Genomic DNA, 72,089 nt, shown 5'->3' with positions numbered 1-72,089 from the left:
CCTCTCTGCTCTATTATTTGGATTTGGGACAGTTTGAGCAGGAATTTGAGTGGGTCTGGGAGGTTGTGAGTTAGCTGGAAATTGCAGTAGTGGTGGATTTATTGGTGGAGGAGCAGGCAGTGCTTGTTGAGGAGGTTGGGGCTGATAAACAACTTGCTGAGGATACTGCTGATATGGTTGAGAATGTGATGAATACGACTGTTGGTATTGCTGATATGGTTGTGAGTATGGTGGGTATGATTGAGGGTATGTATGATAAGATTGGGAGTACTGTTGAGACGGTCTCCATTGGTGTTGTGATTGGTTTTGATGCTGCCATGGCATGGGTACATTCCATGAGTTTTGTGCATACATTTGATCATTCATAGGAAATTGCAAATTTTGACTTGGAAACATACCTTGAGGTGCTGGCCTTGGCTGTCATGGTCTCTTTGCACCCATTTAATACACGTTTTCCATCTCTGCATTGGCTTCCATATTACAGTTCTGCAAAACCTTAACTTTAGGATAGTTAAACATATCATGATGTTCAGTACAGAAAGCACAAACTTGGATGTTTTCTAGAGGGCAGTCTTTTAATGCATGTTTCTTCCGGCATTTTGGGTAGAAGATAGCCATTATGTGATCTTCATCTTCTTGTTTCTTCTTGGCTTTTAAAGTGTCAATTTGGTTCCCTAGGGTGCTTAATAGATCTGTTTTAAACTCTTCTAAAAGATTCCCTATTTCAGCCCTTGTGACACTTGCAGAGGCAGATTTTGTGACTTTGGATGACATGGTTCTCTTTCCCATTTTAGCTTTACTCCTTGAATACTTTTCGCACAACTCAGCGATTTCTTCAAAGGGTAAGGCAGAAATGTCACCTTTGCCCATCAAGTTGAGGTCATCCATGTATTCCTCTCGGATACCTTTCAAGAATATTGTGCGGATTAGATCAAGAGGCATAGTTCGGTGTTTAGATTTTTGTAAGTTATAGACAAACCGTTCTAAATATTCCTCTAAGGTTTCATCCTCTTGCTGGCTCATTCTAAAGATATCATCTTTAGAATCTTTGGATCTACAATAAGGCTGATATTTCCTAAAAAATATTCTCCTCATGCCATCCCAATCAACTATAGCATGCTCACCAAGCCTCATGAACCATCTTAAGGCTGATGCCTTTAATGTCGCTGGGAATAATCTAAGCCTGTGGGCATCATCTGTATAGCCATATGTTCGACATACAATGTCAAACTCGAACAAGAATGAGTCTGGATCCTCCGAAGCCATACCATAGAAGTTTGGTAGCACAGATGGGGGTATGTTTTTCATTTTTATCTCATCATCTTCCTGTGGTTCATGTATAGGAAACTTAAAGGTTGACTCCTCTTCATCTCCTTGGCGTGGTACTGATCCAGATCCTTCCTCAGCCATTCTAATAGGTCTCTCTGTGTCAGTATCACTTGTTTGAAAAATGTAGTGTTCTAGCTAGGGTACTAGACTAGACCATATTTATTATCGACCAGGATGCGTAAGCTTAGAGGCATGCGTCTAAAGTATATAGACATAAAGGATTATTAGCTAAGTGGTTATGATGTAGGTCACAGAACTTCTTTACGGAAGATTGGGGTATGTTACCTATCATCCAAACACTCAGGTCACTCTGCTAATATACCTGATTACAATACTATCATTAAATTCATTCACCAAATTAAACACTGTGTATCACTGCAAACTGAGATTTCAATCTCCTTACAGAGACATTATACACAAAACCCTTGTTTAGCAAATACCCAACATTCACTAATATTTATACAAGATAAAAATATACAGAGATCATAAACAGATTTCGAAATGAAAACAAAGTTCATGACATTGCTTTAAAAGACAACACAGGGATCGAATCCCTTACACGACACGATTCACGATCTCAGCGATGGGCTATTCAAGCATTATCACAAACACAACCATATGCATTCGATTAAAGTCAATAACCAATCCTAACTATTGAAATCGGAAACCAATCTTAACTACTGTGCAAACCATATAATACCCTAAGTGCGAATAAAACGAAAAGGACAGTATACCAGTTTAACGCAGGGCTCGTCCGCGTTCCAGAGGTATACTAGACTGTATTCAACCGGTTATCAAATCAACGCACAAGACAGGGGTCGTGACTATAACTGGATTCTTAATATTAAGTTCAAAAACTCTGTTTCCAAATGATACAACGATTAACTATCGTTCATTACCCGAACTGTATTTACATATGTCTTTTTACAACACATTTCAAAAACGAATGTACATACATGATATGGCTGTTGCCGCTTTTACTACATCGAGATTTTTAAAATGTTTCCATCCTAAACTGATTTAAAAAAGAACAAAAACTAAATCAAATTAGAATGCTTTGCTGTTGCTGCCTTTGTCGCCAGTGTGCCATGCTTTGACCTGTGTTGACCGCGCATGTAGGAGGGTCGATTCTGTTGTAGGATAGGTATTCGTCCATGCTTGGACATTCTACTTTTCATCCATACCTTTCGCTCTAGCCCAGCTGGTGTGCCACATGTCAAACAATGAGCTAATTACAGGATGTTGGAACTTGTTGAATTGAGGCTTCTGTGATCCATATCAAGTTTAAGAGAAGATCTTCGGCGAAAATCACAAGATAAATCATTTGTTGACGCGTTTCGAACCAACCAGTGTGGTTCATCATCAGGACAAGTTGAAGAAACAGATCCAGCTTAGCATGTTAAATAGTCTGAGCAGAGACTCCAACGACTAAATCGACCAACGACTAATTTTGACCTACGGACCCAGGTCAAATTACTATTCATTAATTTAATAATATTATTATTATAATATTAATAGAATTTTTTTTTTTTAAAGATTAATTAATTTATTAACTAATATATATATATATATATTAAAGTTATAATATTAGGATTCAAAACAGGTTAGTTTAAGAAGATAATTCAATTATTTATTTAAATTATTCACTAATCAATGTTAATATAAAATATATATATATATATATCTATATATATATATATATATATATATATATATATATATATATATATATATATATATATATATATATATATATATCAATTAAAATCATACAGTTAAGGTTAAAAATATTAATAAAATAATTTAAATGGTTAGTTAGAAAAGGTAATTTAATTAAATTATTTGTTATAATATAATTAACAAAAAACTTCCTGTAACCATTTTACCAAAAACTTCTAATTCTTTAACATAAAACTCCTAAATCAATTTCAATGCATTTTAATAACTATAGGACTATTAACTAATCAATTTTCAAGGATTCTAAGAGATATATGATGAAAAGGAATAGGCAAATGATATGTTTTAGGAGGAAAAAGGAGGTCATAGGATGGTACCAACAGCCCCTATCGAAAAACAGATGGAAGGAAGTAGTGGAAGTCCACATGCTCCAGAAGGCATAAAGACACCAACTAGACCTTGGCCTATTGTTGGAAAAATGAACCAAGACATCCATATTGATGAAGAAATGCATTTTGTGATGAGAATAGTATTTTCTGAAGATGATGCATCCCTTGTAAGTGATACTTTGTTTCCCAAAACAATAGTTAGCACCTTCCCTAACCTCCCCCTTGTACCTTATCATGACCCTGCTCATTTTATTTTGAAGCTAGCTAAAGTCATAAAAGTTTGGATGGCTTGTAATATGTATATAACAGGTACTTATAGTGGATGCAATAGTTCTAAATTAGGTTCTTTTGGGTCTTCACAACCTTATTCACAGGGATTTATACTCATATCTCCTAGTCAATCTACAATGGCCAGTAACATAGCAAGTCCATTTACCTGATACCCTGAATTCTCAAGATGAGGGAATGAAGATGTTGAACAACACTGGTATTTGTGCACAACAATTTTTAGGACTAGAAAAATGCCAAATGTTACTAAGATTATTGAGTTTCAGACTACTCTAAGAGAAAGGGCTCTCAGGTGGTTCATTAAATGGTCTTATATGCATCAAAATCCTACTATTTATGAGGTCCAACGAGAATTTATTCAAGAGTTCAAGCTTCCACAAAAAAATTAGCAGGGTTTGTCTGAGTTGTGGGATATTAAAAAATGTGAGGGGGATACTGCATGTGAGATGATGCAATGATTCAAAAAAATATTGGAAAATTAAGTTATCCTATTGATCCCAACCACCAGTGGGACTGGTTTATTAAGGCCTTGTTGCTATTAACTCAGACACCTCTAACTTAACAGATGATCGATACATTGCATGACGCACTTGAACAAGCCACACAAATTGAATCCAGGGCAGGGTATCTGAAAGTGAATCGAGGAGGATCTATTTCCAATGATCCCACACTTATTGTATTACACTATCAAATTGTTGAATTGACATAAAAGTTTAAAAATATGCATGCTTCATGATCGGTTCGTCCTAAGGTGTAGTGTACCAATTACCATGTTGAAGGACATCTTGCTATGGAGTGCCTGACTCTAAGGGGCTCGATAGAATCCTCCATAACTGTGGGTCCAACTCCTCACTTCTCTACTATTAGAGTTGCACAAGTTGACACAAATGGCTTATACCAAGGTCACACCCAACTCCATGCTTTCCCCAATCAACAAAGTACATTGCCGACAGAGTACTATGAAATATGTCGTACATATGGACATCACCCCCATATTTTTCCAGTCTTACAAAAATATTCAAATGTTCCAAACAATATTTTATATGAATTTTTCGGGTCACCGACTCACCATATAGATCAGTGTAGAGATTTAGCTGATCAACTTGATCGCTCCGCATTTAGAGTGAATGAAACTCCTCGGGCCGAGGAGGTAGAGGATTGGGGGGGTGAAATTAAAGGGAAAAGAGGTCTGATCTATTGCTATAACTATGATCATGAAGGACATGTTGGTCATGAATCTCTACTTCCTACAAGGCCTTAGTGTTCTCAATTAATAGTAAACACATATGCAATAGAGGATTGTCTTGAATTGATCGCTAGATGGGAGGAGCGTAATCAACAGAGAGGAGAAAAATTGATTAATGTAGAGACCTAAAAACCTGACCCTATCCCAATGTCAAATATTAATATAATCACCAGAGGAGAAAGAGAACCAAAGTATACTCGGGTGTCCCTGAACAAGTAGTATTAATCAAACTTGCATCACCTAAGAGATCTTATGACTCTAACCAGGAAAAGGAGTATTATAGGGACGTGGCAATTTTATTTAAGAAATTGACTGCACCTAGTATCCCGTAATTGGAACAACCAAAGTAATCAAAGTTGAGTAGCCTGAGGTTCTCACAATACATGCCCCATCTTGTAATGGAATGGTTTAAGTTGTTTTTATAAATTATGAGCGATGAGCAGATGTTGAGCTAGTTTCATAAGAAACTCAAGATTGTTATTAACTATGGAGAGCTCTCGGAGGGACCTATCTCTACAAACTTTTCGAAAATCCTCTCCAGGCAGGTTTGATGAAATAAGGGGAGGACAGGAAAGGAATTTTGTGTCGATGCTCAGATTACAGGGTTCCAAATTAAGGATTCTATGTTAGATATGGGATCTGATGTTAATAGCCTACCAAGGAAAACTTGGGAAGCTCTTTGGAAACCCAATTTAGTTGTGTATGGCCAATCAATATTGTATTCTTCCCATTGGGCTTCTGGAAGACGTTGAAGTAGATATTGCAGGGGTGAAAACATATGCATATTTTGAAGTGATAGATATTATGGGAGATAAGGATTCATATCTCGCATTGTCGGGGATATATTGGGCCTTTAATAATTACGTTGTTATTGGTATCAAACGGGAGACCATGACCTTTGATGTGGATGGAGTCAGAGTGATCCAACCATTAGATCCTTATTAAGGCACTAGATTTACAGAACTAGTAGATGACATAGCAGCGTAGCCTTCTGGACTAGATATATCAACTCACTGCAGGGAAGAGAGAGGATTGTATCAACCCCATAAATGATGGTTCTATTAGTTAGAGAAGTGTTCAAAGCATAAAATTTGGTTCAAAGCTTGCATAGGATGATTGGCAATAGAGAGATCACGAGTTTCACTCTAAACAATGCATAATTGTTCACTGTGCCTGTTGGATTGGTGCTGAGGTATGATATTTTCCTAATTTCAATGGTATGGGGTTTGTTGTTGATTTTTTAATGAAATTGATTTGAAAGCTGAAAAAATGCAAAAAGATCCCCTTTTTGGATGTTGCCCTTCAAGCAACACCAGTGAGGTGGTGGGGAGCTCATTGCAACCAACTTCAAGGGTGGGAATCTATGAATTTTGTTTTGTTGTGTCACTTTGGTGGCCCAAGGGACTATTCGGCTGGTGTTCCTAAGTATGAGGAATGCACTGATATGTGAAAACACACTCATAATTGCAGAATTAAGTGGACCGAAGAAGGACTCCTTGAAGCACTATGGGTGAATCAATTTGTTCATACCTTGGGAACATTTCTGCAGGCTTGGTATGTAAGGAAGGAAATGAGGATACAAACCATTGCATGGGAACCAATGGTAGCCCAATTTTCCAACGATTTCTCTTTTTTTAAGATGAAGATGAAAATATTGCAAGATCCTTAAAAGAAATCAAGAGGGTTCTATTCCCCGAATGGAAGCCCATTGAGGATTATACTACCCAAGATATTTTTGAACATATCTACAAATCAGGGTTCCATGAGGATGTTGCTTGCGGGAAGGTAAATCGGGACCCCGATGATGATGAATCAAAAGGATTGAGGCATTTGGCCTTCAAGTAGTCGGAAGGGGAGAAGGATATAAAGGATGGGCCTATTAGAGATGCTTCACATCTTGAGCCATTGAAGTTACTGAAACACAATATTTGTAATGAGTAGAAACCTAAGTTAGCTTTGATTGGTGATTATTGGGATGAGCAGACTACAAAATAACTCTTTGATCTGCTAAGAGAATATGAAGATCTCTTCCTCGCATCAATTGCGGAGATTAAGGGCATTAAGGATTATTTGGGAGAAAAGAAAATCATCTTGAAGCTAGATGCAATACTAGTGAAACATTAGCCTTATAGATTGAATCCCAGAGTGAAGGATAAAGTAAAGAAGGAAATAAACAAGATGTTAGTAGTTGGTCTCATCTTTCCAGTTGATGAAGTTGAATGGATCAGTCCCATTGTGATTCGGGATAAGAAACACTGAAATGAAATTCGAGTATGTGTGGATTATCAGTGCCTTAATGATGCTTGTTGAATGATCCATTTCATACTCTTTTCAGTGATGAAATATTGGACAATGTTGCGGGGAATGAGGCCTATTCCTTTACAGAGATCAGTTTTTAGGATATCACCAAGTATGTATTGCAGAAGAGGATAAGTGCAAGACCACATTCATGACTAAATGGGGTTCTTATGCCTATCATGTGATGTCATTTGACCTCAAGAATTGTTGAGAAGTGCTATAAGAAAGTCTCAATTTGACTTTGCCTTAGTCAAATTGAGAAAATTCGATTTTCCACATCAACATACAACTTGGAGGCAGTTAACTTGTGTGACATAGCTCTGGTCACTCAGTGTTACATAATGTATTGTCACACCTCTTGCACTTCCCAGTGACATACCCCTAAGCACCCGAAACATGACCATCATGCAGTGTACTCATCTAGATATGTAGCTCAGATCCTCCCTAAAACAATGATGGAAAAATGCCTTAAGCTTTCCCTGAAGGAAATGGCTCTAAAACCCTAATTTTGGCATCGTCGCCCCCTGACACTGAAAACCACAATGGTCGCTAGTTGCACTATACTAGCCCCACGATGCCATTGCTCTTTTGGCTTGGATACCAGCGATGATCCCTAAAAGGAAAAATTCCCAAAGAGGACAATAAGCTTCGTGATCTAGAGGCTTCCAAAACAAGAGCTGGAGGTTGTTCGATGTGGATGAGGTCGAGTTCTCTCAACTTGGCCTTTTGGTCTTATCCCTACGAGCTACCTCCTTGAGATGAGGGACTTCTCCTATCTTTGGAGAGATCCTAACTCCCTTTCCCTGCCTATATATTCATCCTCTCCCATTCCGAAATGGTTTGTCTTTGGCTATTTGCACCCTTATGCTGAGATTGTGCCTACATGGTACTCATTTGGCTTGGAGAAGGAGTGCTTGGAGAGCTTGATCTTGGACTTGGACATTCACTCAAGGAGATATTATTGACATCAAGGCTTGTTTGTATGCTTCCTCCTTTATTCTACTAATATATACAACTGCTGGTTCATCTTCCATAAATTTGTATGTTAATGCATCATCTATCTTAATGCTCCTTGATCTGTTAAGTACGTTACTTTCAATTATGCTATTTGTACTTGCATGTTTTGTGGTGTCTTGATCTCTTGTGCATGTATTTAAATGCTGTGAGTAGTAGGACCAAGCCTGTGGCGCAAGCGATTGGTCTTCAACAAAGGAGGATATTATAGCATTAGAACGAGGTAGGCCATCTTCCTCGTCTCCTATTTTGATTGTAACTTAGGAAAGTGTATAGTAGATTGTCACGTAGGTTGCTAGTCCCACTCATTGGGCTAGAGGGATCATCTCTGTTTGCGGAGAGGATTGCTTAGACAAAAAAATGGCGACTCCACAGGGGAAAATATAACCCTTTCCATCCATTCCTTCAATCTGATCCTTTGATTAGTTTGAAAAATCGTCGATTTCTCGACTTGTATGAATTAGTTTGGGTTTATATAGTTAATGATTGTTGACTTAGAGTGCTAAGTTTGGAGTGATTCTTGACATATTTTTTTATTTTTTCTGATATTCCTCGCTTAGTGTGAGTTTTACCAATGACAGTTATGCTGGCAGCACGAGTTTTTACCTGTACAGTCGTGCTGAAAACAATTTTCCTCACTATTTGGTCGTGTTGAAAATCATCACTACTTTTTCTATATAAAGTAGTGTTGATGACCCCAACCATCACTGGTTTTGCTATGGAAAGTAGCGTTGATAACCCAATCATCACGGGTTTGGGTATATAAAGTAGTGTTGATCCTTGAATGTGTGAATTTTTAGGATTTTTTCCTTAGAATCCAGTGTGCTTTGGCCCTTGAGGTCTTTTCCTATCCTGTATGCTTGGATTTGTCAGTTATTTGATTGATTGTCTTGATTAATTTGCAAAAATTGTCTCATTAGCTTTTGAAGTGAAATCTGATTGAGTTCTAGGGTTTCTAGTCAATTGTCATCACTTGTTGCTTGTTGGTGTCATTGAGATGTTGGTTTTGGTGATTGATTGAGTGATTGTTTTTTGTGGAAATTATTGAAGACATCGTTCTGCATTTGATTTAGCTTGTATTTCAAAATTTACCTTTCGTGAAAATGCATTAGATTAGTTGCATTGAAAAATTATTTTTTTGAGATTCATCACTAAAAATATATCACATTTTTTAGTGATTGAAAGCTAAAAACTATATTAGGTGCATCAAATTATTCAAAATGAAAATAAAATCATAATTCATATTAGTGCATCTTAGTAAAGTCAAAATCATTTTGCTTTCGAAAAGTTGCATTTATGATAGTGAAAAGTGGAAATCATTTTTACCTTTAGCATTTCATTTGGAAGATGAAAGTGAAAGTTAGTGGAAGGCATGTTGTTTGATGCATTATTGATTGAAATTTCTTCCCTTGATTAGTCTAGCTTTCATTGAAACAATTTTTTTTCCTTTTCTCATATAGTTGCATCACAGGTGTTCAGGTGACATCATTTTGAGCCTTAAAACCGAAACTTAATTCATGATAAACTTAAAATTTACCTCAATTAACCTAAGGAGCATTTGTCACTTAACACAAATATCTAGAGGTCTAGGCTAGAGATGTGTTCCAACATCTTTAAACATAGCATCTGTCGTTAATTGTCTGCAGTGTATCCCAAGGGTGAAATATCATCCCAGTATGGAAGTATATAGAAGGTTCTCCAATACTTTCGGGTATATCAAATGCACTTCAGTATGATAATTATATAGGGACGCTATCATCGAACGGTTCTGCATTAGACAACACTAACACAAACTTGTGCTCCTTGTACCATCAAGTATATATTGGGAGACCCCACTAGGTTGCTATCTTTTAGCCACAGGTAACCGAGTTAGCTGCCTTGTAAACGTGATACACCGAACACAAAATTTGGGGAGATTGGCCGCTGTATGTGATGAGCCTAGGTATTGAAACAATAATGTTACAACTCCCAGGGCTACCAGCTTTCCTTATCAACCCAGGTTTCATACAAACTTGGAGGTGACAATGCTATATGCATAAGTAAAAGTGAAGATACTGCTTGTTATCACTACTCATCTCGCAAGAGACCCCAAGGGTTCCAAGCCAGACTTCTATAGGGTTAGAAGCTTAATTCTTTGATGGAAGGAGAGCAAACCTATTCTAAGAGAGAGCTACCCTACTGCAGTAATGAAGAAAACAACATGAAATACTTAAACCATACCATAACCTAACTAACCAATCAAACAGCTATGCTAAGCAGAGTTTCTAAATTAACACTAATCTAATGCTAATTATCTAAGTTGCAGAAGTAAAGAGCATCAAAACTAGACTAAGGTGTAAGCAAAGAACTAAAATAACTTAGCTTTCAAGTGGAAGAGTAGTCGGAGGACGAAATTAGTGAAAGGAGGATGTAAGGGAGCAACAGTGCATAAGAACCGTTGGATCAGTCAGGTGAAAGGCAAATGAACGGTGGAGATTGGATTGCAGGAGGTTACGTAGATAGATGGGTGAACCAGGTTAACTAACAGGATGAACGGTGGAGATCTTATCGCGAAGGCTTCAGCAAAAAATGGATGAACGGGGTTAATGAACAGGATGAACGGTAGAGATCGTATCGCGAGGGATTAAGCAAGTGGATGGACGAACGAGGTTAACAGGATATGAATGGCCGAGATCTAATTGCGCGGGTGAAGTGACTAGATGGGTGAATAGGATGAACACACGCAATGAACGGCTGAGATCTTATTGCGCGAATGAAGTCAAGAGATGGATGACGGAGATTGTATCACGGGAAAAAGAAAAGTGCAGAAATGATAGAGCGGGTTTCTAAGGCGGTAAGTAGTTTCTCGCATGCCCTTCAGGCTGTAAGCTGTATTTTGAAATTTCACACGATTAGCCTATCTACGTGACATGTAGCATGAGAAAACTAGTTTTCTTGCATGCTCTAGGGCAGATAACGACCGTGCACTAATCTGCGCGATAGCCGTTGGATCAGGTGGGGCTAATCAATGGTGGAGATCAGCCAAGCTAGTTGGTGATCAGGTGAAGCGACAACTGTCGGATCAGACGAGGCAAATCGACGGTGAGGACTTAAAGCGCATAAAGTAAGTGGCAGTTGGGAAAACTAATGGATTGGACGGTGATTGTGAAGGTTTGTTGTGGGTCGGACGGCGAGGAAGTGATGCTTGAAGAACGTGCTGAAGGAGGTTTCAAAGGGAAAACAAGAGAAAAACATAGTGAGGTGAACGAGTAATTGAATTAAATGACAAACTCCATCGCTCATGCGAGAACCAGAAACCTATGTTTTTGGGGTTGCTGAAGGGTCTCTTCCTCAAGTCATGGTCCCAGAGGGAGGAGATGAGGCCGAAACACCTACACATAACCTGATAGTGATTTTTTTTGCCTAGCTAACCTGTAACTGAAAAAAGGCACAAATGGAAGTAAACTACAGCACAACCGATCTACTCTACTCTACTGTAATGAAAATGCAGCTACCTAAGAAAATAACCAGAAAAGCCATGAATACTACTTAAGCAGATAAACAATACAGAACTCTATGCTAGCATACATATACAATAAAGAGGATCTGTGGCTACTTGGGTCGGGCCCTAACCCAAGAGCTTTAGCCCTCAAAGTTAACTCAGAGCTGGCTTAAACAGAACTCATATTCATTATGAAAACCATGGATTACAGAACAAACTGTCACAAGTCTTATAGCTAAGAAATAAAGCAGAGTTTTTACAATAGAATTCCGAATCCTAATGAGGTCCTAAGCCTCTCTACTTATACATCTGTTAAACTGGTTTATGTCACTTTCACTTGCTCAGTTGTCTTCTAGTCTTCAAAGTGATGGTTTTTTGCACTCCGATGATGGAGGAATATTCGAATGGAGGGGTAGTAAATGAGGAGGTTTTACCTCCTATAATTACTCTCCCTTGTCCCATTTGAGTTTTGACCAAGGTCTTTGCCATAGTTCCTTGCTTTTATCCTTTATGCTTGCATTTTTCCTTGCTTTTATCCTTTATTCCTGCATTACATGCACTTTAGACCACAAAGCAAAATATTCGACTCTAACTCATCTCATAAACAAAATATAATCAAAAGTATGCAATAAGTTGTGAGAATAGTTGGTTTGACTAAGCTAGGATGTGAATTAAGGACAGTTAAGGTCCATATAATTACTCAATGATGAGGCTCATTATCACCCCCCTACTGAAAGTGTTGCTCATCCTATGAGCAACTTAGTTAATGTCCATGTCCTTCATGGGCTTTGTTACACAGTAATTTGTCACTGTCCCTATTACCCCTTTTCCTGCACATTGGAGGATTTATTTCGAGACCTGTGAGAAGTGACATAACCGAAAACACTTGCATTGTATCCCCTTGAGTATGTACTTCATATGCCCTGAAGACACCTTCTGCAAAATACCCATAAAAATAGCCCTTTTTCCATTGGCGCGGTTCCACTATGTATCACTCACGCCAATGGGGGAAATTCTCCAAATAGGGCGCGCCAGCTGGTGCTCTATCTCAGAGTCGCACTCGCGCCAGCCCAGTTGGGTAAAGTTTTTAACAAACAAACTTACGAAGGTTCTTCCTAACCTATTCATGAACTGATTCCATCTTGAGTTGGATCAGTTTGGCTTCGAATCTCCATAGAAGGGAAGCAGTTCTCCACCTCTCATGGAAGCTTCTTAGTGATAAAGCCAATCCCATGAATCTTGTGGATGGCCCTAACTCCTTCTCCTCTATCTATAAAAGCTTGTCCTTTTGCCTTTGACAAGTTAGTCTCCAAGTTCCAAATTCTAAGTCTCAAAGTCTGAGAATTGCCAAGTTCATGATACAAGGAGCTTTATTCATTCCTATGAGGCTAAATCTAAAGTGAGGAGATTCTTGTCCAAGTAACCAAGGAGAGAGAGGCTTGTTCCCCATTCCCAACAGGCTTTGCAAGGCATGTGCTGCTGATCACCCAGCCAAAGGAGGATTTGACGTCGGAACTATGGTTGTATTCTTCTTTGTTTATCAATAATAGATGACTATTATTATGGTTCCACTCTTGTTATTATTTGTGACGATGATTGAGTTATATCCTTTCTGACTGATATATAGTTGCATCTATTGGATTTTATGCTTGGGTGTCGTTCTTTGCATGTGCAGGTGTCTGTTCACAAGGATCATGGGGATTGTGACCGGCCGGAGCAAAGGAACGGGAGTGACGACTCTTCTATAAATATTAGCGTTGGAATCCAGGTAGGCCCTCATCATCGGTCTTTGATTTGCAATTAGGAACCTGCGTGTTAGCATTGTTTGATTGTTGCTAGACCCCATTTGGGCTAGTAGGGATCACCTCTGTCCGCAGAGGGGATTTACCTCCACAATAGGCTTGGTAGCATTTCTGAAATCCCATGTTTCTGCTGTGGTCTCCCCTTCTTGTTTATAGAAACCTGCTTTCCTTTCTACTTCTTCCCACTGCTCTTTTCCTCTTCTTATTTTCTCCCTTCTAGCATCTCTAGGAGTAGTGGTGGACTGAGTTTTAGGCCTATCCAATTGACCTTCAACCTTTGCATTGATTACTTATACATAGGTGTCCTGTTGAGTGCGTCTCTCAAGCTTTGAGGGGAGTGATATTCTCTGTTCTTCAAGCTGTGTGGCAGTGTTTTCCATCTACTTTAGCAGGCATGTATGTTATAATCTCTTAGCAGCCTAAACATATCCTCAAAATGTGAAATTGTTTGCTCTTGGGAAACAAGATATCTAGGTGCCAGCTGAGGATCATTTGCAATTAGATTATGGGTGTTGATTAGGGCCATGGGATTTGATTGTTCAGTTCTGATTGAAAAGAGGTTCATTTTGCTCTCTGGCCAATATTATTTTCATCTCTACAACCCTTGACTTCTCATGGTTCATCCATGATGCCAAGACCATTAATTTTAGATCTCCTAGCTCTACATTAGGATCCAAAATATTCATGTCTGTGAGGGCCACATTGTGCAAGTAAAACTCAGCCATTTTGGCCCTATCCTCTAGTGCACTTTGATCACAAAGATCAATAAACTGTCTGCAGTCCTGAAATGGCATGGTGCCCCTTTGTGCTATTGTTTTAATATGAAATTGCATCCATTGTTCTCTGAGGTAAAGAGCATAGGATTTAGCTAGCATCCTACACTGGATGGCCTCCAAAGAGGGGCTGGCCATATATGCTAGTTGGTTTTCCTTTTCTTGCAGCTGTCCTCTCTATTTTTCTTATCTTCTTCCTTTTCCTGCTCTTTCTCATCTCCATCAATTTCTTCCTCTATTTCAGCATCATCCTCCTTGTGTTCTGTATGTTCCTCTCTATTAGTTTCTTCATCATCCATCTCAGCCCTATCTAGCTTTGTATCTTCTTCTTCTTGTTTTGCCTCCTCCTCACTGACAGAAGGATTAACATCATAGGTGAGGGTTTTGATTTCATCCTCTGCTGGTAAGTTTATGAATACTGACCATGTTATGGGGATCGTGAGGCTTTGGAGGGCATCCTTAATGAGGATCCTGATCAACCCATGGTGAAATAACTGCTGGGATTTTCCTTCCTTTACTTTGCTGCTGGAGTCTATGAGTGATTGCATCAAGAAATAGGGTATGCTGAGTCTTTGGTGAACTGGTGTTTCTACCCCAAGTCTTAATTCTTCAAGCATTCTCAAATGGTTGCCATAACAATACTGTATCTATGGACTCTTGCATTCTCTTTTGAATTATTAAAGAATTTCCTTTTTGCCACCTTTTCACTTGTAAACAAACTACCTCTTAACCTTTACAACTTTTGATCAAATGATGCATATGAGTGAGTGAGTGGGATACTTACCTGTGGTCTTGATGCCATGCTGTAGTTGTCAAAGATTAGAGGTGATGTTGATGGTCATTATTCTTCCTCCTCTGTTATCTACGAATGGTTTATTAACTTTTGGAGGTGTCTGTGACTGGAGATCTGATGTTGCTGCTGGTGTGGAGCTGCTGTAATGAATGGGCAGAGGGAGTAGGAGTGTGTGTGGATGCAGGGATAATGGTAATGGATGAGGTTCTTCTGTAGAAAACACAATCTTTACCTAAAATTAAAGTAATGAAGTAAAAAACAATAGAATTGATGGAGGGATGCATGGTAAGGAGTGGAGGAGATGAAATATATGTGAGGTAGGGTTCCCTTTGGATCTTCTCTTTGCTCCTTAGTTGTCTTTCTCACCCTCCTACACATAACAATTATGTTTTTTTTTTTTTTTTAATTATTATATTTAAAAAAAAAAAACACCTAGGTTGCCTCAGAGAGGTTTTCACCTTAGATATCTACCCTGGGCGCCTCAAGGAAGGTTTTCACCCAAGGATCTTCCTGTCCTTTTCATTTTTCTCATCCTTGGGCTACTTCATGAGGTTTTCAACCCAAAGATGGGACTCAGGCACCTCATGGAGGTTTTCACCTGAATCCTTATTCTTTTTTTCCTTTTTTCAGTGACCTGATGAGGGAGGAGCTGGAACTTTCTCCACCATCATCACTGTCTTATTGATATTGTCAATGAACTCTTGTTTTGATAAAGGCCTCTTGTACATTTTCAATCAGTGTCCATTAAATAGCAATGGAATGGCTTCTTCATCAATAGTTCTAATTTGCACTGAACCATTGTCATGGCATATTTATACCACATAAGGTTTGAGCCATCTTGTCCTTAGCTTGCCCTTTGACATCTTTATAAATGGAATCATATAATAATGCCTAGTCTCCCTCTTGAAATTACTTCTCCTTAATGTGTTTGTTATGCCAGATCTTCCTCTGAAGTTGAACTATCTCTGTATGTAGGAGGGCCTGCATTCTAAATTCATCCAAGCCATTCAAATGCAAAAATCTTGCTTTCTATGCATGGATGAGATCCAAATCTAGTTGCGCAACCATCCTCAATGTGTTATATTCAAACTCAATGGACAACAAAACCTTTTTCCCATAGACCAGCTCATAGGGTGTAAATCCAGTAGTGGTCTTCCATGTGGTATTATAGGCCTAGGTGGCCTCAACTAGTCTCTCTACCCAATCCTTCCTGCTGCTGCTCACTACCTTGGTTAAGATGTTCTCCAGTTCCCTATTGGTCACCTCAACTTGCCCATTATATTGTGGATGATAGGGAGTGGAGGTCCTATGCTTGATTTTGTGATGGCTGAGCAGTTCTTCAATCATGCTGGAGGTAAACTGGCTGCCTTGGTTTGTGACTAGCTCTCTAGGGTACCCAAATTTGTAAAATATATTCTCCCTTAGGAACTCGGCCACCTTCTCTTCTGTTGCTGCCTTAATCGCCTTGGTTTCATCCCACTTAGTCAAATAATCAGTGCACACAATAATGTGCTGCTTTTGCTTTGAAGGAGGGTTGATAGGCCCAATGAAGTCCATGCCCCACTTGTCAAATGGCTCGAAAGTCACTGGACGTTGTAGGGGCATTTCATCTCTTGGAGTAGGCTTTCCCATCCTCTAGCACCAATCACACTGACTAATGTACTTTTTCACATCCTGATGAAGAGTAGGCCAATAATAGCCTGCTTGCAACACTTTGAATGTTGTCCTCTTTGCTGCAAAGTGACCTCCACAAGGCCCATCATGACATGTCAGAAGGATGTCAAAGACTTCCTCTTCCCTTACACACCTTCTTAAAATTTTATCTGGGCCAAGTTTGAACAGATTGCCCCAATCCAGGTGAAGGGGGCACTCTTTCTGACTATCTTGCTCTTTTCTTTGGAGGGCAAGTTTGGTGGGGATTGTGTTGATACCAAATAGTTTTCTATATCAACAAACCATGGGGAGAGAACTAAAATAGCAAACAAATGCTCATCCGATAACTAGTCATTCACCATTACTTCTTCACCTGCAGGCAGATTCATCCTAGATAGAAAGTCAGCAACAACATTTTCCTTACCAAGTTTATCAACAATAGTTAGATAAAACTGCTGTAATAAAAGCAACCATCTTATGATTCTAGCATTCACATCTGGTTTATTCATTAAATATTTTATTGCAGCATGATTAGTATGCACAAATGTTTGATAGCCTCTAATGTAATGCCTAATTTTTTTTAATGAATGCACAACAGTAGGAGTTCCTTTTCAGTCACAATACAGTTTTTCTCAGCCTTCGATAGGTTCTTATTGATAAAATAGATGACATAGGGCAATTTCTCCTCTTCCTGACCTAAGGCTGCTCCTATGGCTTTGTGTGAGGCATCAGCATGAATATGAAAAGGGAGGGCCCAGTTTGGGCCTTTAAGGATTGGTGCAGTGGTTAACTTACCCTTTAGAATTTCTAAGGCCTCTTGACAGCTCTTTGACCATATAAACTTAGAATCTTTGGCCAACAACCCGAACAAAGGAGAGGCCAACTTGCTGAAGTCCTTTATGAACCTCCGGTAGTATCTAGCTAACCCTAAGAAACTCCTGACATCTCTCTGTTTTTGTGGAGGTGGGACCCTTTGGATGATTTCTATTTTGTTTGGGTCCACCTGCAGTCCTTGCTGAGATATTAAATGACCTAGCACAGTCCCTTCAGTCATTAAGAATTCACATTTTTCTGGATAGAGAGACAGATTCATTTCAATGCATTTGTGTAATACTTTGCCTAGGTTAGTTAGGGCTTCATGGAAATCATAGCCATAAGGTGTAAAATCATCCATATAGATTACCACAACATCATGTACTAATTCAACAAAAATACTCAAGACTGCTCTCTGGAAAGTGGCAGGAGCATTGCATAGTCCAAAAGGAAGGACCCTATAGGTAAAAGTACCCCAAGGATAGGTGAATGTGGTATTATCCTGGTATTTTGGGCAGATCTCGATTTGGTTGTACCCACTGAATCCATCTAGGAATGAAAAAACTTCTTCCCTGCCAGGCCATCTAGGACTTGGTCAATGAAGGGTAGGGGGAAATGATCCTTCTTTGTGTCTTTGTTCAACTTCCTATAATCAACAAAAATCCTCCACTTACCATTTTTCTTGGGAACTAACACTAAAGGAGAGACCCACTAACTGTCTAAGATAGGGTAAATGAATCCTGCATCTAGCAGTTTTTGCAGTTCTTATTTGACTATGTATTTAAGAGCTGGATTCATCCTCCTTTGTGGTTGCATGACTGGCTTGCAACCTCCTTTGATGTATATGTGGTGAGTACACACTGAGGGGTGTACTCCCTTCATTTCCTTATAACTCCAAGCGAAGGCTTCTAGGTGTTCTCTCAAAATGTTGCATAGCTTTTCCTCTTCTAAAGCAGAAAGAGATGGGTTAATTTTCAAAGTTCTATCAAGGCCAAATTCTATGGTTTTGACACAGAGTGGGTTAGGATTAGCCAAGCATAAGTCAATTGGATGATTGCTCTGGGTTTCCCTTACTTCCTCTTCTAATGGTAATGAACTAGGAGTTGGACTTTAGAGCAGGTGTTCAATTAAGTCGTCCTCATCTTGCTGTCCTCCTCCTATGGTTGCTTCCAAATCATAAAGTTGGGCAGAATAAACCTCATCTTCTTCCTCCTCCTCTAACCATAAAGGTAAATCATGCTCTAGGGTAGGTTGAGCAGGAGGGCATAAGAATAAATGTTTGGACATGTGCCCATTCTTGATGGTCATATTCCCAGCTCTGCAGCTAATGTAAGCATCAACTGTGGCCAACCATGGTCTCCCAAGGATGCGAGGGTAACCAGTAAGCTTAGCCTTAGGTTGGAGAACTAGAAAATCTGCAGGGTACTCCCAGGAGTCAATGGAGACCATCACATCCTCCACAATTCCCTTAGGGGTGACTGTGGAATGGTCTGCAAGTTACAGAACTATTGTGGTCTTCCTCGATGACTCTTGGAGGTTGAGCTTGAGCATGGTGTTACACAATAATTTGTCACTGTCTTCATCCCAATTTTCCTAATGTGTCATGAGTCCAAAATCATTTATGCTCATGCTCTCTGATGTTGCCAAATGACCCACTTTGCCAAAGTTTCTGCCTCATCGCGTCTGTTGGCCAAATAAACGTGCTGATGAGTGCTCTAAAACAGTCCATACGCGCTGCCATTATGGAAGTTCCCGCGATGGCCGAATTTCATGCGCCAGTGCAACTGTTTCTCGTATTTTCCCGCGATGACATGACTATCTCCGTTATGCAATAGCGATGTTAGCGCGACAGACCAGTTATGTGCCTGCGATGATCCAGTTTGGGCGAGTTTGTTCTAACAGTCGGCCTTCCAGATGACTCCAGACCTGGTTGTTGGCCTTGTTTATGTCACCCTCCTTTCTCTGGCATGGTTGCTCCGTCATTTGTGCTACCTTCCTTGGAGATAAGCTCATCTTCTCACCATTCATGGAGACTCCTCCTATTTAAGCTCTCACCATTGCTATGAGCTGCTAGTTTTGGAATTCTTAGTCTTTGGAGTGTTGTTGATAGTAATATGAGCTTGTTAGATAGCTGTTGTGACAAGTGTGGGATTGTTTGAGAGCTTGAGGAAGGTTGTGAAGTGCTTTTATGTTGTGTGAAACTTGTGAGTGAGAGAGATTTATATTGGGAGATCCATCTTCAAAGGTGAATGCTTGAGGAACATGCTGGCTGGACTGTCCTGAGAAGGCTTGTAACGTCAAGACCTAGGTTGTAAGCTTACTCTATTTTATATTTAATGCAATAAATGATGTTTTCCTATGTCTTGTATGCAATGTACTAGATAGCTCATGATTTCTTGACTTTATGGGTAACTAGTTCTTTGTTGTATCTGGTTACGTGCTTTGTTGTATTTCCTTGTTTTGTTTCAGGTTGATTACTCATTAGGAGAAGGAAGTGGAAGCTCGAGCAGCGCAACAGAACTCCATCGACCACCGGTTGAGGTAGGCCTCTAACTTGAACTATTTAAGGAGAATTGTTGTTGATTTGTCCTTGTTTGTGACTAGACCCACTCTAGGGCTAGAGGGGTTGCCTCTGTCTGCAGAGGGAACACTTTCCTGCATCACAAATTGGCGACTCCACTGGGGCACTGGCCTTTGTTCTTTTCTTGTTCACTCTTGCCTTGTTTTTGTTTTGGTATCTTTTCAAGTTTTTGGGGATTAGTTGTCTGTTTCTGAGTTTCCTGGCCTGAGATGGGAAGTGTCCTTTTTTGTTTAAAGATTGACTATTTTGGTTTGGGAGTTTTGGCTCGGCTGTGGCTGTTTTTGAACAACATCGCGCTTTTTAATTTAACAGTCACATTGTCATCGCGCCACCCTTTTTGTAATTTCCTATCCATTGCGTTATTACACCTAACAGTCGCGACGGTTCTGTAAATCAGACCATTGCGGAAAAGGCATGTACTTCCGCGCTGACATCGCATTGTTGCTGCATGTCGTTCTTTATCAGTGCTTTGTTGCTGTGTATTACCTGCGCTGATTGCTGTAGAATTGAATTTTTTCAATTCTGCCTCCTGAATCCGTCAGTCTTGCTAGTCCTTGCTGTTCTCACTTGGTTGATAACTTGTTTTCCACTGTCTAGAGGTTGAGGCACTCTCTTGTGAGCTTTGTTAGACGAATCTTGCCTTTTTTCTTTATGACCTAGTTTTATTGTTTCAAGTATTTTGGATCAGCTTTGCTTGGTTTCTTGTTTGCAAAGATTCGTTTGCTGCTTGCTAATGGTTTGATTGAGCCTTCCCCTTTGCTTACTTTTGGTTGATTATTTAGTGATCTTTGTTGAACCAATCTTGGCATTGTTTCGATTTCTCTTCACTACCCGGACATAGATTACAATTGTTTGGATCAACTGGTTGTCCACATTTGTTCATTGCTTATTGGTTTCTTTAGATTAAAGGCATCAAAATCAAAAAATTGCATTTCATTTAGCATGCAAAAGCGAAAGTAAATTTGCATTTCAAGTTGCATATTGAAAAGCGAATGATTAGATCTCTCATTAGTAGTATCCATGCATTTTAGGAATTGATGTCTGCTTGCATTGAGTGACTGTGTGTTGCCTTGGTTTTCTTGGTTTGGGAATGATCTCTCTACCCTCCTATAGGTAGGTGTTCATCGAAGAAAAAAAATATTTCATTCATTTTAGTTGCATCCTTGGCTTTGATATATACATACGGTAAGGCCTGAAAACTGAAACATAATCCTAGATCAACTTTAAAATGAACTGAATAAATCTAACAACGCATTGGAACATAATGCACGCATTTAGAGGTTTAGGCTAGAGACATGCTCCGACGTCGTTAAACCTAGTCACTTTTGTTTCCACTCAAGGTTGGGTGATTCCTCTTTCTGTGACTCAATAGTGGTCTAGTACGGATTGTGATCCCACGTACCATCGAGTATATGGGGAGACCCCACTAGGTTATCATCCTTTATCCATAGGAAGTTATGTCTGCCGCCTTACAAGCCGTAACGCACCGAACACAGCATTCGGGAAGATTGACTGCCATATGGAAAGTCCTTGGTTTTCATAAGACTGCCAAGGTGTATATGCAGTTTTACGGATTTGTTTGGTAAACCTTTTGCCTAGTTCTCCAGAGTAGTCACTTTCGTTCCTTTTCAGACTCCCTAAAAGAAAAAGCCCATCTGAGCACTTGTCACTTCAGGCTCATTAAATAATCGAAGGTGACTAGAGTCATCTTTTGTCCTTTTCTCGACTCTTTAAAGATGAAAAGGTCAATTTTTGTTCCTATGTCTTAAAATTTATTTGGCCACGATTCACATTTGCCCGGTTAGATCTTGTTTGTGTTAGCTTGAGTAGGGTTCTTTCTTGTTCTCGATGGCAACATTCCCTGAGTCTACCGGCTAAGGTTTTCCCTCAAATGGAAATCCTGGTCCATTTCCTTCTTTTGGAAATGCCGGTGCTCCATATATGGCAACACTATCATTGCCTGGGATAACCATCGGTTTGCCCGTATGGTTGTTTTCAACCTCGGTGGTCCCGAGTGCTATGACTCCTGTTCCACCGTCTCCTTCGTCTGAACCAAGACATGTTGAATCCAAGGTTGAGCCTACACCTTCTTCCCCTGTTTCCTCCTCCTCCTCTCCTCCTTCGCCTGGTGAAAGTTTCACGTTAAGTAACCAGGAGACTAAGAAGAAGAAGAAGAAGAAGTCCAATAAATCCAAGGCCACCTGTGCACTTACCACTCCAAGTCCATCCCAGGTCGAACCACCTTTTGCTACTCCGTGGAAGGTTAAGTTTCCTTGTAAATTATGCAAGGGTGACCATCTTCTTCGTGATTGTCCTGGCATTCCAAGGATCCTAGAAGTATGGTCTCACGATCTGGTTCGTCCCTCATCATCCTCTGAAGCTCAAGGCGATGATATTCTAGCAACTGGAAATGGTAAGAAGGAAGGGAAGATTCGATTCCCCTGTAGACTGTGTGAAGGCATCCATCCCCTTCACCTTTGTCTGCTCATGGATAAAGCTTCCGTCGTTTTGGAAAGTCTTACAGCTTCTTCACCCCAACTTCCCGTTGGTTATCAGTGGCTCTCTCTAGACCCTCCTTCCATCGACAAAGAGATTGACTTAGATTCTTCTCTTGTCCGTCCTCCTTCTTCCGAGCCTGGCTGTGCTAAGCCTGTTCCAGACCAACCATTGGTCGGAAAGAGTGTCAACTCCGGATCACCACCTGTTGATCGCTCTGTCTCGGAAGAGCATCATGCTCATGTTCTTCTCATCTCATCAGATTCTCCAGCGTCAGGAAACGACTCTCCTATCCCAGCTGATCTGGGGAGTATTCCTCCAGTCCCTGGGGGCAGGGGGGCAATCATATGATTCCCCCACCAAGTAGTTTGGCGTCACCTTCGACAGGAGTCACTTGACTGCTTTCCACCTTCCATCCTATGTGCCTTTCGAGATTACAGTACATGCCTATGATAAGGTAGTACCTGGCACTGTCTTGGATGAGGGTGCATCTGTCAGCCTTATGCCTTCCACTACTTGGCAAGCTTTGGGTTACCCACAACTTGTGCCGGTTACACAAAATCTATTGGCATTCGACGGAGAACCTTGTCAACCTCTCGGTATCCTCCCAAAGTTTCCAGTTACTTTGGGGGGAAAAACTGTCTATATAAACGCCATGGTTGTCCAAGGTGCGAATTTCAGTCTTCTCCTTGGCCGTGATTATATTTATGCCATGGGGGCCCTCGTTTCTTCCCTTTTCCGCGTGGTTTGTTTTCCACACGAAGGAAGAATAGTGACTATAGATCAATTACCATTATTTAGTCCTCCAGTGCCTCCTGCGCAGTTGTCATCCCCTCTCGGTTCTTGCTCACCAGCAGTACCTTCCTTGCCACAGGTCAATTATGTGGCTACCCGTTCCATTTTCGCCTCTCCTGATGATCATGCAAATGGTCTCGTACATCATGTGCTGGGGGCATTGGAACCCGATCTGTCATTGGTGCATCATGACATGTATTCCTCCCAGAGTGCGTTTCTTCCATCCCGCGAAGACCTCTTGGGAGCCATGTTCTCGTATGGCCCATGAACAGGTGTCACGAGGATAGTTTGTTCCTGTGTCAACCTCGTTAAAAAATGAAACAAGGTTCATGAGGATAGTTTGTTCCTGTCTCAACCTCATTAAAAAATGAAACAAGGTGCCCGAGGATAGTTTCTTGATCTTATGTCAACCTCGTTAAAAAATGAAACAAGGGTAATAAGGATAGTTCTTTTACTGTGTCAACCTCATTAAAAAAATGAAACAACTCCCTTTCCAAATTGAGTCTTTGATTAAGATCTCATAAAATCCAAGTCGAGTCTTTCCAAGATCTTGAATGTGAACCTTCATTCCATCCACCTTGATGAATGCAATGAAGCTTGGGGGGCATGTATCTCGATTTACGTTATTATGCTGGGGGCATGCGAACTTATAACAAGCATAGTTTTTCATTTCAAGCTTGTGTAAACATGAAACCGAATCCAAGCAGAGTTCTCCATGGTTCAAGCTTGTGTAAAAATAAACCCATACCTGATTTACATCTTGTGATTGCCGTTTATCTGCTACATTTTGCTAGATGAGCCTTGGTTGTTTCATTCCATTGCCACCATCTCTTTGGCTGATCGTATGCTTTCACTTGGTTGTTTTTCCTTTCCTGAGGAACTGCAACGATGAGTGGTTTTATTAGCCAACCTCTTGACCATTACATGTTTTGACCAGTTCCACTATTTCCGGAACCAGTTGCTACCCTTTATACCACCCGTCCCTCTAGGACGAATCTCCTTTAAGCTCTTTTTTGGCTTGTAAAAGATGAAAAGATTGCCGAGTATTTTTCCCTTTTTGACTCGTTAAAAAATAAAATAAAAATGGAGGTTTGCTTTCAGCTCTTTTCCGACCATTTAAAGACGAAAAGATTGTCGAGTTTTCCCTCTTGACTCGTTAAAAGAAATGAGAGGCGGTCACCTTTAAGCTCTTTTTTCGACCGTTTAAACACAAAAAAGATTGCCGGGCTTTTGTCGTTTCATGCTCGTTATTGGTTGCGAAACGACATGCTTCTGACCGCTTTTCTACTTTTTCGGGTTGAAGTTACTACTTACGAAAAGTACTCCTCGATCCTAATGGTCGGGTGGTTCTTTCGAGTATCGCTTTATACTTTTTCGGACTCGAGAGACACAACTCTACGAAAAAGGACCCCCCTGGAGTTTTCTTTTCTGTGTCTTTTTCAAGCTCTCTAAACATGAAAAAGACTCCGAGTTTCACCTATGTCGGACTCACTAAACCCTAACGACATTGGACTCGTCACCATGACGGGACTCGAGCTTCTCCTTCCTAGGGCTCGTTAAACTATTACTAGGTTGGACTCAACAACAGGTTTATCATTGATTGTCTATGGCAGCTAGCCACTCTTGAACATCGACACTTTGCTTCTTGTCGGGTTGGGACATCCATACATCATCATTTGGCCTTCCGCGGGTTTGGGTTATCATTCTAGCCTCTTTCCATTCGATTCATGTCGTCTCCTTCGTGCCTCTGATCCATCGATGCCTGACTGCTGCCACATCCCCTTCCGGAGTTGTGTCGCTGATATGTTCAAGAGTATAATCCTTTTGTAGTTTACACCCTCGCCTTCTCCTTTGGTACTCTGCTTCACCATCTACCACTTGTTCCTTATCTCGTGTCATTGATGGGGGAAACATTATGGCCCTCCTACGACGGGTCATCTCCTGTCGACATCAGCTCATTATCCAGGAGATTGATCTAGAGATCCCCTTTGGTACCTTAGAGCTTGCATGACTCAATGGCAAGTTCTTCGCACCTGACGGTCTACTTTCATCATTGGTTGTCGATTGGGTGATTCCATGAGTGTTCGAATTCATCTCCTTTTTCACACTCCGTGGATTGTGCTGGATAGTACCTTGAGAGCCATTGGCATTATTGGTGGTTTCTCTCATGCTTGTTAACAGTTTTCATCATTGACCGATAATCAAGCGATGTTCTATCATGCTCGACCTCAGCACATCTATTCGCATGTTAGGATTTGTACTATGATTGGATGGGTTCCAGACCCTGAACTCAGATTACACATGTTCAGGCTGCATGGATTGGTTTATGATTACATGACTCATTGATGGATGGCTGCGACCATTCCTGAGTCTTCATGGATGGCTGCAACCATACCTGTTACACTAAAAAATGTCACCATGGCTATTTACAGTTAGTGTGGCTCTATCAACAGTCATGCTATCCTCCTGGGCAAGTCTTATGCCTCTGCTCTCCATGTCAAACTCCAAAAAGAGAGAAAGTCTTTGTAAATGTGTTTATCTCTGGGTACGCAAATTCTCTCGGCCTTACCTGCGTATACGCACCTAATGTTCACAAAAACTGCGTACTTGTACGCTCTGTATGTAAAGGGGCAGGTGCGTACCCCTGTAAAGGTCAAAAGGCGCGAGTTTCATCTTTAAAAAGTTACTTGTGGTCACTTCTAGAGCATTCTAGAAGGTTGTTCGACGTGTATTGAGCGCCTCCAGATGGTTCATGTACCCCTATGAAAGAGGAACTTATCCCATCAAGAGAGGAGCTATCCCATCCAAAGAGGGGATTATCCCATTGATGGTGGACCTGATTAACTTCCTCTTGAGCACTATAAATACAGGCATTGGGCCAGAAGGAGAGGAGGTTGGAAGCTAAACATTTCTAAGGGTAGATGCTGCTGGAATTAGGACTCCCATTTAGAGGCTTGTGAGGAGAGATTACCATATTTGCTTGTTCTATTTGGAAGTGGGTGAGCTTTGTCAAAGTAGAGGAGAACTCTCGATGGACCCTGGGAGGGACTTGCACAACACCAAGGCTTAGGTTGTAATTGTTCCTTTTGTTTCCTATTAATGCAAATGAGTCCATTCTTCTCAATAACTTGTTATTTATGAGTTGTTTCATGTACTCCTTGGTCTATGTGTTAAATATGTTTTATTTTATGAGATTATCAAGTGCTATTTAATCGTTTGATTGTTAGTGAATGCAGGTTTCGAAGTGAAGGAGGAGCTCATCCGGATCAGCGAGGCTGGACTGCTACAACAGCGTTGGAATACAGGTAGGATCTAAACACCTGATTTCTCGTATAGTAAATGCATGTTTAGAGAAGGATTGCTCTTGTTTGTCTTGTTTGTCACTAGAGAGTCTTAGGCTCCTAGGGAGGTTGGTTGTGTCCGCACTATCGACTCTTTCCGCCTGACAAAATGGCGACTCCGCTGGGGACTCCATTGATGAGAAAGTTTTTTCCTTTGTATGCAACTTTGATCTGAGAAAAGTCATTTATTTTCTGGTTTTTGGCTCTGTGACTTTGTATTTGGGTGGGTTAGCTTAGGGTTAGATTGAATTTAGTTTTTCTTGGTTTTTTAAGTAGTACGCACCCTTTGAGTATTGCACAGTGCGTACCTGTACGCACTGTTGCTGTGTGCACAGAGCGGGCCCGCACCTGTCTTAACAGGTTGCCTGCGTACCCTGCTAAAAATTAAGAAATTTCCATTTTTCATATTTTTCCTCTTAGATTTTGCTTTTTCTTAGTTTTTACTGCCCAGATCCATTAGTCTCTTGTCAAAGATCTTCACCTGAACTTGTTTCGATAGCATTGAGTGTTTTAGTGGATTTCATAGAAGTTTAAGCCCTAGGGTTTGATTTTTGAGTAGGTCCTGTAGTGACTTTGGCGGTAGAAGTTGTCAAGCCTTAGATCTCTCTGGTTTTGTCAGCCTTCTTAGGAGTCGGACCTGTCATAAAGTCTACCTGTGAGAGCAACTTACCTTTGAGTTGTCTCTTTGGCAAATTTCGAAGTGCTTGTTGATTGAGTATTGAATTCCATTTTACAAAAAGAACAAAAAGATTTGAGTTTTGTTTTGACTGGTCTTTTGATTCTGCATTAGCTGGTCCTTGGCTTGATTGTGGTCAAGTAAAACAACCTAGAATCATCATTGTAGGCTTTTGCCTCGTTAGGTTTGCTTTAGAGTAAATTTCTTTTTGATTTGCTTGTGAGTCAATTTTTCATAGATTTTATAGATTTTGAGATTGATTTTCGTTAAAATAGATTTATATGCTTTATTAAATAAGAGAAAATACAAAAACATCTCCTTTGAAAAGTTTTGTTTCAAGTAGCTTTGAGGTATTTTGAAAGAAAAAGAATTTTTCGTGCACGTAAGGAGTGGTCATGTTTGTATGCTTGGAAAGATAAAGAGAATTGTTTCTTTGATTGTCTTTACTAAGAAAGTTGTTTTCTATAAAATTTGCATTTTCCAACTCTCTTAGTTAGGAGTTTCATTGAAAGGGAAAAGTAGCGTAAATCATCTTAGGTGCATCTTTGTAGTGGTTTGAGTCGAGTCTACACACCATTGGTTTCATTTCCGCTACCTTTTGTCTTTAAGAAAAACCATAAAATTAACGCTTAAAGTAAAATCAACTTAGTAACTTTTATTTACTAGGGCTCTGAAACACCAATTTAGATCAGGCTAGTGTCTTGGAGTAGGAGAGTAATTAACTCTCCAAGACAAAAAAACCAAACAAGTAGCTTATCTTGTGATAGAATAAATCCAATTGTCTCATTTGTACTCTGGGAAAGCTCCTCTTAAAGGAGAAGCACGAGCTCGTGTCCGAACCAGTGAGGGGATCAATCCTCCCTCGTTGGGAACGACGCCAGACACGCACGTATTACAAACGGTAAACCTCAGATTAACCATTGTCGAGGAGCCAGGGGTCACTTGTCGGTAAACCTTGGATTATTGTCAAGGAACCAGCAAGGGGATTGAGCTTGATACTCTGCCCTTGCGTGCTGTCGGAGTGTAGACTGTTCCCCAAGGTGCATTTGTTGTGGTTGGTAACCTTAGTGACCATTATCTTTAGAATTCTACCGAGGTGACGGTGGAGGGAAGATCCCACTGTACCTGGAGCAGACGTCGGCTAGACTCACTTGGATTTTCCGGGGGGTTCACTTCACTCGAGACGGTTAAAGTGGAGGAACTTGTGCCGGTCTATTCATTAAGCAGGTTGCCGGGGTAACTGTTCCACCCGCCACTTCTGTACTGAATCCGGCGATGTTGGGTTTCATCTCCAACTAGCGTTTTCGGTCTGGAAGGCTACTGTTTGTGCTTGGTTTGACGCCCTAGATTCTTTAGGCGTGTGATTCAAATTTGTTTGGTTCTTTAGCGACTTTAGGTGGTTTGATTTAAGATTTTACTTTGTTTTCGTGTGTAGTAGTTAAAAGTTTTTAGCTGTGGCGGAATTACCGAGACAGTCCCGTAGACTTCGGGGCAAGTCACCTGAGATTGTTACCGGAACTGATTTGTTGAGGAAACTCCGTAGTTCACGGGGTGGATCTCCTGAAGACATCCCAGGTCAGTACGAAGGATTGAAGGTCCTTGTAACTCCTCCTAGTAGCAGTAGAGTAGGTTCACCTGAAGAAGGAGAATCTTCCTTGGTAGTCCATCCAGATTACCAAAGTATAGAGACAGGTTATAATCCCGAAGCTGTTATAGTTTCTGAGCTTGCTGGTAGTTTTTCGTCTACTAGTGATATAGGCGAAGAACCTGAAATATCTGAACCTGTTACTCCAACTTCTAGTGTTCCAGATTCACCAAGAGTAGAACGAGTTATCACCGAAAATCTTCCTACTGGTTTGATTGCTATTGAAGAACTTGCTCCAGAGGAAGAAATAGGCGTCTCTAACCTTGAAGATCAACTTACTATTGACCTCAGGGAGCGTGAATCTATCTTTTACAGTCCTCCTAGAAGTACTACTTGGTACCTTTCGTTAACCAATTATTTAGACAACTCAGGGATAGGTTTTTCTACACCTCGTACTCCTTTTCCACCTGGAGGTATTTATACTCCTGTAAATATGTCTGGTCAGTCGTCCGTGTTTACTCAAACTCCTGAATCTTTCTTACACGGCGGTCCTTCTGTTCCCACCGGGTATCAATCACTTTCTGGTACCTTTGCGGGGGCATCTCCTCAACCCATTGATCATGGGTTATTAGCTGGAAACAATGGTAATAAACCGTTGGGTGTAGGAGACATTTACATGATGTCAGGTTCAGTTCCCGTTTCTCAACCTCAAGGTGGCCAATTACCGCTTGGGGGGCAGCCTCAATTAACGCCTGGGGGGCAACCTCAAGGTACACAAATTGTGTCTGGAGGGCAGCCTCAAGGTCAGTATGTACCTATGGTGCAATACATGCCTCAAGGTCAACCCCAGCCTCAATATGTACCCCAAGGTCAACCTCAGTATCAATATTTACCTCAAGGGTATCAACCTCAAGGGTATCAACCTCAAGGTCAAAGTCAACCCCAGTATCAGTATTTACCCCAAGGTTATCAACCTCAAAGTCAATACTCGAGTCAAGGTTATCAACCACCTCAAGGTCAGTCATATGTTCAAGGTATGGGAACTGTACCTTTCAGTTATCAATCCTATCCTCAATCCGGTTATGGATCTCAGTATTCTCAACCTGTTACGGGTCAATACCCTGGAATGATAGTGTGGGATCCGTCACAGGGTCAACAGGTGTTGCAACCAAGTATACAGTTGGTACCTCAAGCTGGACAACCCGTAGTTTCTGGTCCACCCTAGCAACCGCAACCTGTCCAGTCAAATGTTCAAACTTCTGTAACTTCGGTAGTTACTCAGCCGCCAATTGCACCTAGTACTCCATCTCAAACGACTGCTGCAACTACCGCAACATCTGCCACACTTACTTCTGGAGTATCGACAGCTCCGGTTTCTACTGTCTCTGCAACCACTCCTCAGATTCAAACCACGGTCCAGATGCCTATAGGTCAGCTTGGTATAAGTACGGTTGTCACTACTCAACCTCAATTTGTTCATCAACCGTACCAGGGACAATACCAATATGGGCAAGCTGTCCAGCAGCCGGTTTACCAGTATCAACCGTATCCTGGGTACACTTATCAACAACCTCAACAACCCCAGTACGGTCCGGTTAATCCTGGTTTTCCAGGAGGATATAATATCCCTAATGCGATTCCTGTTCCTAGTTATCCTGGATATCCTCCTCCTGGGACTGGTCTTGTGACCCAGAGTTTTAGAGATCCTAACCGGCAATTACCGTTTATCGCAACTTTGGATTTACCAGACTTGACGCGCCTAACGAACGATCCAATTCAATATCTTCCGTTCTGGCCGCCAATGCCAAATAAGTTGCCCAGTGATATACCCAAGTTCGAAGGTAAGTCTGGAGAGGATCCGTCCAATCATGTGATGACTTACCACCTCTGGTGTGCTTCAAATTCTATCTCGGATGATTCGATCCGCTTACGTCTTTTCCAGCGTACACTCATTGGTCTCGCGGCCAAGTGGTACATTGAGTTACCACGGGCCTCTTTTTACAATTTTAGCCAGTTAGCTACCTCATTCTTAACTCACTTTCAGTTGCCGGTCAGATACGATAACGGCACGGAGTTATTAACTTCACTAAAACAATCGACGTCCACGTATATTTCTGATCACATTCATGAGTGGAGACGTCGAAGAAAGTTAGTGAAAGTTTTTATTCCGGACCAAATCTTAGCTGAATGGTTTGTTAAATCATTATTACCGAAGATTACTGAAGATGTAGCTAAGGCCGGAGTAGTTACTGAGGAGCAAGTCATTGCTCAGGCACAGTACCTTGACTTAGTTTATACTCAGTCAGGTACGTTACATGAGAAGATCCCAGATCTTCCAAAATCGAATCAAATCGCTGCTGCTCCTTCGGGATCTCATGCCGCTGATGGTATGATTGGTACGGTGAACACAAAGAGCAAGAAGAAATCTTCCAAGAATTCTACTACTCCTATAATCACCTTGCCTGATTCCCCGACAGGAGAGTCTTCTCCTGAACTTTCCGCCGATATTCACGCTGTAGAGTCATCTACGGCCAAATAAAAAAACGGTGGAAAGAAGAAAGGAAAGAAGAAGGCTAAAGCAGACAAGACTCCGAAGGAGAAAACAGAAAAGTCAGAAACCAATGACGAAAAGCGCAAACCTCGATATCCTTGTCTTATTTGTGAAGAAGATCATTTTACAAGAGATTGCCCTCATCGGGCCGAGGTTGTGAAAATAGTCAAAGGTTCTCCCACTCCTGCTGTGTTGAAAGATCCATTTCCAAAGCAGGAGAGTAAGATGATAGGTTCTTCCTCGACTGCCAGTGAAGAACCCATTTTGATGATGTCTCATGTGAGGATTGCGACTCGGTCGCAAGATTATGGTAGTAAGAATCCTGTTGATGGTAAGGAAGCAGAATCTTCTCATTCTAATCCATCAACCTCAGCTCCTGGTTCCGATCCACTACAGATCGAAAAACCTAACCCAGACTTAGTAATCAAACCGCCCGCCAAGGGTGTACTTCGAAGGTCTGCTTTCAATCCACATGCGAGAGCGGCCCAGAATTACAACATCGTTGAGGACTTAGCTGTTTCACCCTCAGCAATGTCGGCTTTAGAAGTGCTGCAATCATGCCCAGCACAGCGAAAGTTACTTTTGTCGGCTATCGGAGCTGTTGATGTTCAGGACCCGAATCTGATAATCTTCGATCTAGAAAATAGTACACCGCGCCTTCCCCATCAAATGGCTTTCCAGATTCCAGCGATAGTCAAAAACAGGCCTATTCATCAAACTGTAATTGATGAGGGAGCTTCTACGTGTATTATGTCGATTCAGTGTTGGAGATCGCTTGGTTCTCCTTCACTGAACCAATCCCCGACCATCCTTAAGGCCTTTGATGGCCGTGGGTTCCGTCCGTTTGGTATTCTACAGGAATTGCCTATAGGGGTAGAAGGGAAAACCGTTAGTCTAGATGTGGAGGTGGTTGATGCCCCTCTAGACTACAACCTTCTTTTGGGTCGAAGTTGGTCATATGCTATGACAGCGGTCGTTTCATCGGTCTTCAGAGTAATAAAGTTTCCACATAACGGTAAGATCGTGACCATTGATCAGCTGACATACTTTTCATCCGACCCAGCCTCTTCAGAGAGTATCCAGCATGTCGGTAAGACGACAATCCCTTATAGGGACGTTGGCGTAGGTTTAGTTAAAGATTCCGGTTTACTGGGAACTTTTCCTTTCCCTCCAATCAACGCAGACCCTTCATTTGCATCAATTCATATGATTACATCAGACACCATTATTTACGACGATCCTTGGATTGTCCCATCTGAATCTGAGATAGACTCATTCGGTGATGCTATGCCTTTGAGTCCATATGAAATTGCTTATGAAGCCGTCATGTCTTTTACCGACTCGCGTTCAACCCAAATCGACCAAATGAATGTGGTCAGTGAAGAATCACTTTTCACATCAACCTCAGAACGGATAGCGTTTCCCGAAGTCGTGTCATCTGACGAGCAACTTCGCGAAATCCTAAGTGTAGACGATCTACCATGGGAAGATCTCCATCATAGATCTTCATTTTTACCTAAGGATGATGCTTGTGAAAACGATTTTTCATCTATCTTTACCGCTGAATATGTCAAAGACGCTCAGAATCCAACGAAACATTCTGATTCAGAGTTGAATTTAGGGAATATTTCTCGCACTATTCCCATTGACATTTCAGTGAAGCCCGGAATTGAGGAAAACATTCATATAGGTGCCTCATGTACAAAAGATGAAATTCAAACTTACAAGGCCCTATTCCAAGAATTCCGCTATGTGTTTGCCTGGTCTTACGAGGAAATGCCAGGAATCAATCCTACCATTGTTGTTCATGAAATAAAGACCTACCCGGACGCTAAACCCATCCGGCAACGGTTGCGTCAGATTCACCCTCGGAAAGCGGCTGCGATTAAAGCAGAAGTCGAGAAGCTGTTGAAAGCAGGTTTCATTTATCCAATCCCGTTAACAGATTGGGTATCGAATATTGTTCCGGTTAACAAGAAACAAGGAACAATAAGAATCTGTATCGACTATAGGGATATAAATCGAGCTTGTCCAAAAGACAACTATCCTACGCCTTATATCGATCAAATTATTGATGATTGTGCCGGAAGTGAAATGTTTTCCTTTATGGATGGTCTTTCGGGCTATAATCAAATCAATATTCTACCTGCCGATCAACCAAAAACGGCATTCATTTGTCCATGGGGGACATTTGCTTACTGCAAATTACCTTTTGGGCTTAAGAATGCCGGAGCCACTTTTCAACGGGCGATGTCTTACGCATTTCATGACATCAAGCACATTGTGCAACCGTACCTCGATGATTTGCCTGCTCATTCTTTACATCGAGCTGATCACCTTGTTCACTTACGAGCAATCTTTATGAGGTGTAGGTATTATCGTATTCGGTTGAATCCCCACAAGTGTGTATTCTGTATAGAAACGGGTCGATTGCTGGGATTTGTTGTTTCAAAGGCCGGCATTCGCGTCGATCCCTCGAAGGTCGAAGCTATCATCAAATTGCCTCCTCCTTCGAGTTTGCGCCAACTCCAAAGTTTGCAAGGGAAAGCAAACTTTTTACGCCGATTCATTCCAAACTACGCCGAGGTCACTAAAGGTTTTACACGGTTGTTGAAACAGAACGCTCAATTCTTTTGGGACGAGATTGCCCAACAATCTTTTGATGCACTTAAGCACGCGTTGACCCATGCACCATTGTTGCATCCTCCCAACTACAACCAGGACTACTTCTTATACCTCGCAGCTTCGCATTCCACTATTGGAATGGTGTTAGTTCAAGAAGATGAATTCGGAATGGAACATGTGATATATTATCTTAGTAGGAAATTAAACCCCACTGAGCTAAAATATTCGCATGTGGAGAAATTGGCTCTGGCAGCCGTTCAAGCTGTCCAGCGTTTTCGTCACTACATTCTTCTCCGTAAAACTACAGTTATTTCAGATTGCAACCCTATGATTTATATTTTGACTAAACAACTGCTAGGGGGCAAGTACTCTAAATGGATCGTTATTCTGCAAGAGTTCGACTTGGAGTTCGAGAAGTCCAAGTCTAAGAAATCCTTAGTTTTTGCGGAATTGATGTGTGATTTCCCGCGTGCTGACACAGAAACTGTGGCAGAAGAGTCCATTGCGGACGAATCTTTGTTTCTTATCAGTACTTTAGATCTGTGGTATGGGGATATAATCATCTATCTCCAAACCCAAACCTTTCGGCCTGAAGCTTCAAAGTCGGAACGTCGAAAAATTCGGTTTCAATCCCAGCAATACAGAATTATTGGAGATACACTTTATCGTCGGGGGGCAGACTTAGTTTTTCGACGTTGTTTAACTCACGAAGAGGCTGAGAGGGTTTTGAATGATTGTCACTCTGGAGCATGTGGCGGTCATATGTCTGGGTATGCCACAGCTCAGAAGGTGTTGCGCGTTGGCTATTTATGGCCATCCATGTTTAAAGATTGTATCATTGCGGTCCGAAAGTGCCACAACTGTCGAGTGTTTGATTGCAAGATGCGCGCACCACCTGCTCCTCTCCATCCTATAATTGCCATTGGTCCTTTCGCCAAATGGGGTATCGATTTTATTACTTGTAACCCTCACTCGGCTGGGGGGCATGCGTATATCATCCTCGCGGTTGATTATTTTACTAAATGGGCCGAGGCGATGCCTACATTCGACGCAAGCGGCAAAACAGTTGCAGTTTTCGTATTCAATCACATTATAACTAGGTTTGGTGTCCCGCAAGCAATCATCACTGACCATGGGAGCCATTTTCGAAACATCATGATGACTGAGCTTACAAGCCAGCTTGGTTTGTGCCACGATAGCTCTACTCCTTATTATCCACAAGCCAACGGTTTGGTTGAGTCTATCAACAAAGTTCTGGTTATCATGATCCGACGAATCATTGGTATTCATCGATCGAATTGGCACAACATGTTATTTTCAGCGCTATGGGCATATTGAACTTCAGTGAAAACTTCAACAGGGTTCACTCCTTTCCAGCTAGTTTATGGCTTGGAAGCTGTGTTACCCATTGAATGCGAAATCCCGTCACTTCAAATGGCTGTTGAATTACTCCCAGCTACTTCCGAAGAGGAGAAACGTTTATTATACTTAGCTCAGTTAGATGAGACTCGACGTGACGCTGCATTGGCAATCGAGACTCACGCGAAGCGAATGAAAGCTCAGTATGATAGAAATGTGACCCCTCGAAGTTTTTCGGAGGGAGACCTAGTGCTATTATATGATCAAGCTAACAATAAGCTAGGTGCTGGAAAATTCGTTCCTATGTGGCATGGACCCTACATTGTAAAGCGAAAGCTAGCAAAAGGGGCCTATGAGCTGGTAGATTTTGATGGGGACTCTTTGGGTAAACCCAGAAATGGACTTTACTTAAAAAGGTATTATGCTTAAATGGTGGGTATGGAGAATTTTTAGTTAGGTTAGGTTTTCTTTCTAGCTAGTATGTTTGTTAGTTTAGATAGTGTGCTTAGCTTAGAAAGTGTGTTTTTCGTCGTTATTCTGGCTTATCTTGGTTTTACTCTTGATATTGCAGATGTCGACGCCTCTCCAAACGTACATTGGATTTGCCGATGGTGCTTGTCGTAGTACACGGAATATCTCTTCCGCAGCTTGGGTTATCTATTCTACCTCTGACGAGTTAGTTTCTATGCATGGGGTGAGCCTCGGTCAAACGACGAACAACATTGCAGAATACAGTGCAGTGGTTGAATTATTGTCTGAATCTATTTCATTTGGAATTCGACGTTTGATAGTGAGGTTAGATTCTGAACTCGTTGTATTACAGCTTAATAGAGTATATTGTCGTGGTGGAAAAAGTCGTTTGTGCGGACACAACTGACCTCCCTAGGAGTCTAAACTCTCTAGCGACAAACAAGACAAAATGGAGTGATCTTTCTCTAAATATACCTTTTAAAACATGAAAACTACAAGTGTTTAGGCTCACCTTATTCCAAAACACTGTTGTTGTAGTCCGTCCTTGCCGATCCAGATGAGCTCCTCCTTCACATCAATTCCTGCAACCACAAACAATCAAACAATTACCAAGCACTTGCATTTCATATAATAAAACATATATTCAACATGCAGACCAAGGAACACATGAAATAACTCATTAACACAAGCTATTGAGAAAAATAAACCAGTTTGTATTAATAACGAAACAAAGAAACTCTTACAACCTGGCCTTGGTGTTGTGCAAGTTCCTCCCAGGGTCCATCAAGGGTTTTCCTCTACTTTGACAAAGCTCACCCACTTCCAAGTAGAATCAAGCAAAGACAATCTCTCCTCACAAGGTTCTAAATGGGAGTCCTAATTCCTGCAACATTTACCCAAAGAAAATGTATAGCTTCAACCTCTCCTCCCTCTGGCTCAATGCCTTTATTTATAGTGCTGTAAAGAGGTTATTCAGGTCCACTATCAATGGGATAATCCTCCTCTTTGGGTGGGATAGCTCCCTTATTGATGGGATAAGTTCCTCCTTAATAGGGATACATGAACCAACTGGAGGCGCATCCATTTCATCAAACCGACCTCTAGAAAGTTCTAGAAGTAACCACAAGTAACTTTTTTAAGATGAAACTTGCGCATTTTGCCTTTTACAGAAGGACGCACCTGTCCCTTAACATACAGAGCGTCCAAGGACGCAGCTTTTGTGAACATTGTGAGCGTCCCCGCAGGTAAGGCTAGAGAGAACCTGCGTCCCCAGAGATAAACACATTTTTTACAAGACTTTCTCTCTTTTTTGAGTTTGAGATGGATAGCAGAGGCATAAGACTTGCCTAAGAGGGTAGCATGACTGTTGATTGAGCCATACTAACTGTAAATAGTCATGGTGACATTTTTTAGTGTAACAGATTGCCCCCTAAAGTGCGAAGCCTGGAATAGATTAGGGTTTTGTAATTCTAGGAAGGGTGAAGCGCTTTATCATTTCAAGGATTGTCTTGTGGATGACCTGGTTGGAACCTGCAATTTTCAACACAAAATACATGTATAAGATTATATCATCACTGAGGTAGGCATTCCCATACTCAGATTCAAAACTTTAACTAATGGACTAACTATTCTGATACAGGAATGATCTTGCAGTACATCATTTTTTATAGACTTTTGTAGACACAGTATGGACGCAGCCATCTGTTTATGATTAGTCTACATAGATAATGAATACAAAACTCCTCGCAGCCTGGATGGTAGAAACTAGATCCAGGGTCTTCACTTCTACTTCCCGAATTGGTACGATTCTAGCCATGTGATTAAATGATTTGATGTCGAACATGTTAGAAACCACTTGATTACCAGTCGATGATGTAAACTGTTAACAAGCGTGAGAGAGACCACCAGTAATGTCAATGGTTCTCAAAGTACCAAGCACAACCCGTGAAATGTGAATAGATGTTTTGATGTCGAACACTTCACGGAATCCTTTGATCGAAAGTCAATGATGTAAACTGACGTCAAAGGCGAGAAACCTGCCATTGATGCATGCAGACTTCAAGGTACTGTTGATTCCTAAGTCATCTTTCTAGATAATGTGTCGATGTCGATAGAAAGCGACCCGTTGCAGGCAAGCCCGCAACACGAAATCATTGTTCAAGTTGAAGAAATGTTGCTGTAAGGACTGACTCAGGGATGGTCAAATGGATGACAAGTATTTTGCAGATGAAAGTTTTGCTTGCAGACCTCTTGAACACATAACGACACGACAGATGGCTTGGTGACGAATAACTCAAAGTTAATCCCCGGAACCCGGTTAAAGACTTTCAAAGTGGTTTGATCAACTGTGAGGTAAAAGATTTCCCAACCCAGGTGAATGAAAAAGTGTCGTGTTCAAGAGTGGTAATAAAGTTTCTTTTGAGACAAAAGGTAACAAACAGGTTCATTCTTCTCTCTTTTCCCCCACCATTTCTGGCAAGTACCTCTTTATTTTTAACAAGCTTGAGGAGGATAACATATGCTTGATTATAAGCTCATCCTTCGGACGAGTCCAACCTAGTTTAAATTCGAACCCTAGGAAGGAGTGGTTCGTTCCTGTTTGTAATTGAACAGGTCCTCTACTGTAAAAGTTTAACGAGCCCAGTATAGGAGAAACTCAGCGTTTTTCAATTTTAGAGAGTCTGAAAAAACAAAAGGAGACTCCACGTTGAACTTTTTCGTATATTTGTGTCCCTCAAGCCCGAAAAAGTATAAAATAATACCTGGGGGAACCGCTTGATCTTGCGACCAAGGAGTACTTTCATAATAGTGTCGTTGACCTGAAAAGTAAAAAGCGATCAAGGACACGTCGTTTTATTTCCTTATCGAGTTTGAAACGACAAAAACCCGGCAATCTTTTCCTGATTTTGCGGTCAGAAAAGAGCTAAAAGGGGACCGTCTTTTAATTCCGTTTTAACGAGTGTAAAAGAAACGCTCGGCGATCTTTTCATGTTTTAGGAGTCAGAAAAGGGCTTAAAAGATGACTCTGATATTTTTGTTTGTGAAAAATGACAATTTCCCTCGAAATCCCTTTGTCCTGCACAAAAGCAACACATTACTCATACCTGTTTAAAATAGGCAAAAATACATCGAAAAATATCTTTTCATGGTAAAAAATGAACTAATTCATCCAAAAAACCTATAAAAAGACCTTTTACCATGTCATTTTTACCGTTTGACTGTTGAGGTTGAAAAAGGAGCTTTTGACAAGAAACTTCCCGTGGTCGCTGCGGAAAATCCGACCGTCGGAATCGAACGCCGTCTTATCCAGGTATTTTACACATCCTACTCTGCATTTCTATCCGTTTAGAATTAATTTTTAGGTTTTAGTTTCATTTTTTGGGGGGGTTTTGGTTTTGGAATGCGCCTCTCGGCGGACGCGGGTTCCCTTCGGGTGACCCGCGTCCCCCGACTTTTTCCTATACAGGAAAATGGTCGGAAGACGCAGTCCGCCTTCAGGGCATCCGCGTCCGGGCGCCCTGTGCTGTAAAGTCGGGGTGCGTCTTCCGTGAAACGCGCATTTCAAAACCCCAACCCCCTCAAAAAACTATCTAAAAATTCCCAAATCAATTTCTAATGACTATTTCTGGTGTGCAGGGCATTAACCATGTTAGATTGGAGAGAAAGAGAGCATGTAGAGGATGATGAAGTTGCAATAAATCATCAACCTTCCCTGGATGCCCTAAGAGCATGCGGGTTATACAAATACTGGACCATACCGGGCATGAGGGGCCAGGTAAGATTCTTGGAATGGCTGGTTGAGCGATGGAACGTTCAAGAACAATGCTTTTACATAGGAGGGCACCAGCTCGAGATAGAGCCCTCGGATGTATACTTTCTCACTGGCTTGCCGAACAGAGGCGAGCAACTCAGTCTTGCGGGGACTAGGCCGGGTGGCCAATCCCTTGATAGTCTCCGCGACGAGTGGTGCACACCTGGGGCTCACCATTCGAAAGGCATAGAGATAAAACACATCACTCTGCGTGAACTCAAAGTCATAGCGTTCACGGTTACCAGAATTTGCGGCGCGGCCGCTTTACACATTGCTTCCGGATCCCAAATGCGGATGGCAATTGACTGTTACCAAGGCACCATTTTCAACTGGTGTGAAGCTGTGTCGGCTCATATGAAGAGCCAACTGACCAAGGCAAAGAACGGACGACTAAAGACTTTTGGATATGGGCCTCTAGTCGTGAGCTTTGCCTTGGAGAGAGTTCCAATGCTGATCCCTCAGCAACTCACTGTTGATATCTTGGGTCCTCGGGAGCCAAAGCTGATACGATGGGTTGCGGTAATGGCCCGGCATCCTGACGAGGGCGCGACAGTGGTTCGATTCTCAGATAGTTACTTTCATTGGTTAGAGGACCAGGTTTTTTCGATACAGGACTTTCCGTATGCCGGAGTAGACTTTTGACATGATCCGGACATGGTTCTTCCACAGGGAGAACAATGGGATGACAGAGGTACTTTATTTTTCACAAGTTTTGAAATTATGTATTTTTTTATTTTTCATATATATCGTCTCAAAACTAACAGTAAAATTTTCAAAATGCAGATGTTGGTCCACAGCGTCCAGCCAACCTCCGGCCTTTTGATAGACTACATCCAGCTGCACCGGTACCGGCCCCACAGGACGCGGCTGCAGAAGTACTAGCTGAGTTGGAGCATGATCTAGAGCGTCTCACGGCAGATATACCTGAGACTACTATGGACGACATTCCTACCAGGCTTCAGCGCTTCGTAGTCGCGGTCCCTGGACCGTTTAGGAGATTTTTGCGTAAGGTAGCCCGCGCAGTGGTGTCATACAGAGAGCACCACCAGTGATTGACTAGTCACTTTTGTAGTCACATGTGACATTTTGACTTTTTGTACTATCATTTTGCCGATCATAAGGTGTTTTCAACCTATGATCGAAGACGATGTATATCTTTTTTTGACACACTTCTATCTATATATATCACTATTACCGGCTTATCCTGTTTAACATATGTGATGAAATGTTTTTAAATTTACTTGCATGATTATTGTAAATGTCTGTCCAACATTCGAGAAGCAATTGCATCTGCTAATGTATTCAAAGACCTTGGAATATGTTGATATTCAATGTAATCAAATTCACGTTCCAAGAGACGCACTCTCAAAAACAACCTTAATAACACAGGATTTCTAATGGCATAAACTCTATTAAGCTGTAATACAACAAGTTCAGAATCTAACCTCACTATCAAACGTCGAATTCCAAATGAAATAGATTCGGATAATAATTCAATCACTGCACTGTATTCTGCAATGTTGTTCGTTGTTTGACCGAGGCTTACCCCATGCATAGAAACTAACTCGTCAGAGGGCGAATAGATAACCCAAGCTGCGGAAGAGATGTTCCGTGTACTACGACAAGCACCATCAGCAAATCCAATGTATGTTTGGAGAGGCGTCGACATCTGCAATATCAAGAGTAAAACCAAGATAAGCCAGAATAACGACGAAAAACCACACTCTCTAAGCTAAGCACACTGACTAAACTAACACACTCGCTAGCTAGAAAGAAAATCTAACCTATCTAAAAATTTCTCCATACCCATCATTTAAGCATAATACCTCTTTAGGTAAAGTCCATTTCTGGGTTTACCCAAAGAGTCCCCATCAAAGTCAACTAGCTCATAAGCCCCTTTTGCTAGCTTTCGCTTTACAATGTAGGGCCCATGCCACATGGGAACGAATTTTCCAGCACCTAGCTTATCGTTAGCTTGATCATATAATAGTACTAGGTCTCCTTCCGAAAAACTTCGAGGGGTTACATTTCTATCATACTGAGCTTTCATTCGTTTCGCGTGAGTCTCGATTGCCAATGTAGCGTCACGTCGAGTCTCATCTAATTTAGCCAAGTACAATAAACGTTTCTCCTCTTCGGAAGTAGCTGGAAGTAATTCGACAGCCATTTGAAGTGATGGGATTTCGCATTCAATGGGTAACACAGCTTCTAAGCCATAAACTAGCTGGAAAGGAGTGAACCCTGTTGAATTTTTCACTGAGGTTCGGTATGCCCATAGCGCTGAAAATAACATGTTGTGCCAATTCGACCGATGAACACCAATGGTTCGTCGGATCATGATAACTAGAACTTTGTTGATAGACTCAACCAAACCGTTGGCTTGCGGATAATAAGGAGTAGAGCTATCGTGGCGCAAACCAAGCTGGCTTGTAAGCTCAGTCATCATGACGTTTCGAAAATGGCTCCCATGGTCAGTAATGATTGCTTGTGGGACACCAAACCTAGTTATGATATGATTGAATACGAAAACTGCAGCTGTTTTGCCGCTTGCGTCGAATGTAGGCATCGCCTCGGCCCACTTAGTAAAATAATCAACCGCAAGGATGATATACGCATGCCCCCCAGCCGAGTGAGGGTTACAAGTAATAAAGTCGATACCCCATTTGGCGAATGGACCAACGGCAATTATAGGGTGGAGAGGAGCAGGTGGAGCGCGCATCTTGCGATCAAACACTTGACAGTTGTGGCACTTCCTGACTGCAATGATACAATCCTTAAACATAGACGGCCAGAAATAGCCAGCGCGCAACACCTTCTGAGCTGTGGCATACCCAGACATATGACCGCCACATGCTCCAGAGTGACAATCATTCAAAACCCTCTCAGCCTCTTCGTGAGTTAAACAACGTCGAAAAACTAAGTCTGCCCCCCGGCGATAAAGTGTATCTCCAATAATTTTGTATGGCTGGGATTGAAACCGAATTTTTCGACGTTCCGCTTTGGAAGCTTCAGGCCGAAAGGTTTGGGTTTGGAGATAGATGATTATATCCCCGTACCACGGATCTACAGTACTGATAAGAAACAAAGATTCGTCCGCAATGGACTCTTCTGCCACAGTCTCTGTGTCAGCACTCGGGAAATCACACATCAATTCCGCGAAAACTAAGGATTTCTTAGACTTGGACTTCTCGAACTCCAAGTCGAACTCTTGCAGGATAACGATCCATTTAGAGTACTTGCCCCCTAGCAATTGTTTTGTCAAAATGTAAATCATAGGGTTGCAATCCGAAATAACTGTAGTTTTACGGAGAAGAATGTAGTGACGAAAACGCTGGACAGCTTGAACGGCTGCCAGGGCCAATTTCTCCACATGCGAATATTTTAGCTCAGTGGGATTCAAGGTCCTACTAAGATAATATATCACATGCTCCGCTCCGAATTCATCTTCTTGAACTAACACCATTCCAATGGTGGAATGCGAAGCTGCGAGGTATAAGAAGTAGTCCTGGTTGTAGTTGGGAGGATGCAATAACGGTGCATGGGTCAACGCGTGTTTAAGTGCATCAAAAGATTGTTGGGCAATCTCGTCCCAAAAGAATTGTGCGTTCTGTTTCAACAACCGTGTAAAACCTTTAGTGACCTCGGCGTAGTTTGGGATGAATCGGCGTAAAAAGTTCGCTTTCCCTTGCAAACTTTGGAGTTGGCGCAAACTCGAAGGAGGAGGCAATTTGATGATAGCCTCGACTTTCGAGGGATCGACGCGAATGCCGGCTTTTGAAACAACAAATCCCAGCAATCGACCTGTTTCTATACAGAAAACACACTTGTGGGGATTCAACCGAATTCGATAATGCCTACACCTCATAAAGATTGCTCGTAGGTGGACAAGGTGATCAGCTCGATGTAAAGAATGAGCAGGCAAATCATCGAGATAGGGTTGCACAATGTGCTTGATGTCATGAAATGCATAAGACATCGCCCGTTGAAAAGTAGCCCCGGCATTCTTAAGCCCAAAAGGTAATTTGCAATAAGCAAATGTCCCCCATGGACAAATGAATGCCGTTTTTGGTTGGTCGGCAGGTAGAATATTGATTTGATTATAGCCCGAGAAACCATCCATGAAGGAAAACATTTCACTTCCGGCACAATCATCAATAATTTGATCGATATAAGGCGTAGGATAGTTGTCTTTTGGACAAGCTCGATTTATATCCCTATAATCGATACAGATTCTTATTGTTCCTTGTTTCTTATTGACCGGAACAATATTCGATACCCAATCCGTTAACGGGATCGGATAAATGAAACCTGCTTTCAACAGCTTTTCGACTTCTGCTTTAATCGCAGCCGCTTTTCGAGGGTGAATTTGACGCAACCGTTGCCGGACGGGTTTAGCATCCGGGTAGGTCTTTATTTCATGAAAAACAATGGCAGGATCAATTCCCGGCATTTCCTCGTAAGACCAGGCAAACACGTCGCGGAATTCTTGGAATAGGGCCTTGTAAGTTTGGATTTCTTCTTCAGTACATGCGGCACCTATATGAATGTTTTCCTCGATTCCGGGCTTCACTGAAATATCAATGGGAATAGTACGAGAAATATTCCCTAAATTCAACTCTGAATCAGAATGTTTCGTTGGATCCTGAGCGTCTTTGACATATTCAGCGGTAAAGATAGATGAAAAATCATTTTCAAATGCATCATCCTTAGGTAAAAACGAAGATCTGTGATGGAGATCCTCCCATGGTAGATCGTCTACACTTAGGATTTCGCGAAGTTGTTCGTCAGATGACACGACTTCGGGAAACGTTATCCGTTCTAAGGGTGAGGTGAAAAGTGACTCTTCACTGACCACATTCATTTGGTCGACTTCGGTTGAATGAAAGTCGGTAAAAGACATGAGAGCTTCATAAGCAATTTCATACGGACTCAAAGGCATAGCATTACCGAGTGAGTCTATCTCAGAGTCAGATGGGACGAACCAAGGATCATCATAAATAATGTTTTCTGATGTAATCATATGAATTGTTGCAAACGAAGGATCTGCGCTGAGTGGAGGGAGAGGAAAAGTTCCCAGTAAACCGGAATCCTTAACTAAACCTACACCAACGTCCCTATAAGGGATTGTCGTCTTACCGACATGCTGGATACTCTCTGAAGAGGCTGGGTCGGATGAAAAGTATGTCAGCTGATCAATAGTCACGATCTTACCGTTATGTGGAAACTTAATTACTCTGAAGACCGATGAAACGACCGCTGTCATAGCATATGACCAACTTCGACCCAAAAGAAGGTTGTAGTCTAGAGGGGCATCAACCACTTCCACATCCAGACTAACGGTTTTACCTTCAACCCCTATAGGCAATTCTTGTAGAATACCAAACGGACGGAACCCACGGCCATCAAAGGCCTTAAGGATGGTGGGGGATTGGTTCAACGAAGGAGAACCAAGCGATCTCCAACATTGAATCGACATAATACACGTAGAAGCTCCCTCATCAATCACAGTCCGATGAATAGGCCTGTTTTTGACTATCACTGGAATTTGGAAAGCCATTTGATGGGGGAGACGTGGTGTACTATTTTCTAGATCAAAGATCATTAGGTTCGGGTCCTGAACATCGACAGCTCCGATAGCCGACAAAAGCAATTTCCGTTGTGCTGGGCATGATTGCAGCACTTCGAGTGCCGACATTGCTGAAGGTGAAACAGCTAAGTCCTCAACAATGTTGTAATTCTGGGCTGCTCTTGCATGTGGATTGAAAGCAGACCTTCGAAGTACACCCTTGGCGGGCGGCTTAATCACTAAGTCTGGGTTAGGTTTTTCGATCTGTAGTGGATCGGAACCAGGAGCTGAGGTTGATGGGTTAGAGTGAGAAGATTCTGCTTCCTTACCATCAACAGGAGCCTTACTACCATAATCTTGCGATCGAGTCGCAATCCTCACATGAGACATCATCAAAATGGGTTCTTCACTGGCATTCGAAGAAGAACCTATCATCTTATTCTCCTGCTCTGGAAATGGATTCTTTAACACAGCAGGAGTGGGAGAACCTTTGACTATTTTCACAACCTCGGCCCGATGAGGGCAATCTCTCGTAAAATGATCCTCTTCACAAATAAGACAAGGATATCGAGGTTTGCGTTTTTCGTCATTGGTTTCCGACTTTTCAGTTTTCTCCTTTGGAGCCTTGTCTGCTTTAGCCTTCTTCTTTCCTTTCTTCTTTCCACCGTTTTTTGATTTGGCCGTAGATGACTCTACAGCGTGAATGTCGGCGGTGAGTTCAGGAGAAGACTCTCCTGTCGGAGAATCAGGCAAAGTGATAATTGGAGTAGTTGAAGCCTTGGAAGACTTCTTCTTGCTCTTCGTAGTCACGATACCAATCATACCATCAGCGGCATGAGATCCCGAAGGAGCAGCAGCGATTTGATTCGACTTTGGAAGATCCGGAATCTTCTCGTGTAACGTACCCGACTGAGTGTAAACTAAGTCAAGGTATTGTGCCTGAGCAATGACTTGCTCCTCAGTAACTACTCCGGCCTTAGCTACATCTTCAGTAATCTTCGGTAATAATGATTTGACAAACCATTCAGCTAAGATTTGGTCCGGGATAAAAACTTTCACTAATCTCCTTCGACGTCTCCACTCATGAATGTGATCAGAAATATACGTGGACGTCGATTGTTTTAGTGAAGTTAATAACTCCGTGCCGTTATCGTATCTGACCGGCAACTGAAAGTGAGTTAAGAACGAGGTAGCTAACTGGCTAAAGTTGTAAAAAGAGGCCCGTGGTAACTCAATGTACCACTTGGCCGCGAGACCAATGAGTGTACGCTGGAAAAGACGTAAGCGGATGGAATCATCTGAGATAGAATTCGAAGCACACCAGAGGTGGTAAGTCATCACATGATTGGACGGATCCTCTCCAGACTTACCTTCGAACTTGGGTATGTCGCTGGGCAACTTATTTGGCATTGGCGGCCAGAACTGAAGATATTGAATTGGATCATTCGTTAGGCGCGTCAAGTCGGGTAAATACAAAGTTGCGATAAACGGTAACTGCCGGTTAGGATCTCTAAAACTCTGGGTCACAATACCAGCCCCAGGAGGAGGATATCCAGGATAACTAGGAACAGGAGTCGCATTTGGGATATTATATCCTCCTGGAAAACCAGGATTAACCGGACCGTACTGGGGTTGTTGAGGTTGTTGATAAGTGTACCCAGGATACGGTTGATACTGGTAAACCAGTTGTTGGACAGCTTGCCCATGTTGGTACTGTCCCTGGTACGGAGGTTGAACAAATTGAGGTTGAGTAGTGACAACCGTACTTATACCAGGCTGACCTACAGGCATCTGGACCGTGGTTTGAATCGTAGATCCAGACAACGGTAAAGATGTCTGAGGTGTGGTAACAGGGACAGTAGAAACTGGAGCCGTCGATACTCCAGAAGTAAGTATGGTAGATGTAGCGGTAGTTGCAGCATCCGTTTGAGATGGAGTACTAGGTGCAATTGACGGCTGAGTAACTACCGAAGCTACAGAAGTTTGAACATTTGGCTGGACAGGTTGCGGTTGCTGGGTTGGACCAGAAACTACGGGTTGTCCAGCTTGAGGAATCATCTGTACACTTGGCTGCAACACCTGTTGACCCTGTGATGGATCCCACACTAACATTCCAGGGTATTGACCCGTAACAGGTTGAGGATACTGAGATCCATAACCAGATTGAGGGTAGGATTGATAATTGTAAGGTGCAGTTCCCATACTTGGAACATATGACTGACCTTGAGGCGGTTGATAACCTTGACTTGAGTATTGACCTTGAGGTTGATAACCTTGAGGTAAATACTGATACTGGGGTTGACCTTGACCTTGAGGTTGGTACCCTTGAGGTTGATAACCTTGGGGTTGATACCCTTGAGGTTGCCATCCTTGGGGTTGCCATCCTTGAGGTTGATATTGATACTGAGGTTGACCTTGGGGTACATATTGAGGCTGAGGTTGACCTTGAGGCACGTATTGCACCATAGGTACATACTGACTTTGAGGTTGCCCCCCAGACACGATTTGTGTACCTTGAGGTTGAGGTTGCCCCCCAGGCGGTAATTGGCCACCTTGAGGTTGGGAAACGGGAACTGAACCTAACATCATGTAAATGTCTCCTACACCCAATGGTATATTACCACTGTTTCCAGCAAATAACCCATGATCAACGGGTTGAGGAGATGCCCCCGCAAAGGTACCAGAAAGTGACTGATACCCAGTGGGAACAGAAGGACCGCCGTGTAAAAAAGATTCAGGACTTTGAGTAAACACGGACGACTGACCAGACATATTTACAGGAGTATAAATACCTCCAGGTGGAAAAGGAGTACGAGGTGTAGAAAAACCTACTGAGTTGTCTAAAAAATTGGTTAACGCAAGGTACCAAGAAGTACTTCTAGGCGGACTGTAAAAGATGGATTCACGCTCCCTTAGATCAATAGTAAGTTGACCTTCAAGGTGAGAGACACCTATATCCTCTTCTGGAGCAAGTTCTTCTATAGCAATCAAACCAGAAGGAAGATTTTCGGTGATAATTCTTTCTATTCTTGGTGAATCTGGAACACTAGAAGTTGGAGTAACAGGTTCAGATATTTCTGGTTCTTCGCCTGTATCACTGGCAGACGAAAAACTACCAACAAGCTCAGAAACTGAAACAGCTTCGGGATTATAACCTGTCTCTAAACTTTGGTAATCTGGATGGACTACCAAGGAAGATTCTCCTTCTTCAGGTGAACCTACTCTACTGTCACTAGGAGGAGTTACAAGGACCTTTAACCCTTCGTACTGACCCGGAATGTCTTCAGGAGATTCACCCCGCGATTTACGGAGTTTTCTTAACAAATCTATTCCGGTAACAATCTCAGGAGACTTGCCCCGAAGTCGACGGGACTGTCTCGGTAATTCCGCCACAATTAAAGATTTTTAACTACAACACACGAAAACAAAGTAAAAATTTCAAATCAAACCACCTAAAGTCTTCTAAAGAAGCAAAAAAATTTGAAGCACACGCCTAAAGAATCTAGAGCGTCAAACCAAACACAAACAGTAGTCTTCCGGACCAAAAGCGCTAGTTGGTGATTAGGCCCAACCTCGCAGGATTCAGTACAGAAATGGCGGGTGGAACAGTTACCCCGGCAACCTGCTTAATGAATAGACCGGCACAAGTTCCTCCACTTTAACCGTCTCGAAGTGAAGTGAACCCCCCGGAAAATCCAAGTGAGTATAACCGACGTCTGCTCCAGGTACAGTGGGACCTTCCCTCCACCGTCACCTCGGTAGAACCCTAAAGATTATGGTCACTAAAGTTACCAATCACAACAATTACACCTGGGGGAACAGTCTAAACTCCGACAGCACGCAAGGGCAGAGTAACAAGCTCAATCCCCTTACCGGCTCCTTGACAATAATCCAAGGTTTACCGATAAGTGACCCCTGGCTCCTCGACAATGGTTAATCCGAGGTTTACCGTTTGTAATACGTACTGTCTGGCGTCGTTCCCAACGAGGGGGGAATGATCCCCTCACTGGTTCGGACACGAGCTCGTGCTTCTCCTTTAAGAGGAGCTTTCCCAGAGTGCAACTGAAACAATTGGATTTATTCTACTCAAGATAAACTATCTGTTTGGTTTTGTAGTCTTGGAGAGTTAAGTACTCACCTACTCCAAGACCCTAGCCTAAGCTATGTTGGTGTTTCAGAGCCCTAGAAAAATAAAAATTACTAGATTGATTTTAATTTAAGCGTTACTTTTAAGGTTGTTTCTTAAGTCAAAAGGTGATGGAAGTGAAACCAGTGGTGTGTTGACTCGACTCGAAACCACTACAAAATGCACCTAGGATGATTTACCCACTACTTTACTTTTTCGATGAATTGCTTAACTAAAAAGTTGAGAGAATGCAATCTTTATAAAAGCAACTTCTTAATGGAAGACAATCAAAGAAACAATTCGTTTGTCTTTTCCAAGCATAAAAACATGACCGCTCTTTACATACACGAAAAAACTCTTTTCTCTTTCAAAAACAAAAAGCTACTTGAAACAAGACTTTTAAAGAAGATGTTTTTGTATTTTTCTTTTAAAAAAGCAAATAAATCTAAGGTAACAAAAATCAATCTTAACAACTATTAAAATCTACGAAAATTCACTCATAAGCAAACTAAAAGGTAAATTTACTCTAAGCAATCTTAACGAGGCCAAAACCAACAATGATTATTCTAAGGTGTTTTACTTGATCACAATCAAATCAAGGACTAGCTTATTGCAGAACCAAAAACTAGTCAAAACAAAACTCTAATCTTTTTGTTCTTTTGTAAAATGGAAATCAACACTTTATAAACAAGTAATTCGAAATTTGACCCAAAAGACAACTTAAATGGCAAGCTGCTCACACAAGGAGACTTTACGACAGGCCCGACTTCTAAGAAGGCTGACAAACCAGAGAGATCTAAGGCTGGACAACTTTCTACCGTCAAAGTCACTACAGGACCTATCCAAAAATCAAACCCTAGGCCTAAACTTCGTTGAAATCCACTAAAACACTCAAAGCTCACAAAACAAGTTCAGGTGAAAATTTTTGACAGGGTACTAAAGGATCTGGGCAGAAAACACTAAGAAAAATCAAAATCTAAAAGCAATTAAAGCAAAAAATGGAATTTTCCTAAATTTTACAGGAAGACGCAGGCAACCCGTTATAACAGGCGCGGGCCCGCTCTGTGCAAACGGCAACAGCGCGTCCAAAGACGCACTGTGCAGTACTCAGAGGGTGCGTCCTTCTGGAAAAGTTAAGAAAAACCAAATCTAACTAAATCTAAAGCTAAGCCACCCAAATACTAATTCTCACAGTCAAAAACCAGAAAATAAAAATGATTTTCTCAGAGCAAAGTTCACACAAAGGAAAAGACTTTCTCATTAATGGATTCCCCAGCGGAGTCGCCAATTTGTCGTGGCGGAAAAAGTCGTTTGTGCGGACACAACTGACCTCCCTAGGAGTCTAAACTCTCTAGCGACAAACAAGACAAAATGGAGTGATCTTTCTCTAAATATACCTTTTAAAACATGAAAACTACAAGTGTTTAGGCTTACCTTATTCCAAAACGCTGTTGTTGTAGTCCGTCCTTGCCGATCCGGATGAGCTCCTCCTTCACATCAATTCCTGCAACCACAAACAATCAAACAATTACCAAGCACTTGCATTTCATATAATAAAACATATATTCAACATGCAGACCAAGGAACACATGAAATAACTCATTAACACAAGCTATTGAGAAAAATAAACCAGTTTGTATTAATAACGAAACAAAGAAACTCTTACAACCTGGCCTTGGTGTTGTGCAAGTTCCTCCCAGGGTCCATCAAGGGTTTTCCTCTACTTTGACAAAGCTCACCCACTTCCAAGTAGAATCAAGCAAAGACAATCTCTCCTCACAAGGTTCTAAATGGGAGTCCTAATTCCTGCAGCATTTACCCAAAGAAAATGTATAGCTTCAACCTCTCCTCCCTCTGGCTCAATGCCTTTATTTATAGTGCTGTAAAGAGGTTATTCAGGTCCACCATCAATGGGATAATCCTTCTCTTTGGGTGGGATAGCTCCCTTATTGATGGGATAAGTTCCTCCTTAATAGGGATACATGAACCAACTGGAGGCGCATCCATTTCATCAAACCGACCTCTAGAAAGTTCTAGAAGTAACCACAAGTAACTTTTTTAAGATGAAACTTGCGCATTTTGCCTTTTACAGAAGGACGCACCTGTCCCTTAACATACAGAGCGTCCAAGGACGCAGCTTTTGTGAACATTGTGAGCGTCCCCGCAGGTAAGGCTAGAGAGAACCTGCGTCCCCAGAGATAAACACATTTTTTACAAGACTTTCTCTCTTTTTTGAGTTTGAGATGGATAGCAGAGGCATAAGACTTGCCTAAGAGGGTAGCATGACTGTTGATTGAGCCATACTAACTGTAAATAGTCATGGTGACATTTTTTAGTGTAACATATATGCCATTAGAAATCCTGTGTTATTAAGGTTGTTTTTGAGAGTGCGCCTCTTGGAACGTGAATTTGATTACATTGAATATCAGCATATTCCAAGGTCTTTAAATACATTAGCAGATGCAATTACTTATCGAATGTTGGACAGACATTTACGATAATCATGCAAGTAAATTTAAAAACATTTCATCACAAATGTTAAACAAGATGAGCCGGTAATGATGATATATATATAGATAGGAGTGTGTCAAAAATATACATCGTCTTCGATCATAAGTTGAAAAACACCTTATGATCGGCAAAAATGATAAGTACAAAAAACCAAAAATGTCATATGTGTCTACAAAAGTGACTAGCCAATCATTGGTGGTGCTCTCTATACGAGACCACTGCCCGCGCTACCCTACACAAGAACCTCCTAAAAGGTCCTGGGACTGCGACCACATAGCGCTGAAGTCGAATGAGAATGTCATCTATGGTGGTCTCTGGTATATCCGCCGTCAGACGCTCTAGATCCTGTTCCAGCTCGGCTAAGGTCTCTGCGGCCGCATCCTGTGGGGCTGGTGCTGGTACAGCTGGTACTCTCCTCTCAAAAGCCCGGAGGTTGGCTGGACGCCGTGGACCTACATCTGCATTTTTGAAAATTTGTGCTGTCAGTTTTGAGACGATATATAAAAACAAAAAAAATATATACATAATTTAAAAACTTGTGAAAAATGAAATACCTCTATCGTCCCACTGTTCTCCCTATGGAAGAACCATGTCCGGATCATTCCGAAAATCCATTCCGGCATATGGAAAGTCCTAAATAGCAAAGACCTGGCTCTCTAGCCAGCGAAAGTAACCATCAGGAAATCGAACAACTGCTGCTCCCTCGTCAGGATGCCGGGCCATTACCGCAACCCATCTCGTCAACTTAGGCTCCCGAGGAGCCCCAACTGGAACTGTAAGATGCTGGGGGATCAACATTGGAACTCTCTCTAGGGCAAAGCTGACGACTAAAGGCCCATATCCAAAGGTCTTCAGTTGTCCTCTCTTTGCCCTGGTTAGTTGGCCCTTCATATTGGCCAACACAGCATCGCACCAGTTGAAAATGGTGCCTTGGAAGCAATCTATAGCCATCCACATTTGGGACCCGGTGGCATGGTGCAAAGCGGCCACCCCGCAAAGTCTGGTAACAGTAAAGGCTATCACCATAAGTTCAGGTCAGGATATGTACTTGATTTCTATCCCCTTCTCCTGGTTTTGATTGTTGCACCACTCTAGCCGGAGACTAGCAAGGGATTGGCCACCCGGCCTAGTCCCGAATAGAGAGAGTTGCTCGCCCCTGTTAGGCAAGCCAGTGAGAAAATATATGTCGGAGGGCTCTATCTCGAGCTGGTGCTCTCCGATGTAGAAACATTGCTCCTGAATGTTCCACCTTTCAACCAGCCACTCAAGGAATGGCACCTGGCCCCTCATGCCAGGTATGGCCCAGTATTTGTACAGTCCGCATGCTTTTAACGCATCAATGGAAGGTTGATGACCTATTGCGGCCAAATCAACGTCCTCGTGTTCTCTTTCACGCCAATCAAGCATGGTGTGCACCCTGCACATCATAAAACATCTGTTAGAGTCCATAAAATTTTAAAATTTTGGTTCATTTTGGAGAAATGAGGGTTTCAAAATGCGTTTTGCGGGGTACGCACCCCGGCTTTTAGGAACAGAGCGTCTGGACGCAGCTTCCCTTAAGGCCGGGTGCGTACACCTGGTATTTTCCCCATTGAGAAAATATCGGGGTACGCAGGTCAGCAGTGCATGACCTGCGTACCCCGAAGGGCGCATCTTGAAACCCCAAGACCCCCAAAAAATCAAATAAAAACTTAAAAATGAATTTTAAATGGATGGAAAGCAAGAGAAGGATGTTGTAAAATACCTGATGAGACGGCGTTCGATTCTGACGGTCGGATTCTCCGCAATGACCACAGGAAGTTTTCTTGTCAAAAGCCCTTTTCTCAACCTCAACAGTAAAATGGTAAAAATGACATGGTAAAAAGTCTTTTTATAGGTTTTTTGGATGAATGAATGCTAAGTTTGTTTATTTTTCACCATGAAAGGACATTTTTCAATGTATTTTTACCCATCTTAAACAGGTATGAGTAATGTGTCGTTTTTGTGTAGGACAAAAGGACTTTAGAATAAAATCATCATTTTTCACGAACCAAAACATCAGAGTCATCTTTTAAGCTCTTTTATGACTCCTAAAATATGAAAAGATTGCCGAGCGTTTCTTTTACACTCGTTAAAACGGAATTAAAAGACGGTCCCCTTATAGCTCTTTTCTGACCGTAAAAACAGGAAAAGATTGCCGGGTTTTTGTCGTTTCAAACTCGATATGGAAATAAAACGACGTGTCCTTGATCGCTTTTTACTTTTCAGGTCAGAGACACTAATCATGAAAGTACTCCTTGGTCGCAAGATCAAGCGGTTCTCCCAGGTATTATTTTATACTTTTTCGGGCTTGGGGGACACAAATTTATGAAAAAGTTCAACCTGGAGTCTTCTTAAGTTTTTCAGACTCTCTAAAATTGAAAAACGCCAAGTTTCTCCTATACTGGGCTCGTTAAAATTTCACAGTAAAGGACCTGTTCAATTACAAACAGGAACGAACCACTCCTTCCTAGGGTTTGAATCAAAACTAGGTTGGACTCATCTGAAGGATGAGCTTATAATCAAGCATATGTTATCCTCCTCAAGCTTGTTAAAAATAAAGAGGTACTTGCCAGAAATGGTGGGGGAAAAGAGAAAAGAATGAACCTATTTGTTATCCTTTGTTACAGAAGAACCTTATCACCGCTCTTGAACACGACACTTTCCATTCACCTGGGTTGGGAAATCCTTTGCCTTAAAAGTTGATCAAACCACTTTGAAAGTCTTCAACCGTTTCCGGGTATTAACTTTGGGTCAAATCGTAACCAAAACATCTGTCGTGTCGTTATGTGTTCAAGAGGTATCTGCATATAAACTTTCATCTGCAAAATACTTGTCGTCCATTTGACCATCCCTGAGTCAGTCCTTACAACAACATTTCTTCAACTTGAACAATGATTTCGTGTTGTGGGCTTGCCTGCAACGGGTCGCTTTCTATCGACATCAGCACATTATCTAGAGAGATGACTTAGAAATCGTCAGTACCTTGAAGTCTGCATACATCAATGGCAGGTTTCTCGCCTTTGACGTCAGTTTACGTCATTGACTTTCGATCGAAGGATTCCGTGAAATGTTCGACATCAACTCATTCGTTCACATCTCATGGATTGTACTGGGTACTTTGAGAACCATTGACATTACTGGTGGTTTCTCTCACACTTGTTAACAGTTTACATCATCGACTGGTAATCAAGTGGTTTCTACCATGTTCGACATCAACTCATTTATTCGCATGGCTAGAATCGTACTAATTCGGGAAGCAGAAATGAAGACCCTGGATCTAGTTTCCACCATCCAGGCTGCAAGGAGTTTTGTATTCATTATCTAGTAGACTAATCATAAACAGATGGCTGCGCCCATACTGTGTCTACAAAAGTCTATGATTATGATGTATTGCAAGATCATTTCTGTATTAGAGTAGTTAGTCTGTTAGTTAAAGTTTTAATCTGAGTATGGGAATGCCTACCTCAACGATGATATAATCTTATACATGTATTTTGTGTTGAAAATTGCAGGTTCTGACCAGGCTCTTCACGAGATAATCCTTGAAATGATAAAGCGCTTCACCCTTCCTAGATAATACAAAACCCTAATCTACTACAGGCTTCGCACTTTAGGGGGCAATCTGTTACACTAAAAAATGTCACCATGGCTATTTACAGTTAGTGTGGCTCTATCAATAGTCATGCTATCCTCCTGGGCAAGTCTTATGCCTCTGCTCTCCATGTCAAACTCCAAAAAGAGAGAAAGTCTTTGTAAATGTGTTTATCTCTGGGTACGCAGATTCTCTCGGCCTTACCTGCGTATACGCACCTAATGTTCACAAAAACTGCGTACTTGTACGCTTTGTATGTAAAGGGGCAGGTGCGTACCCCTATAAAGGTCAAAAGGCGCGAGTTTCATCTTTAAAAAGTTACTTGTGGTCACTTCTAGAGCATTCTAGAAGGTTGTTCGACGTGTATTGAGCGCCTCCAGATGGTTCATGTACCCCTATGAAAGAGGAACTTATCCCATCAAGAGAGGAGCTATCCCATCCAAAGAGGGGATTATCCCATTGATGGTGGACCTGATTAACTTCCTCTTGAGCACTATAAATACAGGCATTGGGCCAGAAGGAGAGGAGGTTGGAAGCTAAACATTTCTAAGGGTAGATGCTGCTGGAATTAGGACTCCCATTTAGAGGCTTGTGAGGAGAGATTACCATCTTTGCTTGTTCTATTTGGAAGCGGGTGAGCTTTGTCAAAGTAGAGGAGAACTCTCGATGGACCCTGGGAGGGACTTGCACAACACTAAGGCTCAGGTTGTAATTGTTCCTTTTGTTTCCTATTAATGCAAATGAGTCCATTCTTCTCAATAACTTGTTATTTATGAGTTGTTTCATGTACTCCTTGGTCTATGTGTTAAATATGTTTTATTTTATGAGATTATCAAGTGCTATTTAATCGTTTGATTGTTAGTGAATGCAGGTTTCGAAGTGAAGGAGGAGCTCATCCGGATCAGCGAGGCTGGACTGCTACAACAGCGTTGGAATACAGGTAGGATCTAAACACTTGATTTCTCGTATAGTAAATGCATGTTTAGAGAAGGATTGCTCTTGTTTGTCTTGTTTGTCACTAGAGAGTCTTAGGCTCCTAGGGAGGTTGGTTGTGTCCGCACTATCAACTCTTTCCGCCTGACAATACCTTTATCACCATCATGGTCTTATTTGATGGATGGCTACGTCCATACCACAGACCTATTTCGTATGTCTTTTGGATGGCTGCGCCCATGCCTGGACTACATGTAATTCATTATCAGAGATATCAGTTGTACTTGCGTGCAGGTTCTTCTGGATGGTGTTCCAGTTCAGTCAGTTTCGTAAAGAATTTCACCCCTCCCTCTCTCTTGGGCTTCATACTTTAGGGGGCATCTGTTACATAGTAATTTGTCAATGTCTTCATCCTAGTTTTCCTACTGTGTCATGAGTCCAAAATCATTTATGCCCATGCTCTCTGATGTTGCCAAATGACCCACTTTGCCAAAATTTCTACCTCATCACATCTGTTGGCCAAATAAATGCGCTGATGAGCGCTCCAAAATAGTCCATACGAGCTGCCATCGCGGAAGTACATGTGATTCCCGCGATGGTCGAATTTCATGTGCCAGCGCAATTGTTTCTCGTATTTTCCCGCGATGACATGACTATCTCCGTTATGCAATAGCGATGTCAGTGCGGCATACCAGTTATGTGCCCGTGATGATCCAGTTTGGGCGAGTTTGTTCTAACAGTCGGCCTTCCAGATGACTCTAGACCTGGTTGTTGGCCTTGTTTATGTCGCCCTCCTTTCTCTGGCATGGCTGCTCCGTCATTTGTGCTACCTTCCTTGGAGATAAGCTCATCTTCCCACCATTCATGGAGACTCCTTCTCCTATTTAAGCTCTCACCATTGCTATGAGCTGCTAGTTTTGGAATTCTTAGTCTTTGGAGTGTTGTTGATAGTCTTGTGAGCTTGTTAGATAGCTGGTGTGACAAGTGTGGGATTGTTTGAGAGCTTGAGGAAGGTTGTGAAGTGCTTTTATCTTGTGTGAAACTTGTGAGTGAGAGAGATTTGTATTGGGAGATCCATCTTCAAAGGTGAATGCTTGAGGAACATGCTGGCTGGACCCTCCTGAGAAGGCTTGTAACGTCAAGACCTGGGTTGTAATATTACTCTATTTTATAATGCAATCAATGATGTTTTCCTATGTATTGTATGCATTGTACTAGATAGCTCATGATTTCTTGATTTTTTGGGTAAATAGTTCTTTGTTGTATCTAGTTACGTGCTTTGTTGTATTTCCTTGTTTTGTTTCAAGTTGATTACTCATTAGGAGAAGGAAGCGGAAGTTGGAGTAGCACAACGGAACTCCATCAACCACCGGTTGAGGTAGGCCTCCAACTTGAACTATTTAAGGAGAATTGTTGTTGATTTGTCCTTATTTGTGATTAGACCCACTCTAGGGCTAGAGGGGTTGCCTCTGTTCGCAGAGGGAACACTTTCCTACTTCACACATGGTGTCCTTGGTCATCACATTAATGGCAGCCCCAAGGTCAATTAGAGTGTGTGGGACAATGGTGCCATTGATGTGCACATATACTACAGGGCTTCCACGGTCCAAATATTTTGGACATATTACCTGCCCCAACATTAAATCAGACAACTGCCCGATGACATTAATGGTAGGGGCATCCCTTTTTCTTCTTCCTGGATGCTTGAAGCACTTCTCCTTAATCAATTTATTGTAAATGGGAACATCTTTGATTGCCTAAAGAAGGGGGGTATTTACACATAGATTTTTGAATTCTCCCAGAAGTTCAGTTTCTTCTGGGGTAGGCTGGAGTGGTTGGGTTAATCTATCAGGAAAGGGTGGATTTACTTTAAGGTTGATTTCCTCTCTTTCTTCCTCAACCTCCTTTTGTGGAGAGGGAGGTTGGTTGTCTGGGAGAATCCTCCCAGATCTTAGGTTGATCTCTTGGATTTCTATAGCATAAGCTGGGTATGATGTCTCTCCATTGTATGCTTGTTGAGCCCCCCTATTGTTTGGGTTCAGATTTGGCTAGGCAAGCATATGGGGTTGTTTGGGTGGAGCAGAGTGCAGGAGATGTGGTTGGGTAGGTGGTGGGGAAATACGGCTGGAACATTGTTGAATTGGAGCCTCCACCCCTGGTGTGGGGTATTCCACTGATGTTGTGGCTGAACATAAGGTTGAAATGACTGGCTGGCTGACTGGGATTGATATTGAGATGCATAGGACCAAGGAGGGGGTGTAGACCAGGAAGGATGAGCGGGGGGTCCCCAAGAAGGTATAGTTGTGGTTTGGTTGGGGTTGTAGTATGCATGGGACGATCCTTACATACCATGCTGGTATGGTTTAGACCCAGGAGTTGTCCTTTGGTTGATGTAGCAAAGCTGCTTAGTGACACCTTCAGCTCCTTGATATACATCTTTGAGTCCAGGTAAAGAAGGGTACTTGTCTGTGGAGTGGCTTTCTTCACAGACTGAGCAAATCTTAATATAGTTCAATGGACATTCATTCCTAGGATGCCTCCTAGTGCATCTAGGACAAAAGATGGCCAAGGCTTTCTCTGCTTCCTCTTGCTTCCTTTTGATGTTCATGGCGTCCAATTGCAAGGCAAGGGTTTGTAACATATCACTTTTGAAATCTTCTAGCATATTTTCAATTTCACCCTTGATGGATAAGTTGGAGGATGATGTACTGGCCATAGGTTGACTACCCCTACCCTTTTTCTTGGCTGCCCTAGAATGGTTTCTAAAGACAGTCTTAATATCCTCATAGGGTAATTGGTAGACATCTCCTCCTGCTATCATCTGTAAGGTATCCAAAAGTTCCTCCCTTACTCCTCTAAGCAGGACCAGCTTTAGTGACTCAAGGTTAAGTGTGCACCTGGCCCTTTTGTAACTGAGCTGGAATCTTTCTTCATAGTCTTCTAGGGATTCATCTTGGCCTATGGTCATCCTGAAAATCTCTTCTTTAGTATCCTTTGATCTATAGTAGTCCCTATATTTGTTGTTAAAATTTTGTTGCATCTGAACCCAAGTTGTGATGTTATCTCCAGGTAAACCCATGAACAAGCGCAATGCTGCATGCTTGAACGTAGATGGAAACAATTTTAACTTTTTTCTCATCATCTGTATAGTCATAGGTTCGACATATAACAACAAACTCAAATAGGAAAGTGTCAGGGTCCTCTGTGGTCAGGCCATGGAAATGAGTTAGAGAAGAGGGACTTATATTCTTCATCTTAGTGTCCCCGTTGGCTTCCCTGATGGGGAAGGAACTCTCAATTCTCTCTCTATCTCCCCTGTCATTTTGGTTTCCAGCCATTGGTTCAGTAGGAATGGGTTCTTCCTCTTCTTCTTCCCTTGTAGGTTCTTCAAATATGTAAGGTTTCTCACCTAAAGGTTCTTCCACTTCACAGTCACCAAAGAAGAGAGAAGGTTGACTGTTGGATGTAGTGGAAGTATTTGTCAAGAATTTACTTGAATTGTCCCTATTCCTATGAGACATGAAAGGAAATGTTTTTGGGTTGGTTTTTGTAATATTTTACCAAAGCTAGAAAGTACTTATAGAATGGAAAGGAAAGCAGATAATGACAACTGAAAGAAAGAAAGGAACTAGATTAATTTTGCAGAAATAAACTAATGGAAGAAAATTGAAGACTAGAAGTAGAAGTAGAAGAAAAGAAAGTTGGAGACTAGAAAATAGAAGAAAGCAGTAGTTACTTCTACTTAGATAGATCCTTGGAAATAACATCAAAAAGTGATGAGCTTAGGTATTGCAGCAATAATGCTGCAACTCCCAGGGCTACCAGCTTTACTTATCAACCCAGGGTTTGTACAAACTTGGAGGTGACAGTGCTATATGCACAAGTAAAGTGAAGATATTTCTTGTTTTCATTGCTCATATGGAAAGAGACCCCAGGGGTTCCAAGCCAGACTTCTATAGGGTCAGAAGAAGCTTGATTCTTTGATGGAAGGAGAGCAAACCTATTCTAAGAGAGAGCTACCCTACTGCAGTAATGAAGAAAACAACATGAAATGCTTAAACCATACCATAACCTAACTAACCAATAAAACATCTATGCTAAGTCGAATTTCTAAATTAACACTAATCTAATGCTAATTATCTAAGTTGCAGAAGTAAAGAGCATCAAAACTAGACTAAGGTGTAAGCAAAAAACTAAACTAACTCGGCCTTCAAGAAGAAGAGTAGTTGGAGGATGAAATTAGTGAAAGGAGGACGTGAGGGAGAAACAATGCATAAGAACCATTGGATCAGTCAGGAGAAAGGAAAATGAACGACGGAGATTGGATCATAGGAGGTTATGCAGATAGATGGGCGAACATGGTTAACTAACATAATGAACGGTGGAGATCTTATTGCGAAGGCTTAAGCGAATAAATGGATGAATGGGGTTAATGAACATGATGAACGACGAAGATCGTATCGTGAGGGATTAAGTGAGTGGATGGATGAATGAGGTTAACAGGATATGAATGGCTGAGATCTAATCACACGGGTGAAGTGACTAGATGGATGAATAGGATGAACTCACGCGATGAATGGCTGAGATCTTATTGCACGGATGAAGTCAAGAGATGGACGACAGAGATCGTATCGTGAGAAAAAGAAATGTGCGGAAATGATGGAGTGGGTTTCTAAGGTGGTAAGTAGTTTCTCATGCGCCCTTCAGGCTGTAAGCTTTATTTTGAAATTTCACGCAATTAGCCTAACTGTGTGACACATAGCACGAGAAAACCACTTTTCTCGCGTGCTCTCGGGTGGATAACAGTCATGCACTAATCCACGTGAGCTTGAGTGATAGCCGTTGGATCAAGCAGGGCTGATCAATGGTGGAGATCAGCTAAGATAGTTGGCGATCAGGTGAAGCGACAGTCGTCGAATCAGGCGAGGCAAATTGAAGGTGGGGACTTAAAGCGCATAAAGTAAGTGGCAGTTGGGAACACTAATGGATTGGATGGTGATTGTGAAGGTTTGTTGTGGGTCAGACGACAAGGAAGTGATGCCTGAAGAACGTGTTGAAGGAGGTTTCAAGGGGAAAACGATAGAAAAATAGAGTGAGGTGAATGGGTAACTGAATCAAATGAAAAACTCCATAGCTCATGTGAGAACTAGAAACCTATTTTTTGGGGTTGCTGAAGGGTCTCTTCCTAAAGTCATGGTCCAAGAGGGAGGAGATGAGGCCGAGACACCTACAAACAACCTCATAGTGATATTTTTCACCTAGCTAACCAGTAACTGAAAAAAAAGGCACAAATGGTAGTAAACTACAACACAACCAATCTACTCTACGCTACTGTAATGAAAATGCAGCTACCTAAGCAAATAACAAGAAAAACCATGAATCCTACTTAAGAAAATAAATAGAACAGAACTCTATGCTAGCATACATATACAGTAAAGAGGAGTTGTGGCTGCTTGGGTTGGGCCCTAACCCAAGAGCTTCAAACCTCGAAGTTAACTTAGAGCTGGCTTAAACAAAACTCATTTTCATTATGAAAACCATGGATTACAGAACAAACTGTCACAAGTCTTGCAACTTATAAATAAAGCAGAGTTTTTACAATAGAAGTCTGAATCCTAATGAGGTCCTAAGCCTCTCTACTTATACATCTGATAAACTGGTTTCTGTCACTTTCACTTGCTCAACTATCTTCTAGTCTTCAAAGTGATGGTTGTTTGCACTCCGATGATGGAGGAATATTCGAATGGAGGGGTAGTAAATGAGGAGGATTTACCTCCTATAGTTACTCTCCTTTGTCCCATTCGAGTTTTGACCAAGGTCTTTGCCATAGTTCCTTGCTTTTATCCTTTATGCCTGCATTTTTCTTTGCTTTTATCCTTTATTCCTGCATTACAACACTTTAGACCACAAAGCAAAATATCCAACTCTAACTCATCTCATAAACAAAATATAATCAAAAGTATGCAATAAGTTGTGAGAATATTTGGTTTGACTAAGCTAGGAGGTGAATTAAGGACAATTAAGGCCCATATAATTACTCAATAATGAGGCTCATTAATACGTTAAGTCCTTAGTTTCGACTAAGGTGTATATAGCGGTTCACGGATACTTGGTAAAACCTTGATCTAGATTTAAACAGGAACACAAAAAATTACAGATATAACCATGCATATAGAGATGCAACATAAATAATACTTCATTTCATTACTTTAAAACACTGAAATATGCTTACAAACACAAATGGAAATAAACTAGCTAAGGTGATGGTAGCTTATCTCTGAGAAGAGATGTGGCAGCTACATGCCTCTGAACTATGTTACAATGAGGCTCGAAGGCCTATTTATTATTGAGAAACAATGGAAAACCCTAAACATCCAAAAACCTAACCCTAGAAGATGAAACGCCAAACTGTGGGCCCCGTTTGGGTAAATTGGTACATCAGCATCCCAAGGTCGTAACTTTGGCATACGATCTCCATTTGACACGCAAAATATCTCAATATAAAGATCTATCCAAGAAATACAACTTTGGGAAAAGAAACATTGGTCCATGAACCCATGTTGCTCCAATTTTCCCCAAAAAACGTCGTTCAGGGCCTCAAAACGGCTTCGAAATTTAGGACCCAAAAAACTGCTAAAATAGTAAATTGTGCTACAATTAAGGAAACTGAAAAGATAAAAGAAACAATGGTGGGGGTCCAAGTGGACTTGGCGACTGGCCACCAATATCCACCTGGATCATTCCCCCCCCTTAGCAAGCAATGGTCCCGATTGCGTTGAGTTCCTCCATGAGATGAGCAAACTTCTGTTGAACTTGGTCCCTGGTGAACCACTTGCCCTGGTGAAGGAGTTGGCCTGCTTTGAAAACTTGATATAGTTGGATATTCTACTGGCGAGTGTGCTTGATTTGTGTGTCCATGATCTGATCAGTTTTACAGCTTGTTCCATGCAATCTGGATTGAACTTGTGGGTGTGATATGTTCTGCAATGTCAGATGTGTCTAGTAATGGTGGAAAGTATGGTCAAAGGCGGTCCACATTAAACACTGGGTGCAAGCCAAGGAATGGGGGAATGCTAAGCTCAAATTCATTGTCTCCTACAACCTTGGTAATGGTGTAAGGACCATATCAAAGTGGTCTGAGTTTCCGATAGGCTCCAGTAAGGCATTCCTTTTGCAAATGCAACCAGACTTTATCACCCATCTGAAACTTGTGTGGCACTTGATGTTGATCATGTCGCTGCTTGTACTTGGCATTTGATTTCTCCAGAATGTCGTGGAATTGTTGGCGAATATGTTGGATGTGCTCAATGAAGTTGTTTACCTTATCTATTTCGGACTGGACATGAGCTGAATCTATGTGGGTAGCTGCAAAAGGGATGGCCACATCAATGGGACATAGTGGCTGGAATCCCGAGCCCACTCGAAAAGGGTTATGGCTAGTCGAGATGTGGAGAGCTCGGCTGTAGCTATGCTAAACATAAGGGAGGCTCTCATCCCATGTGCATGGATGCTTTGAGTTGTACATGCGTAGAATGTGTACGATCATCCTGTTGACAACCTCTATCTAGCCATCAGTTTGAGGATGGAAGGCTGTGGACTTAGTGAGTTTGGTGTCCAGCATCGACCATAGACTGGACCAAAATGTACTGAGGAACCTGTTGTCTCGATCTGAGATGATAGACTGTGGGATCCAAAAGTGTACCCACACTCATTCAAAGAAGAGTTTAGTAGTGGCTTCTGTTGTGATATTCTTCTTGCAGGCCACCATAATGGCCATCTTCGAGAACTTGTCGACGACCACAAAAACATAGTCGTTTCCATGCTTAGTAGAAGGAAGGCCCGACATGTAATCCATGGAGATGGATTCCCAAGATTGACTAGGGGTAGGCAGAGGGGTGTAAAGGCCTTGCTTCTTGATGGTCGGTTTGGCAATGTCACAGGCAGTACATGATTTGATGTACTTCCCGACATCCTGTCAAATATTCGGCCAATAGAAATAATTCTGCAGTACTACCACCATTTTCTCAACCCCGAAATGCCCAACAGCTTGACTGTAGTATTATTACCAAATCATCTTGGCACGCTTGCTTGAAGGAACACAAAGGTGACCTAGGTGGCATAACAGGGCATCCTGGAGGTGAAAATCTGGAACATGCTGACCCTCCAAGAGTGTCTGGTATATGTGGCCAAATTCTGGGTCACTTTTGTAGAGAAGTGGCCAATCAGAAGGCTCGTGCCTACAAGAGTTGAGCATGGTGGTTAACACCATGATTGGTGGTCGACTGAGGCAATCTGAAACATTATTGATGCTGCCCTTTTTATACTTGATATTCAAATGGAACTGTTGCACATATGTGGACCACTTCTGATGGCGATCATTCTGCAATTTCCCTTGGGTCTGTATGAACTGCAGGGGTCAGTGGTCTGTGTGGATGACTGTTTCCTTCCCCAAAATGTAATGCTTCCATTGTCGGCAGGCCTACATAAAGGAATACGTCTCTTTATCATAAGTGGGATACTTCTGGACCGTGTCTGTAAGTATCTCACTATGATATGCCATTGGATGCCTGTGTTGGGTAAGGATTGCCCCAATAGCATAGTCAGAGGCATCTGTCTCAACCTCAAATGGTTGTTGCAAGTCTGGTAATGTGAGCACTGGTGCCGCGCAGAGGTGATATTTCAACTCTATGAATGCCTTCTGTTGAGATTCAGACCAAAAGAATTTTGCTTTCGCTCCTCCCTTAGTGACTTGACTCAAGGGCCAAGTGATATGTGAAAATCCGAACACGAACCTGCAGTAGAAGTTGGCAAGACCTAAAAAGCTATGGAGCTCTGTTAGAGTGGTTGGAGATGGCCAATCCTGAATGACTTGGATCTTGGCTAGATCCACATGCACCCCCCGTTCATCAATAATGTATCCCAGATACTGAACCTGGGTCATGCCAAAAGTGCATTTCTCCAAATTGGCACATAACTTGTGTTTCCGCAGTGTTTGGAGAACCTGTCGGATGTGGTGGAGGTGCTCTTCCCAACTCTGGTTGAAGATCAAGATGTCATCCAAGTATACCACTACAAATGAGTTGGTGAATGCCTGCAAGATGTCATCCATTAGCCTCATGAAGGTTGCAGAATCATTCATCAATCCGAAAGGCATAACCAACCATTCGAAAAGGCCCTCCTTGGCTTTGAACACAGTCTTCCACACATTGAAGGGTTTGATTGGTACTTGGTGATATATTGACTTCAAATCTATCTTGTTGAAATATTTTTCCCCCTTCAGTTGGTCCAGGAGGTCATCAATCCATGGGATCAGGTACCTATTACGGACAATGATCTTGTTCAACGCCTGATAGTCAATACAAAGTCTCCAAGTTCCATCCTTCTTCTGTACCAACATGATCGGGCTCCCACAGTGCGATGAACTTGGACGGATGTGAACTTTCTACAGTAGCTCTTGAATATACCTCTTGATTTCATCGTTCTCCAGAACAGAGCGTCAATAGATTGGTCCATTGGGCAGTGATGCACCCGGGGTCAGATCGATGGAGTGCTTGACCTGACAGTGTAGAGGAACCCCTGCAGGGGAGGTGGAGATGTCCTCGTACTCCTCCACGACCTTGTCCATCTGTAGTTGTCGTGTGGAGGGGCCCTGTTTGGAGGTCGTGGCCACCGTCTTCTTCTTTCCTTGAGGGCGTATCATCAGGAAAACAAATTTCCCAGTTTTGGAAATGAGATTACTGCATTTTTTTGCAGTAACCAAAGAGATGGCGGTGGGCATTGCTACCTCCGGTATCTTGTACAACTTATTTCCTAAAGTAACAATAACAACATGGGGCCTTGATTCATACATAGCATGTTGCTTCGACAAGTATGGTTGTCCTAATAATACATCACAAACATCAAGGGGAGCAACGTCACATAATACCTCATCCATGAAGGGCTTGATGTTGTATGGAAGGCGACATTGCTGGCTCACGCGAAGATCCCGTCCTTCGTGAAGCCACCCGATGGTGTACGATTATGGATGTGATATGGTCGGTAAGCCCAGCTGCTTCATGACCTCTACCGAAATGAGGTTCTTTTGGCTCCTGCTGTCGATAATGAACTGTAGCAGGGAGCCCTTTACCCACATCTGGGAGTGGAAGAGACGCTCCTCCTCCTCCGGATCTTTGGCTTCCTCTTCTGGATCTTCGTGGTGGCAACGGTGGCATTGGGCTCCACATCGATAATCTGCTTCCCTTTGTCATTCCCCTTGTCGAGTTCTGACTCAGAGTCAGAACATGCATCTGAATCTGAAACCTTTAGCTCAGCCACCAGTGACTTCTTAGCCCGACACTCACTTGTGTTGTGAGTGGAGCTCTTATGGAACTCACACCACTTTCCCATGTCCTTTTTTAGCTTCGCGACACTATTCTTTGCTTGCAGCTTTGGTGGGTTGTCTTTGGCCACCCCGCCTTGGATTTGTACTTTGTTTTGTGGTTTGGGGGCACCTTTCCCTTGCTTCAGATTCACAGATCCAAAGTCTTTCTTCTTCTGTTTAAACTTTTGCTCGATCTTGACGCATATCGATATGCCGTGTCAAGCGAGGAGATGTTCAGGAATTCTATTTCTTCCTGGATGCACCTGTGCAGGCAGCTGTGGTATTTGAGTACCAAATGCTGCTCCAAATCCTTGATACCCAACTTTATGCGAAGGGTATGGAAAATATTGGTAAACTCCAGCATGTCTTAGTCCCTTCCCTGCCTCAGCATGGTCCACTTTATGTATTGATCCTCATAGCTTCCTATAGGGTAGTAATGCTCCTTGATAGCAGTTTGGAATGAATTCCAAGTGGGTACGGCTGAAAACAGTGACGACGTACTTTCATCCTTCTGCTCGCAGTAGGTTTCCTACCAGTCCTTGACGTCGGGGGCAGATTTGAGAAGAGCGAAAGTAATCTTTTCCCCACCGGAAAAATCATGAACAGAAAAATACCCTTCTAGCAGATTTAACCATCTATCTATGACGTCTACATCTATCTGACCCTCAAATATGGGAATGTCAAATTTAACTTGTACCTTAAAGGGTGTGGCGCTTCCAGAGTAGCTGCTGGAAGTAGATCTGTCGCCCCTGGGTAGCTGCTGAAGGATCTGGGCAAAGTTGTCCATCATCGCGTTCCTTTGTCGCTCGAGGGCCTCTTCGAGCAAGATTTTATTAGGATCTCCTGCCCCCTCTTCTTTCTTTTCATCCTCCAGGGGAGGCTGTCAGGATTTGCGAGGCTGGTCTTGCAAAGGTTCGACTAGTTCAAGCCTTGACTCCTTATATCCCTACCTCGTTGGGGACATGAAAAGAAAGATAGAGAAAGAGCAGACCGCTTTGATACCACTGATCCAGATTTAAATAGGAACACGAAAAATTATATATATAACCATACATATAGAGATGCAGCAGAAATAATACTTCATTTCATTACTGTAAAATACTGAAATATGCTTACAAACAGAAATGGAAATAAACTAGCTAGGGCGATGGTAGCTTATCTCTGAGAAGAGATGTGGTGGTTACATGCCTTTGAACTGTGTGACAATGAGGCTTGAAGGTGTATTTATTGTTGAGAAACAATGGAAAACCCTAAACATCCAAAAACCTAACCCTAGAAGATGAAATGCCAAACTGTGGGCTCCGTTTGGGTAAATTGGTACATCAACTTCCCGGGGTCGTAACTTTGGCATAAGATCTCCATTTGACGTGCACAATATCTTGTTAGAAATATCTATCCGAGAACTACAACTTTGGGAAGAGAAATATTGGATCAAATACCCATGTTACTCCTAGTTTTCCCAAAAAACACCGGTTAGGGCCTCAAAACAGCTCCCAAAGTTCAAGACCCGAAAAACTGCTAAAATAGTAAACTATGCTACAATTAAGGAAACTGAAAAGCTGAAAGAAACAATAGTGGGGGTCCAAGTGGACTTGGTGGGTGGCCACCAATATCCACTTGGAACAACCCTTTTTCCTAGATTAACTTTTATTTATTTACTTTTGTTAAAGTTCTAAAATCAATTAATTGACCGCGGAATAACATCATTCCTATGGAAACACTCAGTAGATTTTAGGTTGATACTGATGGCAACATTTCTTGAGTCTACCAGTCAAGGAAACCCCTTTGATGGGAATCCTAGTTCTTTTTCATTCTTTTGGAAATACTGGTGCTCCCTATATGGCAACGTTGTCCCTTCCTGGATTGACCATTGGTCTGCTAGTTTGGCTGCTTTCGACCTCGGTGGTTTCGAGTGTCCAAACTGATTTTAAACCAAGTTCTCCTCCACATGAACAACAACAACCTCATGTTGATCCTAAAGTTGACCCCTTGTCTTCTTCACCTATTTCTTCACCTCGTTCTTCCTCTTCGCTTGGTGAAAGTCTACATTCTAGTAACCAAGAAGCTAAGAAGAAGAAGAATAGGACAAAGAAGAAGAGGCAAAGTAGGCAAGGCAGCAACCAAAAAACTATGTTACTGATGCAACTAATGAAGAAAAATCTTCCAACCAGCCCCAGAAAGTAAAATTCCCTTACATGTTATGTAAGGGTGACCACCTTCTTTGGAATTGTCCTGGTATTCCCAAGGTCTTATAAGTGTGGTCCATAGGTTCACATCGACCTTTGTCATCAGCCTCCAACGATCATGATCGTGACAAACTATCAACTAGTAAAAATCAAGCTCATGGGAAAAAGGGAAAAGTCAAATTTCCCTATAAGTTGTGTGAAGGTAACGATCCCATTCACCTTTGTCCACTTCTGGATGAGACTTCCAAAGAGTTGGAAAAACTTAAAACTTCCCAACCTTGTCTACCTATTGGTTATCGGAATATTTCCCCTGATCCTCCACTAGTTGATCCAATGATTGATCAAAATTCATCTTTAGTCTACCCTTCTTTATCTGAAAGTGAGTCTCGTGAGTCATTCTTGACCAACCATTGGTTGAGAAACTAGTAGACTTGGATCCACCTTCAGTTAACCGTACCTTTCCGGTAGAGAGTGAACCTCATACTGCTCAGGTTCTTCTGGTTTCTTCAGTTTCGAATGAACTGGATGGAAATCCTCCCGTTCCCGAGGTGCATGAGGGCAGTTCTCTTGTTCCCATAGAGCAAGAGGGCAACTCTCACGTTCCTATGACACCCACTCCCAGTAGTTTAGTCACTTCCTTTGGTTGGAGTTCACTAGCAGTATATCGTCTTTTGTCTTATGTGCCTTTCTAGATTATAGTACATGCTTACCATATGTCCGTACCTAACATAGTCATAGACGGGGGCACATATGTTAGCATCTTGTCCTCAACTGCTTGGAAAGATTTAGGTTCTCCTAAGCTTGTCTGCATCACCCAGAATATGTTAGCTTTTAACAGAGGAACGAGTCAACTGTTAGGGATCATTCCTAAGTTGCCTATTACTTTGGGAGGAAAGACTCTCTATATAGATGTGATGGTTGTCCAAGGCCGTTGGATTTTAATCTACTCCTTGGCCGTGATTATGTTTATGTCATGGGAGCTCTTGTATCTTCTCTCTTTCGAGTAATGTGTTTCCCGCATGATGGAAGCATTGTGATCTTTGATCAACTTACATTCATTGGTCATGAATCAACTCCTAGTCAACCATCATCCCTAAGTGGTTATTATGTGCAAGCGGTTTCACCCCCACCACAGGTTAATTATGTGGCCACCTGTTCCATGCCCACATCTACTAATGATCTAGTAGGTGATGTAGTACACCATGTATTGGGGGCATTGGAGCCCGATTTTTCATTTGGATCCTTAGACATGTATCCCTTCTAGAGTGTTGTTTTCCCATCTGATGAGAACCTCTTGGAAGCCATGGCCTCTTTTGGTATGTGATCAAGGGTCTGGAGCAGAGTTCCTTGTCTTGTGTCAAGCTCGTTAACAAATGAAACAAGGGCCATGAGGATAGTTCTTTTACTATGTCAACCTCATTAAAAAATGAAATAGGTCCCATGAGGATAGTTGTTTTGCTATGCCAACCTCATTAAAAAATGAAATAGGTGCTATCAGAATAGTTCTTTTACTTGTGTCAAGCTCGTTAAAACATGAAACACGAGGTCATGAGCATGGTTCGTTTCCTATGTCAAGCTCGTTAAAAAATGAAACAAATCCCCTTCCAATTCGAGTTTTTATTTAGATCTCGTAAAATCCCAGTCGAGTCTCTCACTTGATCTCGTAAGTGAACCTTCATCCCATCCACCTGTTAGTAACCAGTAGTCCACTTAGGTGAATGAAATGAAGCTTGGGGGTCATGTACCTCGATTTGAGTCATTATACTGGGGGCATGCAAACTTATCTCAAGCGTAGTTTATCTTTGTTTTAGGCTTGTGTAAAAATGAAACCAAATCCAAACATAGTTTTTTCCCCATGTTTCAAGCTTGTGAAAAAATGAAACCATCTTCAAGTATACTCAAGCATAGTTTCTCATGTTTCAAGCTTGTGTAAAAATGAAACCATTCCCACTTTACATCTCATGATTGCCATTTTTATCAACCGATTTTTTCCAGATAAGCCTTGGTTTTTTCATTCCAATGTCACCATCTCTTTGGCCGATCATATGCTTTCACTTGGTTATTTTACCCTTGCCTAGGGAACATCTGCGATGAGTGGTCTTATTAGCTAGCCTCTTGACCTTTACGTGTTTTGAGCAGTTCCATCATTACCAGAACCAGTTGCTATCCTTTTATACCACTCGTTCCTCCAGTAGGAGTCATCTTTAAGCTCTTTTCTGACTCTCTAAATATGAAAAGATTGCCAAGTAATTTTCCTTGCAAACTCGTTAAATTAAATGAATTGACGTCATCTGAGTATATGTTTAACCCTTTTTCGGGCTGGGATTGACTTATTACGAAAAAGGAACACCTTGGTTGACTTGGGAAAGAGGTTCTCTCGAATATTGTTTCTACCTTGTCGGGTGTTAGAGCCTAGATTTGTCTCAGGCTGAAAAGACAAGGTTCTAGGTCCACATCAAACCACGCTCAGCCTCATAGCTAGCCCTACGAGGGCAGGAGAGGGCTCTCTTCGGGTCAATCTTAGTGAAAGGTACTCAATGGGGCTGGAGATGACTGATTTAGCCACTGATTTTAGGCTAGGTATTAAGTGCAAAGGATTTGATTTAGTTTTTTGAGGATTTTGTTGAAAAAATGGTAAAGGAAAATTTGGGCTCGGGGATGAGGCATAGTTTTTGCAGAGTTCCGATTGGGGCAAGGAAGGAAATCGTTTTGATGCTTTAAATCAAGTGAGATGGGTAGATCAGATAGGTGAAGAGCTAAGGAGAGCAAGAGAGACTCAAGAATTCTCCTTAAACTGAAGAAAACATGAAAATTTAAACAAATTCAAAGGCAGAGCATAACAGTTATGGATTCCACCTTAATCACTCATTTGTTTCAAATTCAGAAGAAGAAGCATGAAGATGATACACAAAACACTAGATAAACTTACAATTACTCAGAGAGGCAC

The sequence above is a fragment of the Pinus tabuliformis genome, chromosome 2_2, assembly GCF_031772625.1.
Source record: "Pinus tabuliformis cultivar Carrire ecotype Pingquan chromosome 2_2, CPIR1, whole genome shotgun sequence".
Taxonomy (NCBI): domain Eukaryota; kingdom Viridiplantae; phylum Streptophyta; class Pinopsida; order Pinales; family Pinaceae; genus Pinus; species Pinus tabuliformis.
This window is presented reverse-complemented; position numbering follows the sequence as displayed.